At 36.9% G+C, this 72089-nt stretch overlaps 6 protein-coding genes across 6 annotated transcripts in view; 3 read left to right on the forward strand and 3 right to left on the reverse strand.

Annotated features, from left to right (window-relative positions):
- The first annotated feature begins 23324 nt into the window (after positions 1-23324).
- MFL1 (Mitochondrial substrate carrier family protein) lies at positions 23325-24967 on the forward strand. Its single transcript, XM_079071183.1, has 2 exons — positions 23325-24648; positions 24784-24967. Exon 1 carries the CDS (start codon positions 23452-23454, stop codon positions 24631-24633), a length of 1182 nt encoding a protein of 393 aa, XP_078927309.1. The 5' UTR covers positions 23325-23451; the 3' UTR covers positions 24634-24648; positions 24784-24967.
- Positions 24968-25111: 144 nt separating this feature from the next.
- On the reverse strand, positions 25112-26576 carry LOC145137043 (S-adenosyl-L-methionine-dependent methyltransferases superfamily protein). The gene is made up of 2 exons (XM_079071184.1): positions 26119-26576; positions 25112-25944 (listed from the first exon to the last, which is right to left on the reverse strand). The coding sequence occupies exons 1-2, from the start codon at positions 26457-26459 to the stop codon at positions 25287-25289; spliced, it is 999 nt and encodes a 332-aa protein (XP_078927310.1). The 5' UTR covers positions 26460-26576; the 3' UTR covers positions 25112-25286.
- An 8893-nt stretch (positions 26577-35469) lies between these two features.
- On the reverse strand, positions 35470-36927 carry LOC145135757 (protein MKS1-like). Its single transcript, XM_079069979.1, has one exon. The coding sequence runs from the start codon at positions 36826-36828 to the stop codon at positions 36115-36117; it is 714 nt and encodes a 237-aa protein (XP_078926105.1). The 5' UTR covers positions 36829-36927; the 3' UTR covers positions 35470-36114.
- Positions 36928-38452: 1525 nt separating this feature from the next.
- Positions 38453-39867, forward strand: LOC145139433 (uncharacterized). The gene is made up of 2 exons (XM_079073255.1): positions 38453-38872; positions 38938-39867. The coding sequence occupies exons 1-2, from the start codon at positions 38453-38455 to the stop codon at positions 39865-39867; spliced, it is 1350 nt and encodes a 449-aa protein (XP_078929381.1).
- Positions 39868-40322: 455 nt separating this feature from the next.
- On the forward strand, positions 40323-42119 carry LOC145139434 (uncharacterized). The gene has a single exon (XM_079073256.1). The coding sequence runs from the start codon at positions 40323-40325 to the stop codon at positions 42117-42119; it is 1797 nt and encodes a 598-aa protein (XP_078929382.1).
- Positions 42120-71005: 28886 nt separating this feature from the next.
- LOC145136052 (Thioredoxin z) overlaps positions 71006-72089 on the reverse strand; it is a 1438-nt gene continuing 354 nt past the window's right edge. Inside the window, exons 2-4 of the mRNA XM_079070251.1 lie at positions 71557-71679; positions 71332-71412; positions 71006-71257 (exon numbers count right to left, since the gene is read on the reverse strand). Of these exons, the coding sequence (XP_078926377.1) occupies positions 71141-71257; positions 71332-71412; positions 71557-71679 (321 nt within the window). The 3' untranslated portion in view covers positions 71006-71140. The remainder of the gene's footprint in view (positions 71258-71331; positions 71413-71556; positions 71680-72089) is intronic.

Below are 72089 nucleotides of genomic sequence, written 5' to 3' on the forward strand. Positions count from 1 at the left end.
TTAAATATAATGTAATGGATTGAAGGACTTTAGTGTTTACACCATCTTTTACACTATAATTATAGGTATAGTTTAAAAAAAATAGTGTTAAGGGTTTGAGACGTCTTATATATACAAAAGTTTTCCTATAAATAGATAATAACATTCTTTGGATGGTCATGTACTTCAAATTTGTATTTTGACATTGCTAACACCCTCCATGTTAGATTTTCATTATTTTTCTGATCAATTTTTTTCTCGAACTAAAAGGTGATTTCATGTTGATATATTGCTGAAAATGATAAAATGGAAAATATTTTTTTATATATAACTAGTTATACGTATAAACATGTATACTTTATTTATCTCCATTCGTTTTCAGTTCGAAATATCATTGTTGCACCGTTAGCCGAAAAAATTCAACAAACATCGTTGACGGTTATTGGAAATAAAATCATATCACATGGTTAGAAAGCATCATCGTTGGCAGTTTTTTCAATGGGCCGCAATCTTGGCTACATGTTTTGAAGGCATATTGGGTTTATTTTATTAATTTTCAGGTTTGTTTTATTTAGACTAAATTGCACAAATGGTCCCTGTGGTTTGTCGAAAATTTCCACTTTGGTCCAAAAATGTTTGGACTAGCACCAGTGGTCCAAAACTTTCATTTTGTTGCGTCTTTGGTCCAATCTGTTATGGTTTTTTTCAAAATGACGGATTTACCCCTGTTAATATGATTTTATCTTTTTTCTTATTTGTTTTTATGACTTTTAGATTAAAAAAAACAAGAAAATAAAAATAAAAATAAATCTCTCTCTTTCCCTCTCCTTCTCCCCCCCCCCCCCTCTCTCTCTCTCTCTCTTGAATTTCAGATTAAAAAAACAAGAAAATAAAAATAAAAATAAATTTCTCTCTCTCTCTCTCTCTCAAGTCGTCGCCGGCTATCTCACCTCTATTGCCTCTGCAAGGCTCTCCGTTCAGAGCTCAAGATCTGTGTTTACTCGTTCAGAGCTCCAGATCTGTGTTTACTGGTTCATTTTTGTTTTTTTGGGAACATCAACTATGGGGGAAGAAAGAGCCATGGACGAAGACGATGGTGTTCTAGATCTGAAACGAATGTTTGCAAGCTCAAAACAAGAAGGACGATCGGAGAAAGAGGATTATGGATTCGGTGGTCATTTGACGACATATTGAGTGCTAAATCGATTCTGCCCCTTTCCAACTCAGCTGCAGATCGACCTTGAACAGCAAAAGGTATGTGTGATTTAATCAATGGCTCACAAAAACCCTCATGTGTGTGGTTTTGTGCGATAGATTGTCAAAGGTCAAATATCGATCTCTCTCAGATGCAATAAAGTTAAATCTTGAGAATTCATGTTGAATTTTTTTTCTACAGGCACACATGAACGAACCCATCGACTTTGAAGGTTCTTGACGCACACATGTATACACACAATGACTTCGTGCTTTAGGGTTTTCTTTTTCCACAAACTTATCGAGTTTCTGGACTGTTTTTAGGGTAATTGTTTTCGATTTCATTTTTTGGAACACAAAATTTCAATTTTGTTTCTAGGCAGACACTAACACCAACCATCACCACACCTGTTGTGAATCAGATTTCAAGATCAGACCTGGCCTTCTGGATGAACGATTCCAAGTGATTCAAAGAGAAGGGGATGTAAAGAATGTGATCAATATCTTCTTAAATACGTTCTAATGCTAATTTTAAAATTGGATATCTACTGATGGAGGTGAGATTTGTAGCCATCACTGATAGGAGAAGATGAAGAGAATGTCTGATTTCGTGTGCAAACTAGACCTGTGAGAGGTGCCGGCGATAATGATGATGATGAGAGGATCTGATGAAGTTGTTATTGGGTTCAAAAGTGGAGAGGGTGAAGAGGAGCAGAGTGAGGAAGATGAGGAGAGCACAAATGGAGATGTGGATTAAGCTTTGGCGAGGATATGAGTGGAATTTATAGAAAGAGAGAAAGAGAGAGAGATAGAGAGAGAGAGAGAGAGATTTTCTTTTTTATTTTCTATTTTTTCTGTTATGAAAATTATATAAATTAAATAGAAAAGGAAAATTTTCTTTTTTCTTTTTTCTTTTAATCAGAAAAAATCTTTAAATAATAAAAAAATGAAAAAGAAAAAAAGTAAGGGCAAAATCGTCATTATGAAAAAGTTAATAGTAAATTGGACCAAACTCGCAAAAAAATAAAAAGTTTGGACCTCTGGTGCTAGTCCAAACCTTTTTGGACCAAAGTGACAATTTTTGACAAACCACAGGGACCATTTGTGCAGTTTTGTCTTTTATTTATTAGTTTATTGTTTCCTTAAGACAAAATTGCAAGTTTGGTCCTGTGGTATGTCAAAAATTGGATGTTTGATCCAAAAAGTTTTGGGATTTGGTAGTCCAAACTGTTTGATTTGTTGTGAAATTGGTCCAAAGGCTTAACAGCCGTTTGTGCCCTCCGTTTCTGTGAGGGTATTTCTGTCCAAAAGGAGTGATCTTGTAAATTATTTGTCAAATAAGGGTAACTTTTTGAATAAATTAAATTAAAGTTTGATTCCACTTTGACTTTTGACTGGTCAAAATAGGAACCCGATTAGAAAGTGGTCAAGAGATTTTTTTTTTGTTCGTCATTTGATCGATCGTCAAGGGCAACGCAAAGGAAACGAATACAGAACACGAAGGGAAGAACGAAGGCATAATCAATTGGGAGGAAGAGGAGATTGGAACGGGAATGAACCGAAGGCAGTCAAGAAGAAGGCACACGAAGTCAACGAAGGTTCGATCGTTCTTCTGGCTAAAGGAAGGGGGTCGATGGCTTCTGATTTTTCTTCGATTGAGGATTCGACTTAGGGCGAAGAAAAGGAAGGGAAAGGAGGAGGCAGCGAGGGGTGTTAGGAGGTGGTAGTCGACGACTCATTCTTCTTCTACTTTAGTCGTGAGGTGCGATGGGGAAAAACAAAGGGCACAGTAGTAGCGACTAGCTAATCTGTTGAGTTACATCCTATCTACCTCCCTTCTATTTGAGTTTCACCGTCGGACAGAAGAGAGACAACCGAGCCTATTAGATCAGCCCTCGCAGGAAAAGAAATCAGTCAAGGAGGTCACCGGAGCAACCCCCTCGCCATCACTGTTGTTGACCACAGCCACCACCGAACCACTCTTCTACTTTCGTTTTCCTTTTCCTTGTCCAAACAAGCCAAGCACAGGTGGTGCCCTCCATGGGATCGGCAACTGCTGCTGCTTTCATTCCATTTTCTTCTCCGATCAGACACGAAGGTGAAGAACCCCTCCTCCATCGTTTGTGTTACAGGACCAAAACAATCATCGATTTTTGATTGCTTTCCGTTCGTTCCTTCTCTTCTTAATCTGATGAAGACAAAGTCTTTTCCCCCGATTTGTTAAGATGATGACCGTGTTGGTCCCTTTACCAAAATTTTGTATCAGATTGGCAAAACTAGTCCCTCTAGTTGTAGCTTTAAATTAAAATTAGTCACTTGGCATAAATCTCTTCAAAGTATGTCCCAATTTAATAAGATATTAAAAGAAATGGTGTGAATTGATAGAAATACCCTCACACAAACGGAGGGCACAAACGATTGTTAAGCCTTTGGACCAATTCCACAACAAATCAAACCTTTTGGACCACCGGTGCAGCCCCAAAACTTTTTGGACCAAACATCCAATTTTTGACATACCACAGGGACCAAACTTGCAATTTTGTCTTTCCTTAAGCACCTTGGAGTAGGGGTGTGCGCGGTGCGGTTTGGTGCGGTTTAGAGCCAAAACCGCAAACCGCACTGCACATGCGGTTTGAGTTATTTAGAAACCGCAAACCGCACCGCGAACGTTCAAAACCGCATTATGCGGTGTGGTTTGGTGCAGGCGGTTTATGCGGTTTACATGCGGTTTTGCGGTTTGAGTAATTATTTACATTAAATTTAATGACAATACTATCATTGTCGTCACTAACGGCTCACTAAGTGGTCATTAAGAAATTCGGTGGTCATAGAATTGTGGTCATTAACTACTTATGAATATACATAAGTTAAGAAAACATAGTGTATAAAATAATGGTCACTAAATGTTAGTTGAAAATGAATTTGAGACAAAAAAATATGGTCACTCCATTAAATTTTGCGTTAAATTTTGGATTAATTAATATTACATTTCAAAAACTTAAGATAATGTCACTAATTTAGGACCTGTCAAATTATTTTCGAATATATATATATATATATATATATATATATATATATATATATATATATATATATATATATATATATATATATATATATATATATATATATATAGGAGTAGGATCAAATGAGAATATCAAAAATGTTGAGAACGCGAGAACAAAGTATATTCATTTGTGATTCCATGTATTTATTTGTGGAGAAATGATAAATTTTTACGCCTTTAATTTCAATTGAAGAGAAAAAGCATATTCATTTTGATTGTGCGTAAAAATTTATCATTTCTCCACAAATGAATACATGGAATCACAAATGAATATATTTGTTCTCGCGTTCTCAACCTTTTATGTGTTCTCATTTGATCATTTCATATATATATATATATATATATATATATATATATATATATATATATATATATATATATATATATATATATATATATATATATATATATATATATATATATATATATTAATTGATTTTATCAATGTGGTGCGGTTTAAACCGCAATTTTATAATCGTAAACCGCACCGCATAATGCGGTTTAACAAAAATACAAACCGCAAACCGCACCGCGAGTGTTTTAAACCGCGTTATGCGGTGCGGTGCGGGCGGTTTATGTGGTTTGTGCGGTTTATTGCACACCACTACCTTGGAGTTTTGTTAGAGTTTTACATTATTATACATCGGATGCTTTGTTATTAGGGTTAAGGGGATAATCTGTTCTAATAATTATTGTGATTCAATAAGAATTTGTGAAAAATCTTGAAAACAATGATTGTTCTATCATTTCTTATTTATGTCACGTCTATTTATTTCATTTCGTTGTTTTGAAAACAATGATATGTTATTCATTAATAAGTTCTCATTTTAAAGGTTAGCTATTTTCAGATTATTAAAATGAGCAACCAAAAAATTTACACATGCATAATTTGTTAAATGAAAAAATTAATCAAATGGACAAAGATTTTGTTGTAAGACCACATTCACACAGATCTTTAAACTGTTCCCAATTTATGGAGAAAAAAAAAAGTAACAAAAGGAATAATTGGGCTTCAAGACCCATGTACGTAATGTGGCCCTGAAGACATGATTTTATTCTTTTGTGCAATGGACAGATCTCTATAATAGACATGTTTTTATTTCCACACTAAGTTAGCAGGAATTTGAACATTATCAGGCCACGCTTTTGCTTCATATTTTAAGAAGATTGTCATTTATTTTAGCATTTTAACACTCATGCTTGAGTCTATGAACCATTTGAGTTCGCCTCATACATCTTGATATGTGATTTATTATATTTTGTTTGTACTCATTTAGTCAATTCACCCGAGTGATATAAAATCAAAATTCTCACATAACACAAATGCACAATTAGTTCCATAATTATATACTTGCATATATTAGCAATGGTTCGAGCCCCAACAACTAGAGTTTCAATTTCAATATAAATTGAGTTATTTCTTGACCTTAGGCTCTTGGGTCAACTATCTAATGAAAAATGTGTTTCATTTAGGGCATCTCCAACCCTACACTAAAAAGTCATTTTTACACTATAAATTACACTATAATGCTCAAACCCTACACTATACCTAACACGATATATAATGTTGAATTTTATTGTAACACTATATATAGTGTTGGATTTTAGTGTAACACTAAATATAGTGTGAAATAAAGAATATATTTAGAATATTCTTTTTAGTGTTAAATATAGTGTAATGGGTTGGAAGAATTTAGTGTATACAATATCTTTTACTCTATAATTATAGATATAGTGTAAAAAATAGTGTTAAGGGTTGAAGATGGTCTTATATGTTGCAACATATTTTAGGATGATATGAATCTACTTAAAGATGACCTGAAAAATAAACATTTTAACAAAGAATATACAAAATATTCCAAAAAGTTCATATAAACTCACAAATGAGGCCACCTAATCAATTTGGTGTCATTTATACAAAATGTATCGTTGAGATGACATGTCTACAATCACCCACGTTTAGAAGATGGCAAAATAATATAAATCGACCATGAAATATTCCCAATGGTTATCGTAGTTAAAACTATTTTCATTAAATAACTACTTGTTACCGGTATTTAATTTGTATTACTCTACATTTAATCCATACGGATCTCAATGGTCATGAAAATCAACTAAATACAAAAATTGGTCATCTATGTAGTTCATGCACATCAAAGTTACTAATATTAACTACTTAACCCTAGGATTTGATCAATGTTATAATAGATTTAATGGTCATAAAGTAGTTATGACTCAAGAAAACATAATTTGATTGGTCATCTAATCACATAAATTCAGTAATAAGTAATAAGTAATAAGTAATAAAATAATAAACTTGAACATATATGGATCTATGATTGAACTAACAAACTAAATTAACAACTAGACTAGCCAAATCATAGAATCAAACTAAAACTTCAAAGGATCATCATCTCCAAGCGAAAATATAGGGTTCTTAGCCCATAATCAGAAAACTAAAACACAAGGGAATGTGTCGTGTAGATGTATTTATCATATATTCCTCAAGTAACTCCACATCAATGCAACGCGTATACAATAAGGAAAACGGAGGGTAAGTCTTCTTTCAATAAATTTTCAGCAACTCCCGATCCAATCCTGCTTCCAGCTCTAATTAAGCTCTTTTTCATCCAACAACATAAATAATCTGTAACATAACATTTTCAAATATTAAAAGCACCTTTTTGTCTTGAATTGCATCAAAATATAACATAAAGGTGTAAGATATCGCATCAAATAACTATGTAAAATAGGTGATATCAAGGATCGTCGCCTACTTTGACCTAGTTAGCTACATTACAAGATAAATAAGGGTTCCAGACGGAGGTGGAAGTAACAATCCATGCTTCAGGTTCTTTGATTAATCTTCCCCTAGAAAGGTCGATGTTTATCTAAAGGCCTAAGATGTTGGATTTTGTATGTCGATTTTTTAACTTTGATTGAAGTGCTCTGATATTATTAGATTCATATCAATAAGTTGGTTCTTAAATCCTTATGCAAGATTTTCGCCTCCGAGATGTTATGTTGCTATTTAGAGTGTGTTCATAACATGTATGTTCTTCAACACTTCATCCACGCTTCAACGACATACAAGTATTACATATTTTATCATTGGCCGGGAAGGTGGGCTCTTTTTCATGAAGTAAATAGTTCCATAAAATACTAGAAAGAATTATGGTTATTGGTGAATAATGTCAATTTTCATACATAAGACATCTTACATAAATGACATATCATCTCATAGACACGACGTTTATAATATTCTCGACAAACAAAGCAATAGTTCGTGACTTGAATAACTACATTGTGATATGGGCATATTTAGTTATAAAATTCATTAATTATATTAATACTTTATGTTGTTTTTGTCTCAAATAATGAACAAAAGGTACTTAATTACTTTAAAATTTCATTTTCAGCAACAAAGACATGCTCGGAAGGAAAAGGAAGCGGATTTAGCGATTGGAAGCTTGGAATTTGGTTTTTGAAGAAAGAAGGAAAAAATGAAGAAGAACTCGGCGAGTTTATCCTAAAACTTGACGAGTTTATATGAAGAATCCCGAAAAAATAGTGTCTAGCCGTACACGCGATTTTAGTGAAAAACTCGACGAGTTTGGGTCCTCCAACTCGACGAGTTGTGCCTATTTTCATAATCTATATAAGGATGGTTTATGTTCGAAACCCTAACGGTGGCTAAAGGCTTTTAGTGACTTTTTGAGGCCAGAGACATTTTCAAGAAGCTTTGGAACTCAGAACTCGACTAGAGGTTAATTTTGAAGAGATCAAAGGCAATTAATCATTACTTTTCTCTTAATTCTTTGTGTGAATTATGTTTACAACATTAGATTTCGAGTTTATATGTTTATTTACTGAAGTTATGGGCTAAAACACCATACTTTTGTTTAGAGTAGATAATCTTATGACCATGGTTTGATTAGTGGCTGTGACAACCGTCAAATTTCGGTCAAGTCAAAGTCAAACAAAGTCAACAAGTCAAACCGATCAACTAAATTAACCCTTGTATATTAGGGTTCACGTTATGTAATTACTATTCAATGCGCTATTTTAATGAGAAAACATCATTTGGAAAATTCGTGTGTTTGAATTTTCGTAGCCTTAATAATGCTAAACATTGAACCAAAGCGATAACACACCATTGCACACTCATCGGGAGTGTGTACGACACTAAAACATGGCTTAACGTGGTTTACGGACCTTGTGTTGCGAAGCCGGACACTCACAAATGTCACACACGAAAACTCTCTCAATCGTTTTCACTCTATCTCTCTCTCTCTATTTAGAATCTCTCTCAAATCTCTCCCAAATCTCTCTAAGTATGAGAAATCTCTCCAAGTATGTGAAATCTCTCCCAAATCTCTCTCAAAAGTTCCTTTAACTTTTTATAGTCTTTCGGGCCATCCCGACCCTTAACCGGGTCAAAAACCGCTTAAAACGGGGTAAAAACGAGTAAAATAGGCTTAAGGACCCGAAACCATCCTTTTGGGCCGAAGCCTCTTAGAGCCGAAAGTCCCCTATAGGGACCGAACTGCTGAGCGGAAGCCCCAAGAACCGAACCTGCCTTTCGGACCGAGCCTCGCAAGGACCGAATCCGAAGGTCCTCTCGGACCCGAACCTCGCGCGAACCGAACCCGAACCCTTCGGTCCATTTCGCTTCCTAGTCCACCTTCGCCTTCGGTCCCACCCTCTAAAGGAGCGAAACCTCGCACCTTCGGTCCCTCATGCGAGAGGCCTCGCAGAAAAGCCTTTTCTTCCCGGTTTTCGACTAATTTTGCATTTTAAGCCCGAATTTAATTATTTTAACGCGGGGTTTTCACCCAAAACTTTATTTTAACATATAAGGCTCCATATTTATTAATTAATCACGTTTTTGGGGATAAATCTTATCCAAGATTTAGTGGGTGAAGTACAAAAAGGTGGAGTGTTGACTTATCTTTGATTTATGACACAAGCAACCACCACACCCACTCCATGACTAACCCACACTCCTCCCCACCATCCCTAGTCACTTCCTTGTACTTTTCCATCAATCACTAGCCCCTCCCACGTTCTAAGAGCTGGAGCAAATCAACCTCTCTCTTCACTTCACTCATTTTCTCTCATTTCCACCAAAAGATCAAACACTTTTCTCTCAATTCTTCTCTCTCAATTTCGAGATTTCCAAGGCATTTTCCCAGGCTTTTCTTCTACTTTTGGTAAGTATCTTCATCATCCTTATTATTATTACACTTCCTTCTACTCCAGTCATAGATTGCTTACACAAATATCGTCATATTTGTGTTAGATCTTCGAATCTTCAAGCACCTCCCAAGTGTTCTTGAGTTGAGCACTTCTTTTCTCCATCATCCATCTAATGAAATCACTCAAGGTGAGTTCATACCCCTACATTTTCATGTTTTCTTACGTTTTAAGGGGGGGAATACAAGTTAAAACACCAAGAACACAACTAAATTCTTCTAACAGCTTTCATCAGAAAAGTTGGACTCCATTCACGGACTGTTTTGGTGAACTTAAACATTTTTATTTTCAAAACTGTACAAGGTGCAAGTAGTTCAAGTTCTTAGCTTTAAAATGGCTACTTGCACATCACCATAAGACTTTCCTACAATTTATGGCGATTTTTACAAAACTACCTATCATTTCAAACATCAATCCGGACCAGTCTGTGATTATGGACTTTTTCACACAAGTTGGATGTCATTAAAAATCATAATAAAATTTATGAACAAACTAGACTCATTTCCCAAACTCTCAGAATTTACGGATTCTGATTTGGACCTTTGATGATTTTTCTACAAATTTTCTAAGAACATTAATAGAAATTGTTAGCAACAGAAAAATGCTATCAATTTTATTACACCTTGTAAAACGTTGAGCGAGGTGTATATCTTTATGTGATTATATGTTATTGCATTATATGACATTTTGTCTTAGTATAAGGACATACAACAGTTAACAAATGGATTTTGCTAGATAAAGCATAGAAATAACAAATTATTATAATCAAAGTACATCCATTACATACAAACATTTGGATAAACTATGTTAAGTATAGTTTACATACATTACTACTACTACCCTTGTTTTGATAAACTATAATAGGTATGGTTTATGTTTCCATCAACACAACAAACACATTTCGGAAGGTTTTATTCCCACAGAAAAAGGTTTTACGCTCACACACACCACACGTAAACTTGTTAACTTAAATTGTGAGACATTCTTCTCAGTACTCCTAGAGTACGGGTTAAAATTCCTGGTAGTTATAACCAGAGTCTCTTGTAGGGAGAACGTGATAGTTGTGTATAGATCTATATTGGGTTTGACACCCCACACCTTGCTGCTAGCTACAGTGGGACCTGCAGGTCTACGGGTGACAAATGTCATAACAATTTTCGGCGCCTGAGAAACGCCGTGGCAGGTTCATTCAGTCATAGTATGGTTATAGCGACTCACATAGGGAGTTAACAACGCATAAAGTTTACGGGAATTTTTATAAATCAAAAGGGGTTTTATGTCGATTTAAAATCACTTTTATTATCAATACGTACGGATATTACTATACACTTTCAGTCTTGGTATTTAAGACTACACAACATCCATTACGGATTTTATCAACTTAAAAAGGATTTTATGCCGATTTAAAACCACTTTTATATCTTTAAGTATGACAAATACTTGTTTATTCTCGGTCATGGTATTTAGGACCATATAACTTTTATAAGGAAAATATTGGATTTTTCTTGGTAACATACAACTCATTACAAAGATCGGTTTTTAAACTCTTACTATCAAAAGCTTATGAACTCACCAACTTAATTGTTGACACTTTTTTTCAAAACTACTTGTATTCTCAGGAATTCAGTGAAACAGGAAATCGACAGCTTTTGAGGATGGGACGCTAAATCGTCAAAGAGTTCATTTTGTCATCATAATGTAATTGATTTGAATCATGTAAACCTATGCTTTAGTGTAACTTTTTCAATTATATTTACGATTGGTTGTAATTACTTTGAGCACTATTATACTCGTTGTTGTGATACTATACATGAAGTCCTCCACCCCCGGACGTTTCCGCCATCCTTGGTTTGGGGGTGTGACAGATTGGTATCAGAGCATTGTTTATAGTGAACTAAGTATATCGAACCACATAAGATATACAAACTATAAATGCATTGGGACTAAGGTCTCTGATTTAACATTTTCAAATAACTATGCTTTTAGAAATAAAAAGTTTCTTATATAAAGTATACGTGCCTGCATTCATACTAAAATCAATGTCACAATGACAAGAACAAAAGTATTACGATTGTTGAATATCACAAATAAGCTTGGGGATGTATGGTCAGTCCTGGGAATGGCATAGCCTGATCAACTATGCTGGTCCGAGGAGTGATTAGCATATGCCCAAGAATGGTTGTGATTTGGCAACAAGTCTAAAAACTTACCAACACTACCACAATGAAATACCATAGGGGTATTTGGTGTTACTATAATTACTTATCTGAGAACTAAATAGATTTTTATCAATAGGTCAATAATTGCTTAGTGGATACATTAAGATTATATGTATCCAGGACGTCATAGACTTAGAATTTGTGGATCTTTGCTTTACTTCCTGTTCCTCGTTGGGTTGTGGACTTAGAGTTAGGGTCGCTTATTCGAAGGTCTATCCTGTCCCGAATACATATAACTAGTATGCACTAAACAAGTATTGAAGTATCTGATAAAGATCATCTTATAATTATCTAATTAGTACGTCTACTTAGTTATTTCTTATATTCCCTTCTCTCGCGAAGATATCATGGCTGGATTCCATCCCCACAACGACCCGTACTACCCTAACCATGGCAATGCTGGATGGCTCGGAGAGGAGCCAGAGAATGATCACCCAATCCCTATGGATGGTCACCAAGCTGAAGGCTTTGCGGATGGTTCTGACTCCGAACCTGAAGTGGAGAACCTACCCCCGATGGCTCTTGTTCCGAATCCTAACCATCATCCGGCTTTTCAAGGCCCGACGCCTCCTTGGGTAGAGCGCTTGGAAACCTGGAGCGAAGATCAAGACCAACCTATGCCGTTTAATGGGGACCGAAGCTTCTACAACATAAGCGAAGGAAGCTCAGCAGACAGAATTCTTCCAATTCTGGTCCGTAGAGTTGCCCGAAACGAGATTCAGGGCAGAACAGCTCTCCATCGTATCACAGAGGTTGATGCAAATGCAAGAATGCATACAATCCACACCAATCGCCTTGAGCACACTCGTGAAAGATCCGAAAAAGACCATGAAACCCTGCTGCAAGCACTGGCTGAAACACGAGCCGAAGTCATAGAACTCCGAGTACGCCAGAGGGTGTACGAAAGGCACATGCTTGATATGGAGCGGCAACTGGCTGAACTGAGGGTTCACCAGAGGAATGATCGCCGCCAGTAGTAGATGCCTTACTTTCTTTCCCTGTTAAAAAGGAATCGTTTTTCCTATCTATGTCCTATGTGGCATTTTCTATGAAACTATTTTGTACTGTATGTGCTTTTAGTTAGGCCTTTAGGCGGCCAAAACTTTCCTACTCCGGATGTGATGTAAGACCCTCTACAAGGTCAACTTTCCCAAGCCTGTTACATCTTAAAAATCAATGACATTGTCAGTCGGCTAAATTCTGTGTCACTCTTTGTTCAAATACTTCCATCATACTATCATAGGAGTCTATCCGAAACCCACCCTAGTCAAGTTGTTGGACTAGGGCAATTTAGCTCCGGGATCATTCCTAATTCTCTATCAAAGGTTGGATCATGTTGTTCACCAACCAATGGAACCCCGGTTTGAACGACAAACGTCATGAGACCATTCTACGAACTTACTTCCACTCCGTAATAGGACTGCATCATAGGGATGTAGGTCAAACCTTCGAGAACATACTTCTACTCTATAGGTGAACGGTCGAAATACATCTAGGTTCGATGATAGCCTTTACTAGGAATTCTAGTTCATTAAGAAGGATTAGTAAGAATGTTATTATTACAATTTCCTCACTTATACATTCCCCAGTTATATATAACGAGGACCTGGTAGACAATAGAATGTGAGATTTCTAACTTAGTTTCTTTTCCTCGTTGGGATGTGAAACTAAAAGTAGAATCACACATTTTACTATCCGCCCAGTCTTGGTTATATCATAATGTGTATAAGCTAAGTTTTCATGTATAATAACTCATCTCTTAGTCAGAATCAAAATAATATAGAGTCAACCTTAGTCACTCACGAACTCCTTGTCTTTCGTGTGGCAGAATCATGTCATCATCCGAAAATAGTCAGCAGAACAACGAAGCCCCTATCCTTTATATCGACGCCGCTACATTCCAAGCCGCGGTAACAGCTGCCGTGACAGCTGTCCTTGCAAACCTCAACGCTGGCAACGCAATAACGACTGGCAAAAGAAATTGAAAATTCCGATCGATGTATCGATCCAGGAAGCCAACAAAGGGCAACAGTCACGGACGTACAAAGTTGTAAAACCGAGAGGAGGAAACGAAATCGCCAAGCTCGAAAGGAGCGCCAACGATCCCAAAGACTTGCCATGCAACAGCAGCAAGTGGCAACTCCTGCCCCTTCAGCACCAGCACGACCCATTTCTCAAGTCCCTGGCATCGAGACCAACCCTGCACACAAAGGTGGTGGTAAAACCGAACCCCATAAAAGGAAATTTTCGAAGTGGATGAACAAGGAGGGCACCCGTGTCCACGTAACTCTGACTAAACACCTCACTTCCACCGCCAATGCTAGTACAAGCCAGATATGTCACCAATGCAACGAGATAGGACACCTCAAAAAGGACTGTCCAATAATAAAGAACTCCGGCGCAGACGGGAAGATACTAAGGATCACTGCCACAGGAGAAACCACTCCGGACCTCGTTAAAGTATCTAAGGCGTTCGTTGTAACAGACTCATAAACTGTTTAAAACTAGTGCAACTAGAGTCTTATCTTTTGCGAGACCCCGTCAGTAAAGGGACCCTCGTGCTGCGTATACTTGTCTTTTGTAGTAAACCTAGTTCGCAGCAATAGTCTTGTAGTAAATCTATAGTACTGTAACTCTGTTAAAAGTTGCACAGTTGTGTTTTGTCTGTAACGTCTTTATGATCAAATCTAGTGCCTTTATTTCCAAGTGACTCCGATTTTTATCATACGACTGGAGTCCATCCGATCCTCACAATACCAGTTTCGTGCGTAAATCTCTTCCTCCGAAATCATCTACGAGTTTTGGAATTGAAGAGTCAAATTCCTAAGACACACTATTAGTGATGTGGGAATTATTGAGGACCCTTTCAATTAATCAAAACCGTTGAGAAATTGTCAGCACCGAAGGCGTCGACGGGAATTCGCCAAATTCTAGGTCTCGCAGACTATTGTCGTAAGTGCATTCGGGACTCCTCTCGAATTACGGGACCTCTTACGACCTTGACCCAACAAGGAATGACCCTTAACTGGGAAGAGAGACAAGAGAAAGAAACCTTTAGAGTTCCAAGAGAGAGACCAAATTCTTTTGGGAAGTCTCACCTTGGAAAGGCTTGATACGTTTCAGAAAGTATGGAAATCTAAATCCAAGATAATTGATGCCTTCGAGATTCTTGTTGGAATCGGCCCCGTATCTTACAAATTCAACCTACCCCGCGAACTCAGTACCGTACGTTCTACCCTCAAATCCTCGAACTTGAAATGTGTCTGTCCGACAAGACTCTTGTCATTCCACTCGACGGCATCGAGATCAACGAGAACCTCACCTTCGTGGAGGAACCAGTCGAAATCATGGATCAAGAGATCAAAAGAACAAAACAAAGTTGTATCCCCATCGTGAAGGTCCGTTGGAACGCTAAACGAGGACCTGAGTTCACCTGGGAACGCGAAGATCAGATGAAACAAAAATACCCGCATCTTTTCCCAAACTCTAGAAGTCCTAGTCAAAATTCAAATTTCGGGACGAAATTCCATCTAACGGGGGGATGATGTGACAACCGTCAAATTTCGGTCAAGTCAAAGTCAAACAAAGTCAACAAGTCAAACCGATCAACTAAATTAACCCTTGTATATTAGGGTTCACGTTATGTAATTACTATTCAATGCGCTATTTTAATGAGAAAACATCATTTGGAAAATTCGTGTGTTTGAATTTTCGTAGCCTTAATAATGCTAAACATTGAACCAAAGCGATAACACACCATTGCACACTCATCGGGAGTGTGTACGACACTAAAACATGGCTTAACGGGGTTTACGGACCTTGTGTTGCGAAGCCGGACACTCACAAATGTCACACACGAAAACTCTCTCAATCGTTTTCACTCTATCTCTCTCTCTCTATTTAGAATCTCTCTCAAATCTCTCCCAAATCTCTCTAAGTATGAGAAATCTCTCCAAGTATGTGAAATCTCTCTCAAATCTCTCTCAAAAGTTCCTTTAACTTTTTATAGTCTTTCGGGCCATCCCGACCCTTAACCGGGTCAAAAACCGCTTAAAACGGGGTAAAAACGAGTAAAATAGGCTTAAGGACCCGAAACCCATCCTTTTGGGCCGAAGCCTCTTAGAGCCGAAAGTCCCCTATAGGGACCGAACTGCTGAGCGGAAGCCCCAAGAACCGAACCTGCCTTTCGGACCGAGCCTCGCAAGGACCGAATCTGAAGGTCCTCTCGGACCCGAACCTCGCGCGAACCGAACCCGAACCCTTTGGTCCATTTCGCTTCCTAGTCCACCTTCGCCTTCGGTCCCACCCTCTAAAGGAGCGAAACCTCGCACCTTCGGTCCCTCATGCGAGAGGCCTCGCAGAAAAGCCTATTCTTCCCGGTTTTCGACTAATTTTGCGTTCTAAGCCCGAATTTAATTATTTTAACGCGGGGTTTTCACCCAAAACTTTATTTTAACATATAAGGCTCCATATTTATTAATTAATCACGTTTTTGGGGATAAATCTTATCCAAGATTTAGTGGGTGAAGTACAAAAAGGTGGAGTGTTGACTTATCTTTGATTTATGACACAAGCAACCACCACACCCACTCCATGACTAACCCACACTCCTCCCCACCATCCCTAGTCACTTCCTTGTACTTTTCCATCAATCATCAGCCTCTCCCACGTTCTAAGAGCTGGAGCAAATCAACCTCTCTCTTCACTTCACTCATTTTCTCTCATTTCCACCAAAAGATCAAACACTTTTCTCTCAATTCTTCTCTCTCAATTTCGAGATTTCCAAGGCTTTTCTTCTACTTTTGGTAAGTATCTTCATCATCCTTATTATTATTACACTTCCTTCTACTCCAATCATAGATTGCTTACACAAATATCGTCATATTTGTGTTAGATCTTCGAATCTTCAAGCACCTCCCAAGTGTTCTTGAGTTGAGCACTTCTTTTCTCCATCATCCATCTACTGAAATCACTCAAGGTGAGTTCATACCCCTACATTTTCATTTTTTCTTACGTTTTAAGGGGGGGAATACAAGTTAAAACACCAAGAATACAACTAAATTTTTCTAACAGCTTTCATCAAAAAAGTTGGACTCCATTCACGGACTGTTTTGGTGAACTTAAACATTTTTATTTTCAAAACTGTACAAGGTGCAAGTAGTTCAAGTTCTTAGCTTTAGAATGGCTACTTGCACATCACCATAAGACTTTCCTACAATTTATGGCGATTTTTACAAAACTACCTATCATTTCAAACATCAATCCGGACCAGTCTGTGATTATGGACTTTTTCACACAAGTTGGAGGTCATTAAAAATCATAATAAAATTTATGAACAAACTAGACTCATTTCCCAAACTCTCAGAATTTACGGATTCTGATTTGGACCTTTGATAATTTTTCTACAAATTTTCTAAGAACATTAATAGAAATTGTTAACAACAGAAAAATGCTATCAATTTTATTACACCTTGTAACATGTTGAACGAGGTGTATATCTTTATGTGATTATATGTTATTGCATTATATGACATTTTGTCTTAGTATAAGGACATACAACAGTTATCAAATGGATTTTGCTAGATAAAGCATAGAAATAACAAATTATTATAATCAAAGTACATCCATTACATACAAACATTTGGATAAACTATGTTAAGTATAGTTTACATACATTACTATTACTACCCTTGTTTTGATAAACTATAATAGGTATGGTTTATGTTTCCATCAACACAACAAACACATTTCGGAAGGTTTTATTCCCACAGAAAAAGGTTTTACGCTCACGCACACCACACGTAAACTTGTTAACTTAAATTGTGAGACATTCTTCTCAGTACTCCTAGAGTACGGGTTAAAATTCCTGGTAGTTATAACCAGAGTCTCTTGTAGGGAGAACGTGATAGTTGTGTATAGATCTATATTGGGTTTGACACCCCACACCTTGCTGCTAGCTACAGTGGGACCTGCAGGTCTACGGGTGACAAATGTCATAACAATTTTCGGCGCCTGAGAAACGCCGTGGCAGGTTCATTCAGTCATAGTATGGTTATAGCGACTCACATAGGGAGTTAACAACACATAAAGTTTACGGGAATTTTTATAAATCAAAAGGGGTTTTATGTCGATTTAAAATCACTTTTATTATCAATACGTACGGATATTACTATACACTTTCAGTCTTGGTATTTAAGACTACACAACATCCATTACGGATTTTATCAACTTAAAAAGGGTTTTATGCCGATTTAAAACCACTTTTATATCTTTAAGTATGACAAATACTTGTTTATTCTCGGTCCTGGTATTTAGGACCATATAATTTTTATAAGGAAAATATTGGATTTTTCTTGGTAACATACAACTCATTACAAAGATCGGTTTTTAAACTCTTACTATCAAAAGCTTATGAACTCACCAACTTAATTGTTGACACTTTTTTTCAAAACTACTTGTATTCTCAGGAATTCAGTGAAACAGGAAATCGACAGCTTTTGAGGATGGGACGCTAAATCGTCAAAGAGTTCATTTTGTCATCATAATGTAATTGATCTGAATCATGTAAACCTATGCTTTAGTGTAACTTTTTCAATTATATTTATGATTGGTTGTAATTACTTTGAGCACTATTATACTCGTTGTTGTGATACTATACATGAAGTCATCCACCCCCGGACGTTTCTGCCATCCTTGGTTTGGGGGTGTGACAGTGGCTTTGGATTATATTTATTTGGTTATTTATCTTGTTAAGCTTGTTAAAAGATCCTTATGTGTTAATGAAAATTATTTTTTGTTAATGACTAAGTATATTGAGTTGTATGAACATCTGCTTGATTACTTGAATCTTATGGTTTTGTGAAAACAAGATTGTATGGCTAGTGTTGTGAATATAACCTAGGGTTAACTAGAGAATAAATAAGTTAATGTGTGAGCATGTATGATGACCAACCATATATGAGTTAATTGAACCAACCAATTTGATTAACTATTATTACAAGTCTTGCTTGATTCGGATTGAACACTGGTAATTTCTTTGATTTAATCACTTGATCACTGTTTGAATTGATTTATTTGCTAAAGGATTAGTAATAGTGAACATGAACCTAATCACATTAGAAATCGGTAATTGATGATATATTAATCCATTGCACTTGCCACGAAATCAACCATAGGAATAAGTGAATCGAATCTAAACGGAAGTCTCTTTAATCTTATTGAATCTAGTTGTCTTTTGTCTCTCTTTTAGTTGTTAATTGTTCTTTGCTAATTGCTTAGAAATTGATTAAGTTTCTAGTTTTGCAAAACTAGAGAAAAACCTCCCTTTTAATAATTGTTTTATTTATATAATATTAGTAATATTTTAATTGTTTACCATTCCCTGTGTTCGATACCCTACTTGCCTACACTAAACTACTAATCGATAGGTACACTGCCTTCCGTGTGTTTGTTTTTCTGTTTAAGTTAGTTAGGATTAAACTAGTACATTCCACACGTATCACATTGTCATACGCAAAGACCTTACTAAATGTATCCTTGTTGGTGTTATGATGAGCACTCCATCGCATTTGCATGCAAAAATGTATGAATTCTGTAAAGAAAAAAGATGGTGGGTATCTATTTTATGTCTTATGCGTGTGTGTTATTCCTTTTACCTAACCTGTTTTTTCAGGCTATCCAATGCCTATTCATTTTACTAATGTTTTGGCCAAAACATTTAAGAGTGAATTACAACATCAAGTGGGTTCCTTTAGTGGATAGGGTTCCTCTGTCCATCGCCTTTAGGAATCATGCCTTGGTGGAGAAAAATGTCGGTGTTCGGACTTTGGATGTAGAGGGGCAATGAGGGAGTATTTACGGGTGATACTTGTGGTAATTTATTGTTGGAGTTTAAAGTGGGAGGAGATTCTAAAGTGTCGGTTGGTAGTTCTTCTATTAGTGGGGTAAGACTAAAAGGTCTTAGTTAGACTTGTTTATTGACATAAAAGAGGATATCATCTCTCGTTATGCCTAGGACAATGCTAAGAGAAAATTGATATGGATATTGGTAAATGAGGACCCATTAACTCCTAAGGTTGTAGAGATGTTTGATTCTTTGAGAGTTGATCGTATGATCTGACTCCTATAGGATGACTAAACTTGGTGATGGTTCGGGTTCTTGTGATCCCTAACTAGTGATTAAGATTTCTGACCACTTCGTGCCTTGGGATGGAAGAATTTCTAATGTTATGTATGGGATTGAGGGACTTATAAAAATTTAAAAAGTACATATATTAAACTCATAATCTTCATCATAGCTTCTAAGAACACCACGTGATCAATAAGAATAAGTATTAACAAATGAGTTGGTTTATACAAATTGACATCTTCCAAAGTCACGCCTACCTATTTCCCATTCAATATTAATACACACACCTCAAAGTAGAGCTTTTATGTATTATCATGAAATCTTTCCCTCCATATGGTTATTTAAACCCTAGCAACATTATCTTCATATAATATATATATATATATATATATATATATATATATATATATATATATATATATATATATATATATATATATATATATATATATATATATATAAACCAATTAGGTTTCATAAGTATCAATTAAGTATCATAAGTCAAAAAAAAACTTTGGAGTTGTAATGATTAATTAGTTGAAAGTTGAAGAGTTTTATAATTAAAATAATTTTTCATGCAGTTTATTTTTAAAATTAGTATGATTTAAATATATATAAGTTAAAAAAACTCTTTAGTGATAATGGAAATAGTTGAAAGTTAAAAGTTTGGGGAATTTCAAATGAAATAGTGTAAGAAAAATTGTTTATCTTGAACCACATAGAGTTTTATAGCCTATTTTTAAGAGATAGTATGTGAATGTATGTGCATTGGGCAAGTTAAAATTTTGACAAATATGTGTGGTTGAAAAAGATTTTGTCATTTTTATTAACTATACAATAATAATTTTTACATTTCGTTGATACATAAAAATGTAACTATTTTGAGAAATATGATAAGATAAACATATATTACAATCACATTATTCCATGGCATCTATATACATGCTTGCATATAAATAAAATTAAATATAATTCTTGATTTGGTTGAATTTTAACTATTGTTAGCAATAATTAATTTAAAAACTATTTATTTGAACATTTTTTAATTTTAATCATGATGACTATATAAAATATCAATCATTGTACTTAAGGTAATTTAATGTAATGTAATTTATAATTTTAAGTTATTATATATTATTGTTAATTAATTTTCAAAATATCTTATTATTATTACAGAGTTGTATATGACTTATAAAACTAGGATATTATTATTAAAAAGTTGCACAAAACTAAAATCTTAGGTAGAAATTTTATTTTCGTTAAAACTATATTACATTAAAGAAACAAGTATTTTTATGATTAATTTAAAAATAAAAATTTATTTGATATTTTTTAATTTCAATCATAATGATTATTTAAAATATCAACATTTGTTTTTAAGGTAACCTAATATAATTTATAACTTTATGTTACTATACATTATTATTATCGTTAGTTAATTTTATAAATGATTTATTATTATTAAAGAGTTGTATATGAATTTTAAAACCACATATTATAACGTCTAGCCTTATATTAATAATATGATCATATAATGTCTAGCATTATATTACATTGGACATTTTTATGTCAACAAAAGTAATAATATGTTATTTATATCTTGTTGAATTTTATATTATAACTTATTTTTATATATTTGTTTCAAAGTAAAGTTTCGAACTATAACGTACATATTTCCTATAAAACAATTATCTAATAATGAGTGATGAGTGTTGCGATATGAGCTTTGGACTTAAAAACGTCACTCGATGATTCCGGTTTGGTTGAATCCTGTAATCACAGCAATAAAGAGATATCTTCAGTCGACGTCCGGGAGGTGGTCCTGAGACGAAGCTCCAACGGTCTAGTTAGTATGTGTTCGAGAATAAGGTGATTAGAGTTTTGGATAGAGAGAATGCGATCCCTTAATCTGGAGAAGAATAGTCTTTTTATATCTGTTCTTCCCAGCACATGATTTCAACGGTGTCCTTTGTCCCATCTGGGCCGAAAGGATGTGGAGGAGTCCCTTTGGTGGATCGTTCACCACTAGTGGTCATATGCTATTGGTGTAGAATAAACAGAGGACAACGCCATGGGCGCTACACGTGTCGCTCTGGGAAACGACCAGTTGTGTTTTGTCTTATTATAGATCGGAGATTGTCGTCAGGGATTGGACCTGTGTGTGAGGGTGCCGAGGACGAGGGTCCTAACGCGAGGGCGGTGACCCGGGTCTGGCCCTAGGACGGATTGCGACCGTTAGCTAGGTCGTCATAAAGATAACACTTATGTTATCTTTAACGTATTCCTAATGGGACACATTAACAAGTCCCATAGGCTAGTAGACATTAGTGTTGGTCTAACATAGCTGATTTGTTCTAGCTTAGATCAAGACACGTGTTCGGCGAAGACGGTTTCTGACGTCCGCTGATGTGATGGAGCCGTCAGCGCAGGCGGTTTCATCATGGTAACTGTTCGATATTCCCGCTTTGCATTTAAAACTTCCTTTATCAAGGACGGTTTTACTCTTTACGTTTCCCATTCTTCAACTGCTTCTATCTTTTCTTTGCTTACCATCCCTTCCATCATGTTCTTGCTTCAAGAGATAATGGCAATGAAATTATCCGGAATCGAGCCACCACAAGCGCGTTCGAGGCCTTGCGAACCCGGTTCGACTTCTTGCGTGAACAGGGGGTGCAATATCCTAGGAAAAGGGCAATCATCTCTCGTCCACCAGAGGGTAAGGTCGAAGTCCCCATTCCGATCTTCGAGGCAGATCTGAGGTTGCCGACAACTGATTTTTTTAACGAGATCATACGTCATTACAGCTTCTCCGTGGATGATCTGACTCCCAATACCGTCAACAAGATTGTGGGCTTTGAACTGGCATGTCAAGCCCTCGGATTTCTGCCTCAGTTCTAGGCTTTCAAAGCCTATTTCAACTCTTCCACTCAATCTGACGTCCGTACCTTCTCTCAAAGGCGAGACATCCATATGTTCATTGTTAAATAGAAAGCGCCCATGAAAAACTTGAAAGACAAGTGACTTTGGGTAAATCGCAACTTGGTTGGTTACAGCTATCCCCGGGTGACCGTCTTTTCTGACTGGTCACCTCAATTGTCGGGTGCCAGCCTAATCGTGGCGTCGATATTGAAGGGTATCTACTTCACCGGGGAAGACTAGGAGGCGCTGAGGAGTATCTGCTTCACCGTGGCATAGGCGCTAAGGGGTATGTGTTTCATCGGGTATGAGTCATGTTGTCCTCCAACAAAGGAAGGCTACCGAAAGTGTAGAGAGTCATCTGATAAAAAAAAAAGCATTAGTGACAAATGCTTCTCAACTACTTTATTACATATAAATTTGTATATAAGATTAAACCGTCAAATTTTAACAAACTTAAATGCTTTTGTGTAAATATCACCAAGTAATGAAGAATTTAAACGATCAAATTTTAACAAGCTTGAAGGCTTTTGTGTAAAAGTAATTGAAGAAAAAACTATTTTGGAAAGTAACCACAAAATGTAAGCCCTGCGTTTGAGCACGTCCTCGGACTCGGTTGGTGGCGCTTCCTTCTGAAAACCTTGCAAATACACCAAAAACAAATCGGTAGAACTCTTAACAACTCTTCTCCAATGGAAAATCCCAATTCTAGATCACTCTCCCTCATCCACTCAATATCCCCTTACCCAACTCAATCCAATCCCATCACCGATTTCAATTCGTTCTTCACCCATATCAACACCGTTATCCTGTCATCGCCATCACCACGACAACCGTCAACCAATCTCAAATTCGCATCAACATCAATCTCATTAGAAACCTCACAATCTCAATTCGATAAACCCCAATCTCTAAACTGGCTCAAACCCACCACTCGAGGCTCACCCCAGTCTATCGCTCTGTTCAAGACCCTTTCAGTTTTCGAACGCGCCCTCATCGGCGCCGGTGCCGGCGGAATCGCCGGCGCATTCACGTACGTGTGTCTCCACCCACTCGACACCATCAAAACAAAACTACAAACCAAAGGTGCATCTAAGATTTACGACAACACCCTCGATGCCGTCGTCAAGACCTTTCAAAGCAAGGGAATTCTAGGGTTTTATTCAGGCGTTTCCGCTGTTATTGTCGGGTCAACCGCCTCTTCCGCCATTTACTTTGGGACCTGTGAATTCGGTAAATCGGTGTTGTCGAAATTGCCGAATTTCCCATCTGTTCTAATCCCTCCAACAGCTGGTGCAATGGGTAACATAATGTCTTCAGCTATTATGGTGCCGAAGGAATTAATCACTCAACGAATGCAAGCAGGAGCAAAAGGTAGATCTTGGGAGGTTTTGTTAAGGATTTTGGAGAAAGATGGCGTTTTGGGTTTGTACGCAGGTTACTCAGCGACATTGCTGAGGAACTTGCCTGCTGGGGTTTTGAGCTATTCATCTTTCGAGTACCTAAAAGCTGCAGTTTTGAGGAAGACGAAACAGCCCAATTTGGAGGCGTTTCAGAGTGTTTGTTGTGGGGCATTAGCTGGTGCCATTTCTGCTTCATTGACAACACCATTGGATGTAATGAAAACCAGGTTGATGACTCAGATTCATTCAGAAAAGATTTCTTACGGTGTTTCTGAAATGGTGAAGCAGATTTTGAAGGAAGAAGGGTGGGTAGGATTCACAAGAGGAATGGGACCTAGAGTTGTTCATAGTGCTTGTTTTTCAGCTTTAGGGTATTTTGCATTTGAGACAGCTAGGCTTACGATTTTGCATGAGTATCTTAGGAGAAAGGAGCTTGATCTTGCTTCTACTGGAGTTGTCACTTCCACCTAAAGCCTTTCTTTAATGGTAATTTCTGTTTTCACTTTTTCATGAAGTTACAAATTCATCCAAGTGTTTTAATCATTGTATTTGATATGTTTATATAAGGTATTGTCTTCACTAGGCTCTAACACTTATTTTCTTTTTTGATGTGTATTCCAGATAATCGAGGAAAGTGTGGAAGATGTATGTTTGGAGGAATGATATAATAAAAGGAAGATAGCTTTTTGTATTAGATATATTTGAGATATCTAGATGTATTTATGATGATTATGTAACACCCAATCATAACTGTTTATTTGCCGATTTGGCTAGTTACCATTTATTTTGTTGACACTTTTTTTTACATGAAGAGTTTTTGTAAGTTATTTTTTGAAATTCGTGGTGTTACAAATTGAAATAAATGTTAACATGCAAAAGTTGGTTGCTAAGTCATGACATAAACCCTTGTGCAAATCAACAATGTTAAATTGTTAAGTAATAACAAAAATAAACAAATGGATTGTTCATTTAAGCAATGTGTGTTACATTATACAACTGCACCTCTGTTTTCCTCCTTCAAAGAATTAAAAATGACATCAAAATCTGTATGAGTAGCCTAAGGAGGTTAAAACTTAAAAGTTTACATGGTTTCCACAAACAAAAGAAACCAAATTACGAAATCTTTACATTGTAAATCTTCTAAACTCAAACCATATCTCATAATGATTGAACAATAAACTATCATGTGTATGTTTTCCCATGTACTCAAGCCCTAAACTTTTCAATCTTTTGCTACATTCATCTCCACCCAATCTTGAACAAAACTTAACATTATGAGACACAAATAATCTTCCATCCAAAGGCTTTAATCGACCTACTAATCTCTCTAATCCAATCCACACAAGCTTATCAGGCATATGAAGAAACACAGCACTCGCGTACACTAAATCATACATAAATCCAGACCCAAATCTCACGAACTCCATATCTTCACCTTTCAAGATCAAAGGACGTTTATAAAGCAACCCTTGTGCAGGAAGTTCATACCTAAATGCAGCCATGAGAGAGAGCTCGTCTCTTTCTAAACAATGGAAGTGTTCTGGATTCAAGTATCGGATGAAATGTAAGCCAACTCGAAGTGTACCACATCCGATTTCAAGAACACGGGATTCTGGAATTAAGTGAGAGGATTCTGCAAGGAACTCAAATACATCTCTCCCACCAGCCCATGGTTCTCCATAGTTACTGTGGTGTTGTTCTACTAGGAGTTCACCTGGACATGGAAAGGCTGTGTGGTTCTTTGCTTCTTCTTCTTCTTCATAATGTGATATCCCTTTGTACCTATAATTGTGATGAAACAAGTCAATAATAGATCTACTAATTAATATCATCATGCCAAAAGATTAAGCACCACTGATTTCAATTTGTTATAGTACACAACTGTTCAATTCGGTTTTAAAATTGCAGTGATTGCAAAACGAGATGAAAAAGAAGACAGATAGTTGAGTAATTTACTGGATCAAATCCTGAAGCTGTTGGGCGCGAGTACGAGGATTGATACCCTTGCGGAGCACATTATCCTGCATATGCAGTCCATTCACTTCGATCTGGGTCTTCACCCAATCGATGTCATCTTCCGAAGCCGAGATCCGTTCTTGTGGTTGTTGTCTACTAGTTTGGACGACGGCAGTGGAAGCGGTGGTGGTGGTGGTGGTGGGGCAGGAACAGGAGGTCGGTGAAGAAGAGAGAGAGGAGAGGAGGAAGAAGAGGAAGATGGCGGCGCCGGCGGCGGAGAGCACCAACACCGGTACCGGTATTACAATTCCCTTTGGGGATGAAGACGATGAGATAGCCATGTGAGAGTGGCGAGTATTCACTACCAGCCTGGTGAAGGAGTCGGTGTCTTAGATCTATCTCTCGTGGGGTTTATAGTTTATTTGCTTTTTCTTTTTCCAATCAACAAAAATCAAAATATAAAAAATATAATTTAGATCGAACTTTGCTAATTTGCTATCATTATCATTACAAAAGCAGAAATAATTTTTTTATTGAAGAATTGCAGTCTAAAAAAAAGTATATATATCTTAGATCAAATGTGAATGATCGCCATATGATCAAATAGGTGAGTTTGAGACTTTCTTAAACTTGGGTACATGCCAACTGTGATACGATGGTAATATGAGCTTCTTTTTTTTTTTTTAAGGGGAAAATGACTCGAGGATAACTAAGTATTGAGTTTGTTTTCATTTGGTCACTTTATTTTTTTTTTAATTCAATATATCATCGAACTTGTTGTTTGTGTTCACCACAACCCTTTTGAACGACTTTTGACCTGTGATAGCCGGTCAAAGGGTTATGGTGAACACAAACAACAAGTTCGATGTTATTTGGGTACAAAAAAAGGAAATTGACCAAATGAGAACAAACTCAACAGTTGGTTACCCTCCACAATCATTTTCCCTTTACTTATTTACAGCAAATCTCATGTCATCTCTTGCTCATATTAATGACTTTATGAGATTCATTATTGCTTCTCTTTAAAACATAACCTACGAAATAACATTATTCATACATGTAGAACTTTGTAATACACTTGAATATTTATTAGGAGAATCTTGATTGAGCAGGTGCTGTGAATGGATTCTGGACAAGTCTACAAACGAATGGAATCACAAGTGCTGTGAATTTTGAGTTTACTTGGCTTTAAGATCGAATTCATGGGATAAGATACAACATCAATATGTACAAGATTATAAAGTCATTAATATGAGCAAGAGATGGCGTGAGATTTTCTGTAAATGAGTAAACGGAAAATGACTCTGGAGGGTAACCAACTGTTGAGTTTGTTCTCATTTGGTCCATTTCCTTTTTTTGTACCCAATATACCATCGAACTTGTTGTTTGTGTTCACCATAACCTTTGACTGACTATCACAGGTCAAAAGTCGGTCAAAAGGGTTATGGTGAACACAAACAACAAGTTCGATGGTATATTGGATACAAAAAAAAGGGGACCAAATGAAAACAAACTCAATACTTAGTTACCATCTAGGGTCATAATCCCCTTTTTTAGGGGCGACAGTAAGTTGGTTTTGGACTAAACCCGAACCTAAACCGTATATATTGGGTTTTTTTGGGTTGTAAAAACTAGATGGATTCAATTTTATGGGTTTTCGGTTTGAAAAAGTGGGTTTGTGAATTCACGGTTTTTTTTAAGGTTTTTGGGTTCAAACCCAATGAAAGTATGCTGTTATAAACGAAATTTTATCTAGTTTAATATACTAGAATAACTATTAACTAAGAAATGGTAAAAGTATGAATTCTACAATAAAAAAAACAGACAATAAAACTTTAACGTCACTAAAAGTTCGTTAAAGATAAACACAGATCTAAACTGAAAGTTTAAGTTGAAATTATAAAAAAACTTTAACACGACTTCTTCAACCATACAATCAATTCCACCATCATTTTTTACAATCATCCAATCAGGTCCACTATTTGTATAATTTTGTAAAAGATAGATGCATTGAAGTGACTAACAATAACATAGTATCAATGTGAATATATCATATAAGAATGAAAAGTTGATTTAACAACAAAAGAACTTAAACACTTGTACAAAAGAGGTTAAAAACTTGCATATTCGATAAATTCCAATGTGGGTGAAAACTTATGGAAAAATAGACCAAATGAAATGTGTATTTAACAAAACACGGTTCGAGGACAAGTAGCAACCGCAAAGCAGGAAAGATGTGGGTTCATGACTTTGTCTTTGTGTTCGTTAATCGTCAACGTAAGTCATCGGTCGTCACGAAGACAACTTGTCTTAGTGTTCCTCAATAGTCTAAGACAAGGATTTAAGGTGAAGACTACAAGAGACTTAGAGACTTATTTCAATTTGGGTTTGGAGATTCTAAGGTTCGTGGCTTCATTGTGACGTTTTCCAATATCCATTAGCGGTGGGAAAAGAAAAGAAATAAAGAATATATGATCAAATTATAAAATAATACATGTAGGTTAGTTTAATGGGTTGCGTTAGTTTCTGCTCGATTGGTTTGGATCGATTTTTGCTCAACCGTAGTATGAAAAAACATGGTAAACCATAGTTTCTTTTAGGGATTTTCTAATATGTGCACTAAGGGCACATATAAGAATCATTAATTATCACAAATATTACTATAATTAAATATGAAATTCATTTATTATGGGAAATATTGTCATAATTAAATGTGAAGTACATTAATAAGCTCCATAATAAATGCATTTAACATTTAATTATGGTAATATTTGTATCAATTGGTTGGGATTTCAGAAAGTCATACAAACATTTACTTAATTAAACCTAAAGGTAGTCAATTAATTACTTCTAATTAAATAAGTGGCTCTTAATTTTTTATTTATTTATCTATTTTTTTTAATAGTGTAATGTATTACACCAAAAAAAGACTATAACAAGATGCTAGATACGCAATTGCAAAATACAGTTTATCATAAGAAACCAATCCAAATAAACTATTTATTAATATTGATAAATAAACTATTTTTTTATTTATTTTCTTTATTTATAAAATAATAAACTATTATTTATTTATGGGTAAATTACACGAATCGTCCTTATGGTTTGGGGTAATCTGCGTGGTCGGTCCCTAGAAAGAATTTTTAACTCGTACCATCCCTATTATATGTTTTTATCACGCGTTTGGTCCCTATTAAACATAAAAAGACAATTTTATCCTTTCAATTTAATATTCAGATTTTTACTTTTAATTTTTTATTTAGAAAATGTATTTGTTAAAACAATTCATATTGGTATTCTGCACCTTGCATCTTATATCCTCACCTCCTCACTATCGAGTTTGCCTCCCTGACCCTCCTCACCGGCGACTTGAACTCCTCCCTCTCATATCTTCACTGGCAAGTTGCATCTGATTTCTCTCCCTTTCCACCTTTCACTTCATCGATGATGGAACCCCAAAATAACCGCTTTGTGACTTAAATATCACTGCAAGCCTGCGATTCACCACGATGTTGTTGCCGCCTGCCCCATCGTCAACGTCAAGCAGCATCCACCAACCACTATTGTCCACAAATCGTCCATCGACCTCTCTCTACTCCGTCGATATACTCTGCCCCTCTCTATTTCGCCAGTAAACAAACATCGATGGTTAATTTGCAATAATCGAGTATTGATTACTGGTTATTCGATAATCTTGCTATTTACAAATCAATTGTATTGTGTACTGATCTGGTTTCAGGTTCTGCAAATTAGAATTTGGTGGTGGGTGGAGCAAATACTATTGAATCAGGAATCTGGTAGATGATAATATGGTTTATAGGGTTGCGAATTAGGGTTTTGTGTGTGGGAATTAGAAATCGGAAAGGGGTTGTATATGAATCAGGAATCAGAATCACTGTTTAGCTTTATATGGTATCTAAATTTTGTTTTGTTGGTTTTGCTAGCAAGAACTAATGTACGATAGCTGAATAGGAGCTTGTGGGTGTTTGCTGGAGTGATTACAGGATGCAGGGGCAAAAACTTTCGATGTCAATGAAAGAAAAACACAAATTTCTGGTTTCAACTTTTTCAGAGAGGGTAGCTATAAGTTAGGTAGTGGTGGTGGTGGAGGAGACCGGCGGTGGTGGTAGTGGAGGATACCGAAAGCGGTGACGGTGTTGCAGGTGTCGGCGATGACCAGGTGGAGTGACTATTGAGATGGTGGGATCGGGTTCTCATTTTATTAATGTTTTTAAATATTAATTTAATAATAAAATCTGATTAAAAGTATCAAGAAGGGTAATGTGGTCATTTCAAGTCAAAAATGGACTAAATCCGAAACAAAAACAAATTGTAGGGATGACCCGAGTTAAAAATTCTTTCCAGGGACCAACCACGCAGATTACCCCAAACCATAGGGACCATTCGTGTAATTTACCCTTTATTTATTTATAATGGTTAGCAAATAATAAACTTATCACCTATAAATATATTATTTATTTCATATATTTTAATTCTCTTTGTGTGTTACCCCATAGGTTTACATATAATTAGTTGTATAATAAATTCCTTATATCTTGCACATCAAATCTAACAACAATTACATAATAATGGGTACTAAGAGACATCTACAAGATCAATGTATAATTTTATGTATGCAAGACAACACTCATATCCCCTCAGATTATGTAATGGGAGAAATTACAAATATCGTACAAAAGTAAATTAAAGGCAAATATCCAATTATGATGTAAAAGGCTTTTGTTGTTACTCTTCATTTAGAAGACACCACTCTAATGATTATTGATCAAACTCTTCATAATGGGTAACTGTACATCCACGTGATGTTATACAAGATCATGACACGGGGATGCTATTTTAAGGCTACCAAGGGCATGATAAAATTGTTAAGAGTCAATGATATTAATAAATGTAAGATCATCTACAATGCAAGTAGTATAAAAGTTGAATAGGATGATGACTAGGATTGAATAGGAGTTGAATGGAGTGTGGGTGATGACATGGAGTAGAGTTGAATGGAGGAGTTGAATGATCATTGAATGGTTCAATAGAAGGAATAAAGTGGTGATTAGGATTGAATAGGTGTTTAATGGGTTGTGGGTGGTATTGTATAGATGTTTAATGGATGATGTGGCAATTCATTGAACTCTATATAGTTCAATGGATTGTGGATGCCCTAATACATATGTACTAAAGAAGATATATAAGATACTTTTAACAAATGACTTTGCTTTCAAGTGCTCTTTAAAGATATATCCCTTATATTAAGAAGGATACATGTTGTTATTACATAAGAGGAAGAAATTGTAAACGTATCTAGGATCGAAGCCTAGTTAAAACTTTTACTATCCCGCAACTATTTAACTTATAGTAATATCTTGTACATTTTGTTTTTGTACTACATTATCAATGAACAACCAAAGAAATATTACAAAAAGAAAAGGAACCCGAAGAACAAAAAGTATGGGTCGATACTTATCAAGTCAAATTGACTTGATATTTTTCATGTTCCTTGAGACATTATTTTTTTCTAAGTATCTTTATATTATTTTTAATTATTTGTTGTATATGTGTTTTCATCATCAAGTAAGGGATATTGTACTACTTAAATATTCATTTATATATATTAATTAATGATCAACACTCAGTTATATTTTAGAGTTATATTTAGAAAATAATACAAGGTTAAGTTTCTCAGCTAACCACCAGTTGAAGCTAAGATACTCTTGACTTATTTGAAGAATTGATATTGATTAGTTAGTAATGATATTAAACTATTTACATGAATAGTTAAATCTCAAGCTTACTGAAGAGAATCCGATTAAGGTATTAGACTAGATAAAGACTGACTTCAGATCATAGAAAGATCAAAAGTGAAGAGAGCTCTCGATTATCATAGATTAGCTAGAGTATATAAATATCTAGAACTGATTTTAGAACCTTCGTTAGCTTAGAAGATTCATAGAAGATCAAATGGTTTAATATAATGAGTTGATCCGTACACAACAATATTTCTCCATACACAACAATTGATGCTTTAAAATATTGTATTGTACAACTATATAATGCATAAATTGTTGTGTATGGTAAAAAACTGTTGTGTCCGAATCACTTCCCTTTAATATAAAGCAAATTGGGCCACATTGCACTTTTTTTATTAAAAATATACATATACTTTCTTTTACCAAACATATTAAAGGTTCATTCAAGAATTTTCTTTTCCATGTATTAGATTTAGATTAGGGTTGTAATAATTACAACCAATGACATATTTTTCCTAAGAGAAACTATGAAAATGTCTAAAATGGATCAAAATTTTCACAAAAGTAAAATTCTTTAAAGATCTTTGGGAGTTTAGGGTGTGCCTAACATCATATTTATTGCATACATTTCGATGAAAATCTCATGATAAAAAACTTCATAAATTTTGAGATATCTACTTGCATATAGAAGCCAACTTAATAGTCACTAATGTTCTAATGTTTGAGGTATTTCATTATATATCGATGAATTAAGTATGGAGAAAGTACTACAAGGATGTTTCTTCCATGATCTTTAATATTTGTACTTTTATTTTGTATTCATTTAGAATATTAAAATAGAAGTATATGTCAAGGAGTTGTATGGTGGTACCAATTTAAACCTTGTCCTTTAAGGTTTGTTCCATAACAAATATTTATGCTTTAAATCGAACAGTTTTACAAAAGATTATTATTAACTGTTGAAATTTATTGTATTCAACACCCCTCTATAGTGTGTATACTTGTTATTATCGATATTGTAGGTGAATGAGTCTATCTGGGACCATCAAATGTAGAATCAACGTGACTAGATCTAGTTCTAATTAGTAGCTAAACTCCTAAAATATAATCTATTATTCTCTAAGAAGATGTTTAGACCCACTTTGTTGTGGAAGCATTTTATAAACCCTGTAAAACCGAAATTAATTGAAACACAGACAAATGCACAAAATCCCAAAAAATTTTTGAAGCAATCATGTGGATCATGGCGACAACATTTGACAATAGATTCATCTATCACATTAGAATCGCTCTCTACATTGCAAACCTTGTCATGACCTTTTTAAATGTAGTCAAAGAGATCATTTAAACTTAGGCTTAATTTTTTATTTTGGGTTTGTTTATTTACAAAATTAGGATTTTGATTTTGATTTCTTTATATAGTAATTTGGGTTTTCAGTTTAATTTGATTCGATATTTATTTTAGATATTACTTTTATTTTTTGGTTAAATTATGTTTGAATTTAGGGTTTGTTGAAGATGAAGACGATAAAGATGAAGAACTAAGAAATCATGGCAAAATGACCATTTAACATGGACTTAGCGGATGCACCAAGAAGGGGTGTTTGAGATTGTTTATTTACTTAATAAGCACTTTTTGATAAATATGTTTATCAGGTGACAAATTTTTTTTTTCTAAATAAGTGTGAAATAACTTATGTAGTTATGTGGTAATAGGAAACTACACATTGATAAACACTTTTTTTAAAACAAATGATTAGATAAGCTTATAATCATTTTAGGTAAATAAGTCATAATGACTTTTCAAAAGTAAGGTCCCGTTTGATAGTTTCTGTCTGGGAAAGTGTTGTATGGTAAAGTGTTGTCTGGGAAAGTTTTCTGACTGGGAAAGAAACCATGTTGTTTGATTGTACATCTGATTGACTATGCTGAATGATGAAAATGATCCGGTTTATGTCCGATAGTGGTGGGATGGATGAGATTTTTTAAAATAAATTAGGATGGTGGTGGTGTTGTCCAAAAAAAATGAATTAATCCAATAAAAATGAATTTAAAAAATTAACTAAAAGAAATTAATAATCCAATAAGGTAGTATTTATTAATATATAAATATTATATATTATAAATAATATTTATGAATATATAATAATCCAATAAAAAGAATTAATCCAAAAAAGAATTATTTAAAAGAAATTAATAATCCAATAAAATAATATTTATTAATACATAAATATTATATATTAAAATAATATTTCTTAATATAAAATAATACATTAAAAAGTAATAATTCAATAAAAATAATTTTAAAAAAAAATTATTAAAAAAATTAATAATCCAATAAAGAAAGAAAGATGCAAGGTTTGGTGCATAATTATCTTTCCAGCCCATTCAGCCAGAAAGATATGATTTTGGGGCTTTCTCGGAAAGACATATCTTACTGGGAAAGACCCATTTTTTTATGCAAATCAAACAGTCTTTCCGATCCATTCAGCCAGAAAGATCTGTTTGGACCTGGAAAGATGCGTATCTAACGGAGTGTAAGTAATGTGACTTTTAAAAAACTCTTTTTTAAAGGTAGTGAAAAGTTGTTTTCAATAGTAATTTTTTATTTTCCAAACATTTTTTTAAGATTATTGGTTTTTTGTAGAGTTAATAACTCAATTAGCATTTTTCAAACTGTATCCCAAACACCTCATAAGTTAAACGGTCCACACACCAAACATGCAACAAAATGATGCTTTAAGGACTACTTATGTAACAAACCTAATATCTAAGACAAAAACTATAAGTTTTGACATACCACATAGGCGGAAGTTGTAATTTTCACTGATTTTAAATGTGACTATAAAGCCTGCAATAATCAAATAATTGTTAGGTTTATGAACGAAAACACACCATTGAAGATGCAAAGAAAAATAAAGAATATAAGAATCAATGTGAGGTTCACATGATCATGGTAATTATATGCTACGCAACAGACAAATTAGAAATAATATTATTAATCATTGTCCGATTTACAAGATACATTAGATTTATATATTATATATAGAAAGAAAAAACATGCCTAAACATGCATACAAGTTAGAGCTTATAAAGCCCATGTCATATCTAGAAAAGTCTTCTACATTTTATTCCTCCTCATTCTCTTATCATATCAAATGATGACAAGTGGATTAAATTAGTATTAATTTCAATAAATATGTCATTAAATATGATACATGTCAACATTTGATATTGTAGGAGGATGAGTAGGAATAAAATGTAAAAAGGTATTTGATTTCTCATTTACGACACATCATTAGAGAAGAAAACAACAAAACAACAAACAAGGAACTTGGGACACCTCTAGTCTCTGAAGACCGGCTCAAATCTATGGACTATATCTGGATATATAATCTCCGGGACCCTATTACTAAATACTAACTCTCATTGGTTTTAATTAGGTCAAGAAACAAAGAGTCTCCATCAACTCAAAAATAATAATCACAAATAATCAAAATCAAAATGTAGATGCAACAAATGATGATAAAACCTTATATTGTCAAATAATAACTTAAAAAAACCTCATGTCTACAACAAAAATATCCAATTAATAAAGAGTTCCAATGTTCAATAAATTTAACGAGTAACTTAAGTACAAGTACATCCAAACTTCCAAAGTATTTTACATTACAATCCACGAATGTATATACCAAAAATTTGGTCTAAGAAACAAAGAAATGAAAAGAGATAAATACTGTAGTAGATATTTTACCTCAAAATTAATTATCTTCATCTACCCAACAATAATAAATATTAATTAAACTTTCTCCAACTGTCCCAACTAACCATATAAATATTAAATGGAAAATGACCCTCTAAATTTCCACATTTATACTATTTCCCAGGATTATCATCGACTAATCCATAATAAGCGTATACAATAAAAGTATACATTTTTAAGAATTATTGTTTAGAAAAAAAAAATATTTACTTGATAAACAACAACATACCTCGGAAATTCCATTACTATAATGAGGTAGGGAGGTAATCGTGTATCCATATAGAAAAAAACGACTTTGTCACAAAGATGATCTCCTACATAAAATATTTACTTTATGTATCTCATAATTTGTAACTCATCATTAAGGTTAGTGTTTTAACTGCTTAAACTCACATAATCCAAATTAATGTCATCACATAAAATGATACAACATATTTGTTTTGAATTTGAGTTTGAAAGTGTGAATCTTAACTAGTCAAATAGGCTATTGAAGAGATTTTGGGTGTTGGGTGAAATCATGTATGGAGAAAGAAGATTTGAAGGGCTTTGTATAAGAAAATTATTATTCTCCAAATAATTATAATTTCTGTTGCTATGCAAAACAGGGCTTAAATCAGGAAAAAAACAAAGTGGGTTTTGATCATTTGCTAGTGGGGAGAAAAAACCAGGTGGAATCGGAGGTAGTGACGTCGGTCCCGGAGACAATATTCCGGGAAAGTAGCCGGCTTTCTCCAATCCGGTATTTATCTCCACCCCTTCCACCACCGCCACGTCACCAGTCTGCGGCACTTTCCTACCGTCTGGCATGGTTGTCGCTTTTTCTGTGGATGCGAATCTTGCCGCCGGTGAAACTGCACCTCCGTCATGGTGGAAAGCAGAGAAAGAAGAACCCACCGGGGAGGAGGCGGTTGGGCCGGTCAAACGCTGGACTAAAGTCATGAATTCGTTTGGATTTGTGTGGATTACCTTTGGGGAGACGGTGTAGATGATGACCGGCGGCCGGTATTGCTGCTGGATTTGTTGTGGTTGATGGTGGTAGTTGTGTTGCTGGTGCTGCGGTGGTGGAGCTACCGGCGGTTTTCTGATCTTGTGGGAATCTTTCCGGACTCTGAGAGGGGAAGGACGTGGGCCCTGAAGTGACCGTGGAGACTTGGCGGTGCCGGAGGGGAAATCCGGCGAGTCCATGGTGATGGTTTCTTTTGGGTTGATATGTTTTACGAAAGAGGAAAAAGTGGTGGCGATAACAATGATGATGCCATAATTGTTTGAAGAAGTAATATGAGCTGACAAACATCAAATTTAAACGGTTGAAGTCAACAAAAAGTTTTGAATTTTTTTATTTTAGAGGATAAATAATAAGTTTATTTACTCCAACTTTCCGTTTACTATTCAAAATGCAATTAACAATAACAAAATAATACAAATTGATAGATATAAATAAGTTGTAAGCATTAAGTAAAGATTAAGGTGGAATTTCATGTTTTAAATTCATGTTTATAAGTCTATAATGTACTTCTATAATCCATTAAATTTTTATAAAGTTTAATAGACTATCTTAATAGTATTTTATGTTTGATACTATTTTTTCTATAATATAATGTACACTATGAAATTTAATTAATTATATTTAAACAACCCATATATTATAAAACCTAATTTATTATATTTATTTGAGAATTATTTTTATTTCTATTGAAAAGTTAGTTGACAGGTAAACTCAATGTTCATGGAGTTTCAAAATGATATTTTATTATTATTTAATTTAGTTCATTGAATATCATTCAATTTCTATAGTATTAAGATTTATATTCAATTTCTATATTAAGATTTATATTGTGGATGCTCTGAGTTATAAATCGTCTAGAAACCTTACGTTATCCATGAAAAAAAATGGATTTTATGTAGAAAAATCTTATTATTTTTGGAAAAAAAATTTGATAAAGTTTTTAAAAAATTTAAACAGAAAAATCCTGATTATGTAACATTTTGCTCAAATTAATAAAAAAATCTTTTTTTTTATTTTAACGGGAAATGAAAGATTATGTGATTTTCCAAAAATAATGTAAAAAAATATTTATGATTTTGTCAAAGATTTTTTCAAAATAATAAGAATTTTCTACATAAAACCCAAAATATTTTGGGTGTCTTCTCGAGATCAAATTTGACTGTTTTATGATGGACATGAAAATTAAATGACATTTATGAGTGAATAATAAATTTGTGTTTAGTGGTCTTGTTCTGACCTTACGAATAAGACGTATTTATAGGATATTTTAGTGCAAATGAAAGCAAATAAGCATTAATTTCCATAAACAGCTAAGCATACATGAACGGAAATTTGGTGTAGATGGTGGCAAACGATGATTAATGTATGTGTTAATTATATATAAACTTAAAAGTGGGGAGCATTGTCTACGATACTTTTTTGGGTTTTTTTACTTTCGCCACTTTATTTCCATCATGTTGCCTTCCTTTGACTCAAAGTTCCGTTTATTTATTAGCCGACCTTCTTTCTTTTCCCTTTTACTCATCTTTTGCTCCAGGGTACTTTTTGGGTTTTTTTACTTTGACCACTTTATTTCCATCATATTCCCTTGCTTTGACTCAAACTTACGTTTCTTTTTCTTTTTCTTCCTTGAATATATTAGTCGACCTTCTTTCTTTTCCCTTTTCCTCATCTTTTGCTCCAGGTAATTTACTTCTGCTTCTCCTTTTCCCGGTTTTTGGTATTTCCTCTGTTAGGGTTTTTGTTTGCTTCCCTTCACTGCGGTTCATTATCTTTTGATGTTTCTTTCGTTTCTTGGTTCATATGCGTAAGGTTCAGAAGCGTAGCATTATTGAGTCTGGGGAGTGCTCTGTGTCTGCTACTCCTGTTATGCGTACAAGTAAACGGTCCCGACTTATTTCTTATGGTGGTCTTCCTACATACTATGACTGTGGTGATTGTGTTTGTGTTTGTGAATTTTGTGGAGCTCTTTTCTGGTTTGTGGAAAGACTTAGAAATCGTTATGAAACCAATCATCCTAAGTATAATCACTGTTGTAAGGGGGGTTCTGTTGTTTTGCCTCTTCCGTTAACGCCTCCTTTTGAAATTTCTAAACTTTATGAAGATATTCAGTTTTTTACTGATATAAGAGGTTATAATAGTATGTTTTCCATGACATCTTTTGGAGCTGTTGTTGATAAGGATATTAATAATGGTCGCGGCCCTTATGTTTTAAGGTTTCAGGTCAGGTTTATCACTGGATAGGGTCTTTATGTCCTGATGATTCTAAAGGTCCAAGATTTTTGCAGTTGTATGTTGTTGATACTGCTAATGAGGTTTCCAATCGATTAAAGGCCTTTCATGATCCTGCTAGGAAAGATTTGGATGCTGGTATTGTGCGTGTTCTGATGGAATCCCTTTCTAATCACAATCAATATGTTAAGACATTTAAAACAGCTAAGGAGATGGCTGAGGTTATGAATATGGAGTCTTATGCAGTTCGTTTATATAATAACATTCATGATCGTAGATACGGTTCACCAGCTCCTGGCACTTTAGGTTGTATTGTTACTGGTGATGATAGTAATTCAGCCAACTATGATATTATTGTTCACTCTAAATCCGGTCGTCCTCAACGAGTGAGTAAACTACATCCCAGTTATATGCCTTTACAATATCCTTTGCTGTTTCCGTTTGGTGAGGACGGCTGGTGTCCACGTTTGAAATTACGGGGTGATGCAGCTGCGCGTATTAGAAACCTAATAGTAAACATGTATTATAGTTATCAGATTCATGCGCGTCGGGATATATACTCTCTTATCCTTAACTCGGGTCGACTTTTCCAGCAGTACCTGGTTGATGCTTATACCTGTATTGAAGCAGATCGTTTACAGTTTATTTTGAATAACCAGGAACATTTAAGGTCTGACTATCTATCTGGTCTTTATGATGCTCTGTCTAAAGGGGATAGAGAGAATAAATTTGTTGGTAAACGGGTTTTCTTACCTGCATCGTTTATTGGTGGCCCCCGTTATATGTATAGTCATTATCAGGATGCATTGTCGATATGTAGAGTATATGGAAATCCACAATACTTTATTACATTTACATGTAATGTAAAGTGGCCGGAAATAACACGGTATATGGAAACTTATAGTCAACATGATGTTCATAGTAGAGCTGATGTGATAGCTAGAGTTTTTGAAATGAAAGTCAAGGCCTTCATTTCATTTCTTTAAGAGGACAAAACTTTTGGCAAAGTTGAAGCACGTAAGTGTGTTCTTTTTTTTTTTTTACTTCTATTTTGTGTTTATGATTTTTAATTATTTATATTTTTTTTATATATTTCAGATTTGTATACTATAGAATTTCAAAAAAGAGGTTTACCGCATTGCCACACGCTTTTATGGGTATCCAAATCAGATAGTATTCGGCAGCCTGCTGACATTGATAACTTTATAAGTGCAGAACTTCCAGATCCTGTCTTGGAAGCGTCCCTCTATCACACGGTAACGACGTGTATGATTCATGGCCCATGTGGTCCACTGAATTATAAGGCTCCTTGTATGAAGGATGGGAAATATAGTAAGCACTTTCCTAAACCTTTTCATGATGCTACAAGTTTTGATAAAAAAAAGGGTACGCACACTACAAAAGGAACTCAATTGCACATCACATAATGCAAAGTGGCACTATGATTGATAATGGATATTTAGTACCATACAACAAGAGATTGTGTAGTCGGTTTAATGCACACATAAATGTTGAGTGTTATGGATGGAATATGATGATCAAATATCTGTTTAAATATATTTCAAAAGGAGTTGAACGTGTTAGGTTCGTTGTTCAGAAAAGTGAGGCAGCTGTTACTGGTACTTCTGATTCACAAGTCGCACTTGTAGATGAGGTTCATAATTTCTTGGATGCACGTTACATTTGCCCACATGAAGCTGCATGGAGAATATTAAACTTTTTCATTCATCGACGGCATCCCCCTGTCATGACATTGCCTGTTCACTTACTAAATATGCAGTATGTGGTATTCAAGGAAAGTGGTGGAGTAGAGGATGTTCTTCGTATTCCTGATTTTGCTAAGACACCACTACTTGGATGGTTTGATAATAATATAACAGATCCAAAGGGTCATGATCTTACTTATATTGACTACCCCAACAGATATACATGGGATCCTCAATTTAAAAAATGGGAACAAAGAGTTTTGGAATCTTCAAAAACTATAGGTAGACTTGTATTTGTACATCCATCTTCAGGAGAGTTATTCTATTTTCGTATGTTGCTCTGTCATCAGATGGGATGTCAGTCTTATGAAGATGTTTGTACAGTCTCTGGTCATCTTCATCCAACTTTTCGAAGTGCATGTAATGCATTAGGTTTGATAGGTGAAGACATGGAATGGTTAACGGCTTTTGGAGAGGCTTCATTATGGGCTACTTCTTCACAATTACGTTCTCTTTTCTGCCATTTGCTGCTGTTTTGTGAAGTAAGTAATCCACAACTACTTTGGGAAAATGCATGGCGCAAAATGATGGACGACTACATGTTGAAATTAAAAATTGACTTCCCAGATAAAGTGTATCACATAGCTGATGATGTAGTACAACAACAACTGCTTTTTGAGTTGGAGAACATGCTTAGGTCTTCTACACCTTCAAAATCATTAGGTGATTTCCATTTACCCATGCCAAATCCAGCTGCTGTTGCTATCCTACAGAACCGACTTTTGTTAGAAGAATCAAGTTATGACAAGGAATCTTTGCAGCAACAACATTCACAAATGGTTTTACAACTGAATGAAGATCAAATGTATGTTTATAACACTGTTGTGGTATTTGAACAAAATAAAAAGCAGGTGTTACTTTTTGTGTATGGTCATGGTGGGACAGGGAAAACATTTTTGTGGACTACTTTGCTTGCATATTTCCGGTCTATTGGGAAAATTGTACTTGCGGTTGCTGCTTATGGGATTGCGTCCCTTCTTTTACCTTCCGGAAGAACTGCGCATTCAAGGTTTAATATCCCCATTGACCTGGCTGAAAAAACCTCCTGTAACATAAAAAAAAGAACAATACTTGCAGATCTACTAAAACAAACATCACTCATTATATGGGATGAAGCACCTATGAATGATCGACGCTGTTTTGAATATCTTGATCGCTCTCTTAGAGATGTTCTGGATTGTGAAAACCGGCCTTTTGGTGGTATTTCTGTCCTCCTTGGCGGAGACTTCCGTCAGACACTTCCAGTTTCCCCAAAAAGTACTCGGACTCACATCATTGCATTAACTCTTCCAAATTCGTATCTGTGGTCGTGTTTTAAGATTTGTAAATTGCATCAGAACATGCGTTTAGCAGCTTGTGAAACTGATGTAACTAACGGCTTATCTATATCCGCTTTTGCAGAATGGTTACTTAATATTGGAAATGGGACTTTAGGAATTCCCGCTACAGATGATCCACATAGTACAAGCTGAGTAGAAATACCAGATTCACTTTTGATACCTCAAGATAGTGACTCTTTAAAAACATTAATACTCTTTGTATATGGAAATGATCTGCTGCGCAATCCATCACCATCTGATTTGTCTGTAAGAGCTATTGTCTGTCCCACAAATGAGACTGCCGATGCCTTAAATACAATAGTTCTAGAAATGATGACGACCCAAGAAAGGGTTTATAAAAAGCACAGACACTATGCAACCAAATGGCAAGTATACATCAGAGTTGGAAGGTTTATATCCAACTGAATATCTAAACCAGTTAACTTTTGCAGGGATCCCGCCTCACGCCCTCAGGCTGAAAGTAAAAGCTCCTGTAATGTTATTAAGAAACATTAACCAGAGGGAAGGTTTGTGTAATGGTACACGGTTAATTGTTTCACAACTACTTCCAACTGTAGTAGAAGCAATAATAATAACAGGAACATGCATTGGCAAGCGTGTATACATACCCCGCATAAAATTCATTCACAAACCTCCTGACTTACCATTTGCCTTTGAACGCAAACAGTTCCCCATTAAAATTTGTTATGCCATGACGATAAATAAAAGTCAGGGTCAGTCATTAAAGAAAATTGGTATTTATTTGCCACAGCCTGTATTCACACATGGTCAACTGTACGTTGCATTATCAAGAGCAACATCTCCCTGTTCACTAAAAATTCTGATAAACAATGATGAAAATACATGCCAGAATCAGACAAAAAACGTTGTATTTAAAGAATTTTTATCCAGAGTTAACAGTAATGAGGTTCATAACATCATTACTAATTATTATTTGTGTATTATAATTATTTTATATAATAAACAGCTAATGGTTTGTTGTTTTATTTGACAGCATTATGACTAACATATCTGACTTAAAGTATGCATGCGAAGGAGGTCCATTACAGGTGCGGATCTTGCGAAAATGGAAATCAGACTACCGTCGGTATGAAACATGGTATCTTGCTGTAGACAGATATGTGAGTACACACAAATTCACATAAAAACAATACACTAAAATTATTTACTGTTACTAAGATGTACCCACATTTTAATGCGTTAGGGAGATGCAATACAGATTTTGGGACAAAGAAGCAACCAAGGATACATTGAATCAGTTCTTCATATTCACAACTGCTATACAATATCAGAATATACATGTCCCTATCTAGCAGAGTATCAGAAAATTCTAGAAAATGAAATCTATATTGATGTTGGCCTTGCGTCTGTAATTGTTCCCTTTCCTGACACTATTACAATCCCTACAACCTGGTTTCGATTTGTTTCTAAAACTGATCTGATTGACCTAGGTGAAAACCCTCCATATTATCCAGGTATTTATAGAAAAGATGTTATATTAATATAGACGTTATTTGTAACCAAAATTTATTTTAAACAACAGATTTCATTGGTGTGCTAAAAAAAATCAGAAATTGCACAAAGGCTGATCGAGAGGAATTCATTCTTGTAATTCTTGCAGATGAAAGGTACATAATATATACTTATACATCATTAATCGTTTCTTAAATTATTTTTACTGGTTCTAATGGTTCCCTTATACATAAAACTCAGTGGTGATGAAACAGCAATCAGTTTATGGAAAGAATGTATTAATGTTCCTGAAAAATTAAAACGTGAACAGTTGGCACCTCCTCCTGCAACAACAATTGTTGCAATTACAAATATAAAGAGTTCAATAATTGTTGGTAACAATAACCAAACAGTATTTGCAGTTTAATAACAATTATATAAATAATTACATTATCCTCTTTAAAACTATTGACATACATTGTTCACACATTTTACAGGAACTCTACGATTTGGATCATCACCTGCCACACACGTCTATGTTAATCCACCAATACAGGAGACAACACTTTTAATCGACAGGTCCATTATGGTTATTAAAAAATATTTAGTAAATGTTAATAAAAAAATTTACTTCCAAAATCTGACTGCAGGTTTACTGGTCCTACACCACCAACTCCGACACTCTCCGGACCACTGATAACAGTGCATGAATTGATTAATAAAAATCATAACGACCTACTGGTAGGCTATATACTTCAATAACAACTTCCTAACAAATGATTAACACAGTTATAACACTATGATGATCTAAAACCATAGGATAAAACATTCTGTGTAAAAGCGTGTTGTCAAAAATCACATTCAAAGATTACTGGTTCCAAGTATTGTGCCCAACATGCAAGGATCCAATTTTCAGGAAAGGTAACTACTGGTTTTGTAGTGCTCATGGAAAAACAGAGTTGCCTACTTTCCTGTAAGTATGATTATAATAAAAGAATTATAATGACTAAACAACCAATCTGCATTCACTCTTACTAATATAGCTTACCTCTATACAGGTACAAAATAGTTATAGATCTAACAGATCCAACAGGCTCCATATCTGCCCTAATGACTGATGCCTCAGCCCGAAAACTAATTGGCAGTCCACCGGAAAAAATAATAACCGATGACCATGTAAGTGATAGAAAGTTCTTGCCACCAATGATCATGAATCACAAAGACACATCAAAAATTATGTCAATTCAAATGTTAAGAGGATCTACCACCAAAAACATCCGTTTTATAATTGTTGATGTGCATGAAATCACCGCACCAAATAAGACACTTACACCAGTTACACCAACATAAATTTTGGCACCTACAAACATAGCAACACCACTCAGTCCAATACAACTTCCACAATCTTCAAATGTTCAGATCAATCCTAACCTCGAAACAACTTCCACAACCTCTGAAACACCACATGCAGCAAGGAAACTATCATATGACACTACCGGTACTTACATATACATTCTATTCACATAAGAAAATAAAATAAAAAAAGGCAACTAACTCTCCTTTTATTCATATACAGCTGAATCTGCACCAAAAAAACAACAAAAGCGAGGACGTAGAGTGCAGTAAACAACAACGTAATCCAATGATCATTCCGACTTTTTTTTTGTTATTTGCACTGTAGTACAATAGAATAAGTAATACACATTTTGTATGAAAACAGTAACAGAAAAACACAAGTAAAATCTTTTGTGCTATATTATTAGTATATGATGAGAATAGCAGTTATATAAAATGAATTACTATAAAAAAATTATTGTCTCTGTAAATTTTAGTATTATAGTAAAACGGTCATACATATATTATATTAAAATAGGTTAATCCTTATTAATAAAAGTATTTGTCATTAGTAAAATGCAATAATATGAAACCAACAACAAAAAACCATGACTAAAATGTTTTGTACTATATTAGTATATCGTGATGATAATTAATAAGACTTATATAAGATACAATAATATTATACAATATTAAAATGAGTTAATAGTTGTTGAACCTATAAATTATATACAATGAAAAAAATTACTTTATTTATAACTCATATTTTTCTTTAAAAATTTATTTTTAAGCAGTCGTATTAATAAAAGTATTTGTCATCAGCTCATAATTCTTTTATAAAATAAAAATCATGACAAGGACATTTAGATCATTATATGTTCCAATAAAATAATATATGCATCATTTACGAAAAATATTACAATACTGTATAATTAAATAACCACTGTTATAATTAAATGTTAATATGTATACTATTCAAATACATAACATTACATATCAATATAAAAAGTTCCCTATATAGTATTTTTTTTTTAAAGATATTTAATCATGAATTTCGATAAGATTAAATTTCCTTTTACATACACCAGAAGGTAATTGATCTTTGTAACCTATACATCCTAGATAGCCATAGTATCGCCACCAAACTGTCACTTTAATCACACACGTCATTACCACGGTCTTAATAATGTGTCAACGCTTCAATAACCAAAACTGACACCATTAAATTCAAATTTCAAATACAAAAAGTACTTACAACGAAATTAGATAACAAATAAAAAAAAACAAACAACATGTTTTTATACGTCTTTATCACTTAATATCAAAATCTAATTAAATAATAAACTGTTTCTTCAATCCTTTTAATAGACTTACAATGAAAGTAATGAAAGTTGGATGGTTATTAAAAATAACATAAAAAAACAAGAAAAAAACCTTTTCTAATATGCGTTCATCGTTTCATATCCTATAACCTACTCACCTAAAATAGATATAGTATTGCCACAAAATTGTTAATTGAAGCATACATGTCATAACACTGATGTGACTATGAGACTACATATCATGCCACGAATTACAAAAGCACAGTAAAACTCCATATGAATCACTTATATAAGAACCAAAGCATGACTTGACATACACACAGTAAAACATATACTACACTACACAAATATGAAAGACGTCCAAGTTCGAGAAATTTTACAACAACTGATTACCCATCTACGAGAGGTCAGTGACATGATGGAGGCGGTTCAAATAACAATTGAAGAAGGAGCCAAAATCCATGACGATTTTAACAGCAATCTCTCTATAGAAGAAAATAGTAGCAATTACAAAATCATAAAAGATCTTCTTGAAGATGCAAATACCGAAAACCTATCCATGCAAGACAATACATCATTTATGCTGGGGTCAATTCACAAACGAATTGGCAAATACAAGCAGTTGATGAAGAAGTTCACAGATGTTTAAGTCTTTCGTTTTTACCTATAAGCGCATGTAATATATAGTAAATAATAAAAAGTTGCTTAAAGAAACGCCACCCTAAAAGCATAGACATGCCTCATTAACTTTTGTGAACCACCATATCAAACCCGAAGATCATTCAAACGTCAGAAATTGAAATAAACATAAACAAGATTTAAATGTTATCATTACTTCTCTAACCTACCACGTAAAATTAAACGACCATAAATTAGAATAAGCCTTCATTCCAAATCGTCAGACTAACACACAAATAACTACACTCATACACAAAAAAAAAATCAGATGCTAGAAACAACTTTAAATAGCATCAACACCAAAGACAGCTGAATGTTTCTATGTAATTATTCCTGATCATAAATAAGTTGGTAGTATATATGTTTTGTTTCTTCTTTACGTTCTATTATTAACATAACAATACAACAAAATTAGAAAAAAAATTTATGATACAAATTGACCCCGCAGAGCGGGGGCAACCCTTCCCTAGTTAGACATGAATTTATAGTACTGAGGCCGTCTCGAGTTGCAACGATGTTGTGACCACATACTATGTTGATTGACACCTCCTCACATGTCAGCTCACAATTAACATAAAATTGACAAGCCATAAAATAAAATGAAATGAAAAAGGAGCCATAATAGAACAACCAATCGGTAATCCTACTTTAGTCGTTTGAACGGTGCATAAGTTCGTTAATCCTACTTTAAACATTTTAAAAGACATTCATAATTTATAAACTCGATTAATCATAAAACATTTGCTTGAGATGATGCACAAATAAGTGCATATATTATTCAAGCAATGCATAATATATAGTACAGTACAACAAGTCACATGAAAGTACAAGTACAACGTCATATGGAGACATATGCTTAAAATACTATGTGCTTACCTCATTCCTTAGCTAATGATTTTTCTTAATTTATTATCGTAAGCTTCTTAGATCTCCAAAAACACCTCAATATGATTGTAACACACGTAAATGTTTCCCTATACATTAAAGTACTTTGGAAGAACTTACAAAAACTAAAAAAATGAATTTCATCGTGGTGATCTTCCATGATTCTAAATGCTAATAATTCCCACTCTTTCTTATTGGGACCATCTTGGTTACAGTCTGTCAGTCCAAGACTCCCATTCACCAATATTTGATGTCCTTGTAACTTTTTTTTGTGTCAAAATTAAGCCCCAACCCTAATGGTTTTCATCTAAAACTTGAATATGTATGAAATTAATAGTAGTAATATACGAAAGAACAACCAAAAACACATAAAATATTGAGGCTTGTGTTTAATACGGTATTCTTAAAATAAATTCGCTTGCAATCAGACATTTATTTCCCAAGATACAATAACTAGAAGCGAATATTACCTTGAGAGTAGCATGAAAACACAAAATCATAAGTGAAGAATCAGAGATTTCCATTCACATTTGCACCCTCTGCACGTGTAAGAGATATCATTGATGCTACAAGTTTTACAAGGCTAAAAAGCCTTTATATTTTGGGAAATTAAGTAATCTAACCCTTATAAACAACCATTTTAATAAAAATAACCAACAACTTTTTTGGGGGAAATTGACCACATGATCTGGAATATCATATTCCGGAGCACGTAGTTTTGTTCCGGATTTGTCATTCGAAATATGATATTTCAACGTATTTATGATCTTGTTCTGGAGTGGGTGCCAGTTGATGGGAATTTGGTCCGGAATTTGACGCACGTACGACGTCCGGAACGACCATACATTCCGGAGAGCTAGAATTGGGGTTTTTGTTCCAAATATGCAATACATTTGTGTGTTTAATATATTTGTGTGTTCGGTACTTTCAGTAAATGTTCCGGAATGAGTACGTATACGGGTTTTTTTCGAGTTCCATTTTCTAGTGGAGGAAAATGGCAACGTATTAACGGATGTATGCAGTATCTTGCTCTGAATTACACATGCTTTGGTGTAGATATAAACAATGATATTAATTTCGTTGGGTTAGTTACGTTGGTTACTTCCAAGTCCAAGTTACACACTAATCAAAATTGTCTATCTTTTCAATGTCCTTGATCAAATATAGTTATGCAGATTCTTGACGATAGTGATGTTAGATAGTTTCTTAGTTTTGTTACTACCATGCCTCCCAACACAGTACAATTATTTGTTGTTAATATTGTTATGGAAAGTGGTACTAATCGATTTCTCGGGGGAAATCGTTCTGGAAATGGTTCTTCCGGTGCTGGAAGTAACCAAATTTGTAATTTATTACCTATGATAACCAATCATGTTCATTCTTACAATGACCCTATACATGGGGGTGATTATAGGTCTAAATGTAAGGTTGTTGTTCACGCTGACCTTACTGTTGATGTTGATGAATATGAGAATGATGAGGCAAAACTAATGATGTTGGTTGATGATGGTAATATAATTCCACATGGAGAGCCAGTTGAACATTTTTAGAGTTACACTGAATTTGATGAGGATAATCATGAAGGCGGGGAAGAGGAAAATGATCCCTTACAACCCCAAAAAGCACAACAGGAAAAGTTCCTTTTTATTTTTCCGATTATGAAGAAACACAACCCACCCATTGGGGTATGTCTGAACCTTTACCATTACTCGAATTAGTTCAACAAAATTGTAAAGGGGCCACAACGCACAACTATAATTCCCATGTGAAGTTATACCAACTCTTCAAAAACAAAGAAGCACTTAAGCTTAATTTAGGATTGAAAAGTGTTAGTGAAGGTTTCCAATATGAAGTGAAAAAATCTACAAAAGACAGGTTTGAAGTTGTTTGCTATATGGATAGTTATGACCGGCGGATTAGGGCAACAAAACATAATACTACTGATACATTTCAAGTGGTTAAACTATCGGAGAAATACACTTGCTTAAACACACAGTTACGTCCCCATCACCGACAAGCCAACAAAAAGGTATTGGGTCACTTCTTGAAGGGCATATTAGTTGATAGTACCGATAATATGTTGCGGAGGAAACAGATTCAACGAACTTTATATAACCGTCTTTGTGTACATCTTTCATACTAGCAAGCATGGAATGCTAAAATGTATGATCTAAATCTATTGAGAAGGACCCCTGAAGAAAGCTTTCAAAGTGTAACATTTGCAAATTTTAGGTATGCTCCTTTTAACCCTTAATTGTAAATTCTTTTCATTTTGGTCCCTAGTCAAGTACGTTGGGCGAACTCTATGAGTACGCCAGGCGTACTGGCTCGAGGGTTGGACGTAGAGGCACCCACGTACGTTGGGCGTACATGGGAGTATGTTGGGCATACACTAATTTAACATTCCGTTTAAAATAAAATAAATAAAATAAAATGAATAAAATAAAATAAGTAAATAAATAAAAATAAATAAATAAATAATAAGCCCTAAAACCCCGAGATGTAATTTATATTTTATTTTATTTTAGCCCTAATTCTGTAGTAATTTACCAGTGTTAGCCATAGGGAGTTAAATGATATAATTTCCAGAATTTGGGGTCTATATTGTAACATTAGGACTTAAAATGTGATGAAATTCGTGAGCACGGGCTGTTTAGTAAATTATGGGCTTGAATTGAAAGGAATTGAGGGGGGGAGGGGGGAGCAGAATTGTCAAATGATATGGAGTTTGAACATGGATGGGGTCTAATACCCATCACCTCCCTTTGGCCTTGCATATCACCAAACCCGAGCCCTAAAGATCTCAGCCACCGCCACCTTTTTCCAATCGCCGCCATCCATCCTCTGTTGCGCCGGACCACTGTTGCTCCTACCATCGGCGACGACGACGGTTGTCAGGAGGATCCGTCAAGACCGAAGAGGGACGCTGCCAACCCCTTACCGTCGTTGTGAACCGCCAAGCCGACACCGCTATTGCTCCCGCTGCCGCTGATGACGACGACAACCTGCGATCTGACGCCATTACATTAAGGAGGCCGGAGAAACGAAACTGTGGTTGCCGGCGCCGCCGCTGCCGATGCTTCATTCTGCCGTCCCTTTCGTCGCCCCTCCGTTGTTCTCCTCCTCCAATATCGAAGTGCAAGCGTGGTGGGTGTTTTTGCTTGTGTGTGTGTGTGTTTCAGTATGTTAGCTTGTGTTGTTGGCCAGAGAACAAGAAGACCACCATGGCAGCCAACCATGGTGGCTGCCGTCATTTCTGCTCTTTCTGCCGCTACCAGCCACCGTGAGTGGTGGTTGTGTGTGTGTGTGTGTTATAGTGTTTATGTGTGTGTTTGATGGTTTAAAATTTGTATGAGCATTCCTTGGCCGGAGAATTACAGGAAACCCACCACCACCACCACCGTGAGGTGGTGGCTGCCACCTCCTACCGTCTTTCTACCACCACCAGCCGCCACCTTGGGTGGCTGTGTGTGTATGTGTGTTTTGGATGGATGTTTTGTGTGCACCGGATTTGCTTTGAAAATGTTTTGGGTTAAAAATTATAAACCACCACCATTAAAAATGGTGGTTGCCGCCTCCTGTCGCCATGGACCGCCGCCGACCACCACTGCCCGAGGTGGCAATGGGTGGTGCCCAACCTATTAAGCACCGAATTATCTAAACAATTAATTTTAATCCAAGTGGCACGCGGTTAGGCTAGAAACCCTAATTAGGGTTTAGAAAACCCTAATGTCAAGAAACCTTAGTTTTTGGAGTTGGTCGGGACCCGTGTTAAAGTTATTAATTAAACTTTAAGTAATACTCAATAATTCTCTACAATTAACTTGATGCAATATTGGACTCAATGGATTAAGTCCTTAAGGGGTTAAGTGTGGAACACTAACCCTAGCTATCATTTTATGTGAAAAACCCTAGAATCGGGGAGCTCTATTATGGACATTGATCGGGCGTGTATTTGGGATGTTGATTGGATTATTATGTAACATCCCAAAAATACAGTCTAAAAATTTCGTTTGAGTTTAATAATAAAAACCATATATAACTTCTTCTCTTAAAAATCATAAGTCATGTATCAAGTCTCATGTCAAAATATATCAGAGTATAAACATCCCAGGCTAAACAAATGGTGTGTGCACTGCAATCTTCCCGAGCTCCTCTTTTGAAAAATGAAATACCTGAAATCAAAACTGAAAACTGTAAGCACAAAGCTTAGTGAGCTCCCCCCAAACTACCACATACCATACAATAACATATAAAGCACATACTTGGCCTTGCCCACTGTATCGGACCAAAGTCCGGAACTGACTTGGGCCTTGCCCACTGCATCGGACCGAAGTCCGGAACTAACTAGGGTCATGCCCACTGCATCGGACCGAAGTCCGGAACTAACTAGGGCCTTGCCCACTGCATCGGACTGAAGTCTGGAACTGACTAGGGCCATGCCCACTGCATCGGACCGAAGTCCGGAACTAACTAGGGCCTTGCCCACTGCATCGGACCGAAGTCCGGAACTAACTGAAAATAGCATAACATAATCATAACATATAACATAAACACATATACTACATACTGCATCGGACCGCAGCCCGGACTAACTTGGGCCTTGCCCACTGCATCGGACCGGAGTCCGGAATAACTGAACATATCATATACATAAACTTATAACATAAACATATAACTACTGCATCAGACCAAAGTCCGGAACACAAGGCACATAACATAAACATGCATGAATCACAAAGACATCAAGCATACACACTACTTCTCGGGACCACCCCGACATCGGACCGAAGTCCGAAAACATATAAACTGCATCAGGCTAACCCCGACATCAGACCAAAGTCCGGAACTACTAACATCTAAACGGGCCGGCATTGTGGCCGTAGACCCGTTCCTACTGGAAGGAAACTCACCTCACACTGCTGAAGTCCTGCTGACAAAACCATAGCTGCTGGATGACAGATTCCCGATCTGTCAATATCAAAATAACACCCAATTAATAATTGGGTTCCACTACATAACTATAAATACATACTTTGGATAATTACTACATTACCCCTAGCTTGTCTTACCCAAGCCCAAGGCCCAATCCATAGGCCCAAAGTCAACTAGGGATCAAAGCCCAACATATGGCCCAACTTTCCAAATTAGGCCCAAACCTCTACATGGACTTCCCTTAAGGCCCAATTGTTCAGTCCAATCCAACATGTCTCATTCTAAGGGCCCAATATCATACAACCATCTAGGCCCAAACTATGGCCCATCTATGGCCCAATTTTCTAAATTGGGCCCAATCCTTCATATGGGCCTTACCCTAAAGCCCAACTAATTACTCTAGTCCATTTGATTATTCTTGGATGGCCCATTAATAAACCAATTACCAAAACCCAATCGAAAGGCCCAACTCAAGGCCCAAGTGAAACTAGGGTTTCACATAAAATGACGATTAGGGTTAAGTGTTTCACACTTAACCCATTAAGGACTTAATCCATTACGTCCTTTACTCTACTAGATAAGTGATATGTGATAATTGGGCTTAATACACAATCCAATCCCAATGGCTCAAAAGTGGGTCCAATTAAGTCTAAGGCCCAAATACTCTCAATTAGGGTTTTCTAAACCCTAATTAGGGTTTCCACCCAAACATGGCCCAATAGGCCCAAAATAATCTCTAAGCCCATTAGGGTTCGCTAGTGGGGCACCACCCACTACCACCTCGGGTAGTGGTGGTCAATGGCGGCACACGGTGGTGGTTACTATTATTTTTATTATTCATTGATAATTACAGTTACAAAGCTTAATCCAAAACTAAAAACACACACACTAACTAACACACACACACATCCACCCTAGCAGTGGCCGGCGGTGGCATGTGGCGGCAGCCACCACCTCCCGGTGGGGCAGTGGCTGTTCTTGATTTTCCGGCTATACAAAACACACCGCTCAAACTCAATGGAAAATACACCCACCCACGCTATAATCTTGCAACCGGATCCAACCACCCTCCTGGTAGCGACGAGAGAAGGCAGTGGCAGCAGCTAACGGTGACTTTTTGCGGTGACAGCCACCACCGCGAGGTGGTGGCGGCGGTTCCCTTGTTTCCTAGCCGAAAATCCACACGCACTCGCACTTAATCGGGATTTGGAGACTGAAACTTCCCAACTCAGCCACCACGGGTGGCAAACGACAACCAACACCCACCACCGGTTCCCACCGACGTACACGATGTCGGCCACATAAAGAGTGAAGGAGAAGACGTAGGTGGGAGGCGATGATCCAAACCGAGAGTCCCTTTTCCGTTCACGACTTGCACGGTGACGAATACCACTTGCTTTCTCAGTCTCGGCTATTCTCCGGCAGCAACGTCGCAATGGCGACCTTCCATGGCAGTGTGGCGGTCGGCGGTGCTAAATGGCGAGGCAGTAGGTGCCCCGCTTGATCGGAACAGCGAATGAAAGGTCGAGATGGCGGCTGGAGATTTGACGAACGGCAGAAGGGAGATCCGGAGATGGTGGCGGCTGTAAGCGAGGCTAGGGTTAGGGTTTGGCCGGTGGTGAAGTTTTATACCCAGCTCCACTAAAAGTTTGCCATAATGTCAAGATCAGCCCTCCCTTTCTCTTTTTCTTTCAAACCAGGGCCATAACTTACCCTTCCCACCCTTGCTCACGGAATTTCTTTCATATCTAGTCCCACAGTTACAATTCAACCCCTCCTTACAAATTATTCTTCAAATAAAGTCCATATGTTACCTTTTAAACCCTGGCTTTCAAAACTCTTTACAATGGAGTCCAGAATTACCATTTAGCCCTTGCTTCTCATAATCTACCCATATTAAGTCCCGATAATTTACCACGTGCTCCTTACCTTCATAAATACTTTCAAGACTAATCCAGAACTGACACTTTTAATCCCCGACTTCTAGAATTCTTCACAAATTAATCCGGGACTTAAATTTTTTAATTTATTTAAATAAACAGGGCATTACAACTCTCCCCCACTTAAATTAGATTTCGTCCTCGAAATCATTCCTTACCACTCCTTACACGACGACTACTCAAGTAACATGGTCATAATCCTGGGTACACCCTACCCTTCTTAGGGTAGTTGTGACCAATCATCACAAAGCCCTAACATCCGCAGGCGAACTAATTCCTCGCAACAAGATCACATCTACTTCATCTGAATTCTGCTGTCTCGAGATGGTCTGAATCCCTGAAAGACCACTCCTACTGAATCATTATTGCCGAATCCAGTCCACTTGACTCTCAGCTGCCTACTCATCCTCTTATAACTCAAGGCTCCCACTAGAAAACAGAATCACAGGTCCACTTATCCCTGTGATTCACATATACTTGGCCAATGCTCCGATAATCTCGATGTGGGTGACTTAGCACAACCCAAGCAATACGTTACTTTGCCCGTACTTGCAACCTAAACACAATTACTAACACTGCCCAAACACTGAAACTGTCCAAACACTGAACTGCCTGAAGCAATATGTTGCCACATGGCTGCTTCCCGAAATCTATCTAGGTCTTCCTGGTCTCAACTTATTCGCCAATCATCTGAAGTACCGGGTTCCAGCCCGACTGCGGAGCCAAAGGACTCCCTACTTAGTCGCCTCACACGACTTCTGAACGAAATCCTTCTCTGGAACTAGTTGCTACTAGCTATCTTGTCACTGTGGCCCTAACGGCCTTCTGATCTAACTGATTGGTTTCATGCGTCAAATCCTGACATCACCAAACCCAAGGCTAAAAGTGATTGCTACATGACCATTGGTAGCCTTATGTCATAAATGACCTTAAGCAGTCCACTGCTTCCTTGCTCTCATAGTTGTAGTGGCGCTTCTACAATCTTATCTCTGGCTTAACCAGGTCTAACCCGTCTGGGTAATTCCGCAATCCAATCCATGGATTTGCATCTCCTCACTGCTACACCCGAACTGGTGGGTACTACTGTCCTTCCCGCGTCCTAACAACGCACTCACGCTATCTACCAACCTAGTGAATGCTACAGCTACACCCGCAGTCTCACAACACTCTAGCACTATCTGACTGCTAGTGAATGCTACGGCTACACCCGCAGGCTTACAACACTTTCTCACACTATCTGGCTGCTAGTGAATGATACGGCTACACCCGCAGGCTTACAACACTCTGACACTATCTGGCTGCTAGCGAATGCTACGGCTACACCCGCAGACTTACAACACTCTGGCGACATCTGACTGCTAGTGAATGCTACAGCTACACCCGTAGACTTACAACACTCTGACACTATCTCATTCGCTGATTACTAATCCGAACACACCCGACGTCGAGTATACATGCGACCTAACATCCAGAACTGAACCCATGTCCTGATTTGAATCCCCAAACTGATTCCCTAAGGATTGCTAGCAACATTCCGAGAACGCGATCTCATCATTGGCAAGTTTTTCTGAACTTCCATCTCACACTATCCTCAAATCATACAGCCGCTTGGGCTTTCTTCCTTCCTAACAAGGATGCAAAACTTATCCCATCTTCATAACCGCTCTTGCTTCGGAATCCTTGGGTGATTCTCCCCCACTTTGATTCAGCTAATGCCCTACAACACCCAAAACTGGAAAAATTCTCAATTCTTCCTACCCTCCCATGACCAATCTGCTAGAACTCACGCTTATCCTTGCTAGGGTTTCAACACCAGCTAATACAAAGGATCACACAACTTCTAAAAATCCGAATAAATCCCCGGTAATAACCCGCTAGACCCAGGAAGCTCCGAATCTCAATTGGAGACCTCGGAATCCCCCACTGCATCACGGCCTCTATCCTGGCCGGATCGACTAGTACACCCTTCTGGTTGACAGGGTGCCCAAGGAATTGCACCCCGCGTAACCAGAACTCATAACTTGGGAACCTTGCATAAATTATCTCCCTCCTCAAAGTCTCTAGCACCTCCCTCAAGTGCTTCTCGTGCTGCTCCTCAGTCTTGGAATAAACCAAGATGATGCTGTACTTTCCCAATTCCGTAATCTGGGGAATTGCTCTATCACTATCCGTTAATGCTTCTCGGTATGCAATTGGCATATGACTGATGGGTTTTGAGCATTCTAACACTTCCTAAGTGTACATGCAACCCTAATAACATTGGATCTATGTTTGTCTAATAATCATGCAAAGTTGAATTCCAAGGTTATATTCCTATCTAGCATACATAGGGAACATTTTTAACTTGAATGAAAGATAGAATAACTTACCTTGTTGTTGATTATGATCCTTGAAACCTTGTGATCCTAGCACCCCAAGTGTGATGCCTCAAATGCTTCACACAACACCAAATGCAAAGGAGTAAACTTTGAGAGAATCTTACACTTGCAAAATCGGCTCTAGCCCTCTTGTTTCTTAGTGTAGCCGATTTTGGTGGAGAACATGTTGCTTATATAGTGTGTCACATCTAGGGTTACACCATGTAAACCCTAATGTGGCATGACTCTTCATTTCCATGACCCATGGGTTTGTAACTCCCATGGAGCCTCCATGGAGCATTCAATGGGTTTAACCCAACTTGATTATCCATGGAGCCTTTTAGCCCACTATACAAGTTATGGATGATTTACATGATCAACCCATATATTTAATTAGTCATCTTTTGATCACTTAATTAATCCTAGATTAATTCTTGATCAATACTAATTAAATAATACTATTAATATATTAGAACTTATAATATATTAATAAACCACAAGTGTTATTTCTCTCATTTAGTCTATCCAAATGCATGATGCCATGCAACCCAAATGGACCATGCTGGGTCGGGTCAAGTACATAACAGAAATAGTTATGGACTTAGACACCTTAACCAACAGTCTCCTACTTGGATAAGTCTAATAACTATAACTGCAAGTATGACTTCAGGAACCGATCAGCAATTGTAGCTCTTTTCAAGGTTTCTCGGAACTGAGAAGATGATGATACGCCATTTCAGATAAGTGATCATATAATCCTCTGTTCTAGATATCAGCCGGACAAATACATGGAACAGTGTTTTACTTTGTGTCCAGCAGTTTGTTTCCTGATTTCCGATTTGTTTGACATAGAACTCAATTGAACACATCAACTTAGTTCTGACCGGGCCCGGTACATAGGTCAAAACAAAATCATCGAGGGGCCCAGATATCAGCTTCTAATCCAAGAAGGAACAGATAAACTTCGACTCATATGTTTGTTCTACTACTCATTGAATTATACACAAGAGCACGTTTTATAACATCGAGTTACCAATGCGTTTTCGTACAATCAATGCATAACCAACTCTTAAGTAACAAATCATATATCTAGGTTTGAAGACTTATATGATATTACCGTCTCACGATCACTCGAGATAAATTCCATGAAGTGATTCCAGTGAGCGTGGGTTGAGTCCAATGCTCAGAACTTATGAGCACTCATGAGTGTTGTAGCCATGTCCAACAACTTAGACCTCTGCAACCAATCATGACAGTCTTGATTCATACCTACTTCCGACATATGACCGACTGTGGAGGTTCGAATAATATGATATACCAAACATAATTATTCTGGAAGTCAAAACATGCAAAAAAATATAGTAAACGATCGACAAGAGATAGCAACACTTTACTCATAAATAAAACACCTTTTATTCATCATCTAATGTCAATTACACTTTACAAATTTCAAGGTTATCTAACTACTAAATCTAATATCATCCTTCAGCCCTATGCTCCGAGCATGCTGGAGATGCTTAACCCGAGTCAGTCCTTTCGTGAGGGGATCTGCTGGATTCTCATCCGATAATACCCTCTTTGCCACGAGGAGTCCTTCTTCTATTCGATGTATGATGAAATGGTATTTTCTGTCGATGTGTCTGGATCTCCCGTGATCCCTTGGTTCCTTGGCTAAGGCAACTGCACTTTCACTATCACAGAAAATTTCCATTGGCTCTTTAATAGATGGTACAACTCCAAGGTCTCCAATGAAGTTCTTCAGCCATATCGCCTCCTTTGCTGCCTCGCTAGCTGCTATATACTCTGATTCGCAAGTTGAATCAACCACTGTCTCTTGCTTGGAACTCTTCCAAGAAATTGCTCCTCCGTTTAACGTAAAGACCCAGCCTGACTGAAAGCGGAAATTATCCCTATCAGTCTGAAAGCTAGCATCACTATACCCTACAACTCTCAAGTCTTCACTCCCACCGAGGGTAAGGACCCAGTCCTTAGTCCTCCGTAGGTACTTGAGGATATTCTTTACCGCAGTCCAGTGTGCCTTGCCTAGGTTCCCCTGATACCTGCTAACCATGCTCAAAGAAAAGGCTACATCAGGTCGAGTACACGTCATGGCATACATGATCGATCCTACAGCCGAAGCATAAGGTATTCGACGCATTTCTGTTATCTCAGCCTCAGTACTAGGGCTTTGTGTCTTACTCAATCTGGCGTTACTCTGGATGGGTAACTCTCCTTTCTTGGAGTCCTGCATGCCGAATCTCTTCAGCACCTTATCCAAGTAGGTACTCTGACTAAGTCCAATTAGTCTTTTACTCCGGTCTCTCAAGATCCTTATCCCTAGGATATAGGCAGCTTCTCCTAGGTCCTTCATAGAGAAACACTTCCCAAGCCAGGACTTAACTTCCTGCAGAGTTGGGATGTCATTTCCTATGAGTAGTATGTCATCCACATACAATACCAAAAAGCTAACTATACTCCCACTAGCCTTGACATATACACAAGATTCATCTTCACTCCTAGAAAAGCTAAATTCTTTGACTTTCTCATCAAAGCAAAGATTCCATCTGCGAGGTGCTTGCTTTAACCCATAAATGGATTTCTCAAGCTTACACACTTTATTAGGGTACTCTGTATTGACAAAACCCTCTGGCTGACTCATGTAAACATCCTCAGCCAACTTTCCATTAAGGAAAGCGGTTTTGACATCCATTTGCCATATTTCATAGTCATGAAATGCAGCTATGGCTAACAGAACCCTAATAGACTTAATCTTGGCCACTGGAGAAAAGGTCTCATCATAATCAACTCCCGGAGTTTGTGAGAAACCCTTTGCAACCAGTCGTGCCTTATAAGTGTGTACATTACCATCCATGTAGGTCTTCTTCTTGAAGATCCATTTGCACCCTATAGTCTTACGACCTGGTACATTCTCAACCAAGTTCCAAACTTGATTGTCATACATGGACTGTATCTCGCTGTCCATTGCCTCTTTCCACTTGGCTGACTCAGGGCCTGCCATGGCTTCCGCGTAACTGTTAGGTTCATCCAGACCTATCAGTGTCTCATCACTGATAAGTGCATCACCTTCCGCAGTAATATGGAATCCATAGTAATGCTCAGGTGCATTCCTAACCCTTGTGGAACGCCTCAGAGGTACAGACTTGTCAATTGGCTCAACAGGAGTTTCCTCCTCAAGTTGAGTGCTAGGGTTTGAAGTTCCTTCACCACTTGACTCTTGAATTTCTTCAAGGTCAACTTGCCTCCCACTGTCTCCTTGGCTTATGAACTCTCTCTCTCGAAAGAAAGCCCTCCTAGCTACAAAGACCACATTCTCACTAGGTCTGTAGAAGAGGTAACCAAAGGATTTATGTGGGTAGCCGATGAAAATACACCTCTCACTTCGAGGTTCGAGCTTATCATGAGTCTCGCGTCTCACGAAAGCCTCGCAACCCCAAATCTTAATGTGGTATAGTTTGGGTACTTTACCAATCCACATCTCATGAGGAGTTTTGGAAACTTTCTTTGTGGGAACTAGATTAAGGATATGGGCGGCAGTCTCTAAGGCATACCCCCAAAATGAGATTGGTAGCGAAGCTCGACTCATCATGGAACGAACCATATCCAACAAGGTTCGATTACGCCTCTCAGCTACACCATTCAACTGCGGTGTCCTGGGAGGTGTCAATTGTGAGACAATCCCACATTCCCTAAGATAGTCGAGGAACTCTAAACTAAGATACTCACCACCTCGATCAGATCGAAGCATCTTAATGTTCCTGCCCAATTGATTCTCGACTTCCTGTTTAAACTCTTTAAACCTCTCAAAAGTCTCTGAGTTATGCTTGATTAAGTAGACATATCCATATCTACTGTAATCATCAGTAAAAGTCAAATAATAACGATTAGCATCCCTTGTGGCATGTTTGAAGGGCCCACACACATCCGTGTGTATAAGATCCAACAAACCTTCACCCCTCTCACAAGAACCTGTGAAGGGTGACTTTGTCATTTTTCCAAGTAAGCATGATTCGCAACTATCATCTGACTTTAGGTCAAATGACTCCAATACTCCATCCTTTTGGAGTTGGCCTATGCGTTTCTTGCTTATATGTCCTTTCTTGGTTCCACTTGAAGAAGAGCCATCAAGGGTCCTAGCCTTGGTACCCTTCGAAGAGCTCTTCCTCTTCTTCCCTCTACCTTTCCCGGTTGCCAAAACCGGGGCGGAGTTTGGAGTAGGAGTGTTAACAACCGACTTACCCTTAAGACCTGTTTCTGCGGTCTTGAGGAGTCCCTGAAGTTTGCTGAGTGTGACCTCTTCCTTATTCATGTGATATGTCATGCGAAATTGATCATAGCACGATGGTAAGGAGTGCAAAATGATATCTATTGCAAGCTCCTCAGGGAAGTTCACATTAAGCTTCAGCAACCGATCCACATACCTTTGCATTTTTCTGCATGTGGCTCGTGACGGATTCCCCGTCCTTCATCATGGTTGTTATGATAGAGCATATGATTTCATACCTCTCTTATCGTGCACTTTGATGGTATCTTTCCATCAGATCTTGGTGTATTTCAAAAGGGTAGAAGTCCTCATAGGACTTTTGGAGTTCCGCTGTCATGGTGGCCAACATGATGCATGCCACTTTTGTAGCATCCCTTTCATGTGCCCGGAAGTCAGCGATCTCCTGGGGAGTTGCAGTGGTCTCATCAATCTCCTTAAGCTCCTTGTCAAGGACATATTCTTTGTCCTCGTAGCGGGTAATCATCCTGATATTTCTGATCCATTCATTGAAGTTGGATCCATCAAAAGTGACTTTCCCACACAAGTTCATAAGGGTAAAGTAGCCATTAGGATTAGAGCCAGAAGCAGCATTGTTTGAAGACATCTGAAAGAAGAGAACAAGATTAGTTTAGATATTAAGAGAGTCCTTAATAAAACACCCAAATGTAATATTAAGGCTAGGATCCAATCACAATATATTATAACTTAGAAGAGGTATGCCGTAATCCAAGCTATAACATATTTGAAAGGTAGGTGAATGACGATTCACTAATTTCCACCATGAAAAACGAAATATAAATATTAGGTTTTTAATTGGTTCTTAGAAATTCCTATATTCTTTTGAGATTCAATGAACTTTTCAAAGGCATGTTTCAATCTCGAGTGTGCCCTCCAAGTTTTGTGACTGGGATACCGAGGATCACAAAACGAGGTGTGAAGTAACCATGCAAATCACTTGGTACACTTAATGTTTATTACTCAATCGATGTGCCGGTTAACCACACGAGCTCCACCGACCTATAATAAACTTTAAGTCACCCTTTACCTTCCTTGTTAAGTCCAAGTTAGTGTGCCGGTTAACCACACGAGCTCTACTAACGACTTAAACAAAGTGTAAAGTGTAATTTCATGGATTAGCACCTTATTCACATTTTCCTAAAGTAACTAAGATTGGGAATTTAATAAAAGCATTTAGTTACTTTATAATATTCATCATACTTTTAATGAGAATTTATAAGTCCTTGTCCTACCCGTTCGGCTAACGACCCTCCACCGATCAAGGAAGCGGTGAGTGAGAGTGGACACCCATTAAGTTGCCATTTTATAGGCAACAACCTTATACCCCCCCTTATAGACCGGCTTCGTGAATGAGGCGTACTAGCGGTAAGACGACTTGACGTTATACATATATATATTAGTAACTTATAATATTATAAAGTATAAGGGTTGAATTTTAACTTTTAAAATTCTAAGGGTTGGAACTAAAGTTTTAATCAAGACTTTAAATGTTCCAAAACTTGAGGGCAAGTTTTGTAAACTTCCAAAACTTTTCATTTGTTATAACTTATGAATTAATTGAGTAATAAAAATGAAGACTCTTCATTTTTATAACTCTTGTGTTCTTTTAATGGCTTTAATAAAAGTGAGACTTTTGGTTTTTCATAACTTGAGGACAAGTTATGGACTCCATTAAAACACATTATGATCATGAATTAAACTACCATGAAGGTTACAAACAATTCCTATGATCATCTAATCTTCATAAGTTCAAGAACATGAATATGAACACTTTCAAGAATCAAAAATTACACTTAAAAAAAACTTGTAATTTTAATAATTGCCATTGTAAATGGATTAGCATAAACATTACACCATCTAAAACAAGCTTTAAAACATCAAAACAGTTTAGGGTAATGTTTCTAGTCCATTTCCAGCAACAAATGTGCAAACTTTCATACGAGCAGAAAACAGAAAAACGATTTTTTTTTCAAGCTGTTTGCACAAAAAAAAAAACAACAAACAAACCTAGGCTCTGATACCACTGATGGGTTTTGAGCATTTTAACACTTCCTAAGTGTACATGCAACCCTAATAACCTTGGATCTATGTTTGTCTAATAATCATGCAAAGTTGAATTCCAAGGTTATATTCCTATCTAGCATACATGGGGAACATTTTTAACTTGAATGAAAGATAGAATAACTTACCTTGTTGTTGATTATGATCCTTGAAACCTTGTGAGCCTAGCACCCCAAGTGTGATGCCTCAAATGCTTCACACAACACCAAATGCAAAGGAGTAAACTTTGAGAGAATCTTACACTTGCAAAATCGGCTCTAGCCCTCTTGTTTCTTAGTGTAGCCGATTTTGGTGGAGAACATGTTGCTTATATAGTGTGTCACATCTAGGGTTACACCATGTAAACCCTAATGTGGCATGACTCTTCATTTCCATGACCCATGGGTTTGTAACTCCCATGGAGCCTCCATGGAGCATTCAATGGGTTTAACCCAACTTGATTATCCATGGAGCCTTTTAGCCTACTATACAAGTTATGGATGATTTACATGATCAACCCATATATTTAATTAGTCATCTTTTGATCACTTAATTAATCCTAGATTAATTCTTGATCAATACTAATTAAATAATACTATTAATATATTAGAACTTATAATATATTAATAAACCACAAGTGTTATTTCTCTCATTTAGTCTATCCAAATGCATGATGCCATGCAACCCAAATGGACCATGCCGGGTCGGGTCAAGTACATACCAGAAATAGTTATGGACTTAGCCACCTTATCCAACAATGACATCTCTTGAAAATATAATTCAGACACAAACCGAGGATAACTCAGGGTTACACTTACTCAACCCTTGGAACAAAAGGCTCCCTAGTGCAGTTTCCCGCAAGTGCTGCACCGAATCTGACCCCGCTGGCCTCTCAGAAGCTGATCTGAAATCTACGGTCTCCTCCCGAGACCCCTCACTATAAGCAACTGATCTGGTTCCCTCTTCCTAGTGTGCTCTAAGTCCATATCTCGTTCTCAGGCTCAAGAAGTCATGTCATTCAGGGTCTTGCACCCCGAGATACTCATGATCTCCCTGCTATCATTCTATAGTATGTTCTGATAAATTACCTTCTTCATTTCCTCATCTACTGCATACTGTGGTACCATATAAGCTCTTTCCCGAGACTTGGCAGTGATCTCTGCCACAGTCTCAGTCATCTGGTGGAGATCTAACAACTCTTGCGCCAACTGCTGCGCCTCAATCGCCTGGGCACACTCTGCCCAGAATCTGGTCTAAAATTCATCCCATGGCATAGCATCAACCACATCATCACTCAACTCACTACCAACCTCTTCCTATCAATCTCGTGCTCTATCCCTCAGGAGACAGGAAGTAAGTCAGATCTTGTCTCCTTTCGAGACAATGTCTAGTACGAAAAGTGTTGGTGACATCTGCCAACCATCTGCTGCTAACAATGGGGTCCCTAACCCCCATGACAATTTGAAGCCTCACAAAATCTGAATTTCCGAAACATCAACGTACGGGTCTCTATCATGACTGCTATCTCAGTGCAGAATGCACTCGACCTCTCATCACAAATCTCTATAATGCCCTCCTTGATCACACTGAAGATCACAGGAGTCTGGTCAATGATACTGCGCGTAATTCTCAGATGGAATGAACTCCCTCATCTGATCATCAATCTGTCCGGCTCCAGAGTCCGAGCCTGATCCCTCGTCGACACCAGAACTATCATCTGGTCTACCACGTAGCGTCACTATACTCGGCAACATACCATCACTAAAATCACAATACTCATCCAAACTCGAGGGATCTCACACACTACAAGTTCCCTGGGTTTATCTCAGCCTTCCTTGATTCGAGTACGGATCCTCTGCTTTCAGTAGTACGGGCCCATACTACCTTCCACATCTATCCGTACTTTCCTCAAGTACTGCCTCGACTCCACCAAGTCCCTTCTACTACTACTGTTGATCTTATGCTAATCGCATCCTAGGCTTGCCCTAGGGTAATCACCAACCCACTCTTCGCCATCAGCTGCATAAGAAGTCCCTGCATACAGTTACAAAGCTTAATCCAAAAATAAAAACACACACACTAACTAACACACACACACACATAGCCACCCTAGCGGTGGCCGGCGGTGGCATGTGGCGGCAGCCACCACCTCCCGGTGGGGCAGTGGCTGTTCTTGATTTTCCGGCTATACAAAACACACTACTCAAACTCAACGGAAAATACACCCACCCACGCTATAATCTTGCAACCGGATCCAACCACCCTCCTGGTAGCGACGGGAGAAGGCAGTGGCAGCAGCTAACGGTGACTTTTTGCGGTGACAGCCACCACCGCGAGGTGGTGGCGGCAGTTCCCTTGTTTCCCAGCCGAAAATCCACACACACTCGCACTTAATCGGGATCTGGAGACTGAAACTTCCCAACTCAGCCACAACGGGTAGCAAACGACAACCAACACCCACCACCGGTTCCCACCGACGTACACGATGTCGGCCACAGAAAGAGTGAAGGAGAAGACGTAGGTGGGAGGCGATGATCCAAACCGAGAGCCCCTTTTCCGTTCACGACTTACACGGTGACGAATACCACTTGCTTTCTCAGTCTCGGCGATTCTCCGGCAGCAACGTCGCAATGGCGACCTTCCATGGCAGTGTGGCGGTCGGCGGTGCTCAATGGCGAGGCAGCAGGTGCCCCGCTTGATCAGAACAACGAATGAAAGGTCGAGATGGCGGCTGGAGATTTGACGAACGGCAGAAGGGAGATCCGGAGATGGTGGCGGCTGTAAGCGAGGCTAGGGTTAGGGTTTGGCCGGTGGTGAAGTTTTATACCCGTCTCCACTAAAAGTTTGCCATAATGTCAAGATCAGCCCTCCCTTTCTCTTTTTCTTTCAAACCAGGACCATAACTTACCCTTCCCACCCTTGCTCACAGAATTTCTTTCATATCTAGTCCCACAGTTACAATTCAACCCCTCCTTACAAATTATTCTTCAAATAAAGTCCATATGTTACCTTTTAAACCCTGGCTTTCAAAACTCTTTACAATGGAGTCCAGAATTACCATTTAGCCCTTGCTTCTCATAATCTACCCATCTTATGTCCCGATAATTTACCACGTGCTCCTTACCTTCATAAATACTTTCAAGACTAATCCGGAACTGACACTTTTAATCCCCGACTTCTAAAATTCTTCACAAATTAGTCCGAAACTTACATTTATTAATTTATTTAAATAAACAGGGCGTTACATATTATTTCACCCGAGAACGACTAAGTCAAACCTTAATCAGTCATACCCTTAAGTGATTAAGTCCTTAATGGGTTAAGTGTTCTTACTTAACCCTAATCGTCATTTCGTGTGAGGTGGTCACTGTTGCAAGTGACTAAGACCTATGATCGGGTATTGATTCAAGCATCTTCTTGTAGGTGATTGGAAGTGAGTCGAAGTTGGTAGAGTTCTTCGTTGCAAGTGAATATGACCTGTGATCGGGTATTGACGCGCATATCAAGGTGAGTTTCGCCTCACTGTACCCGTGGGTCGAAGGCACCAATGCCGGTCCACTAGTTTTGGTAATCTGCTAGTAGAGGGATGCCCTAGGGACTATATATAATCATGTAGGATAGACTGAGGACTCTTGATCTAAGCTCTCTTACTTATTCCTTGTTTGGTTGTGGTTCTAGAGTAGGATCACCTTTTCGGGTGACTATCTCACCTCTGAGTATATACAACCATGCATTCCTTAGATTGTTGATATTTAGTATGCTGCTATGCTGTAGTAATCTGTTAGATTTGTGTTCTGGTATTGAGCATGCTGCTATGTTGTAGTAATATGTTAGATCTGTGTTCTGTTATTGAGTATTCTGCTATGCTGTAGTGATATGTTAGATCTGTGTTCTGGTATCGGGTATGCTGTTATATGGTAATAACCTGTAGAACTGTATCTTATATGTGCTTGCTGGTTATCATCTATGAAGTGCCCTTAGGGACTGTCGGTGGTCATGTAGGATAACCTGAGAACTCTTGGTCTAGGCTCTATTTCCTGTTCCTTGTTTGGTTGTGGCTCTAGAGTAGGACCATCTGTTCGGATGGCTATATCACCTCTAGTTACTTATGGTTACGCATTCTATGGGGGTTAGCTGATATTGGGATTGTATGTTGTGAGAGTATTATTAGGCAATAGTGAGTTGTATGATTGATGTTTTCATGTATTATGTGCCTACTTGATCCTGATTGCTTATATGTCGACATATTGTGTTTGGTTTGGGTTGAGGCGGTCCTGTTTTGTGCGGTAGGCCAAGATACCCGGTGCGGGCCGGCTGTAAGTCGTAAGCACTAAGGAGTGGTTTGGGTTGAGGCGGACCAGTGTAGACTGAAGGCTAAAAGACCCAGGGCGTCTCGGATAGACTGCAGGCCTAAGAGGCGTACCAGTCAGGTCGAAGGCCCAGAGAACAGTCCAGATAGGCTGAAGGCCCGGTGAGGCGGTCCAGTCATGCTGAAGGTTCTGTGAGCAGTCCAGATAGTATGTACGCCTACGAGGCGGTCCAATCAGACTGAAGGCTCTGTATGCATGCTGTTTGTTATTATGTTTATGTGGTGGTATTTTGGGGGAAACTCACTAAGCTTTGGGCTTACAGTTTTGGGTTATGTTTCAGGTACCTCAGATGATCGCGGGAAGGCAAAGCCTTGATCGTGCACTTCCTCGTGTTTTGTGTTACGATTTTGGGAAAAACTCTGATATTAAACATGTTTTGAAAACTATATTGTAAACAAATATGATTTCTGGTTGGTTTTAAAAAAGTTTAAATTTTCATGAATTTTATGGGTGTTACAACTAAGTAGGGGCAAACCCTAATTTTTAGGGTTTGTGCCTTATTTAATCAACTTATGTTGACTTGGAACATCTTGTGGCCAGTCTCCACTTCTCCAAACCCTAAGAACAAAACCCTAGCCTCATGTGAGTGTTTGTGAGCAATTGTGTGATTTTGCAGTGGTTTTTGGGCCCCTTTAAGGAAGTGAATCGTGGTGGGGAAGCTTTGGAGGACTTGGAGCTTGAAGATCCAGGATGTTCATCAACTTTGCAATTTATTTGAGGTATAAAGCTCCTAACTTGATGGTTCCTTATGATAGATCTATTTTAGGGCTTTATTTGTGCATTTTTGGGTCCTTTAAGCCTTGCTTGGGAGTATGAGCTACTCCAACAGCTTGAGATGATAGATCTAGGCTTTTATGAGGTCCCATGTACATAAAAATGATAGCTTGATGGGTTTAGCTTAACCATGGAAGGTTGATGTTCTTCTTAATGGAGTTTAAATGCTAGATTTGGACTTTGGGGTGTTTTTAGCCATGCAAAGGCTTAAAGTCTTCGACTTTATGGTTTAAGGCCTTAATATGAAGTTAATTTGAGGATTGGATGTTAAGTTCTTAAGTGGTTAAGACTTTTGAGCAAGAACTTAGAGTCAGGCCAGTACGTTGGGCGTACTGGGTGCGAGCCCCGTTTCCGGATCAATCGCGTACACAAGGCGTACGAACCAGGTACACTGAGCGTACGCTAACTAGTGGGTCGTTAAAGTTTGTGGGCTTGGATTATTTGGGCTTTGTTTTGATTGGGCTTGGACCCTAAACTTCTATAACATTAGATCATTTATGGACTCTAGGCTATTATTTTGGCATTGGGTCTTCTTGAATTCGACTCATATTAGGTTTTGGGTGTCATTTAGGATTTTGGGCAATATTGGGCTTTTGGAGCTATTGGGTTGGGCCTTGGTTATTGGACCAACTAAGGAAAGGGTAAAATGGACTTTTACCCTAGGAGTTGGAAATTTTCAAACGATTAAAAAAAACACCAAACGATTAAAAGTAGCTAGAAATTTTCAAACCTACTTAGCATAAAGTTCTTTGACGTCGGCTTTCATCGCCAAAGCAATTTCAAGTTCTTCTCTACTTATGTTCGTTATGTCTAGCATTAGTATTTTCATGTCACTGTCTCTTTGTTTCCTAGCTCTCTTTCAGAGGCAATTTGCAAATACTTGTCCATTCTTTCTTTTATACCCTTCACATCGTCCCCCATATATTTCAAATCATATGAATCTACCGTTTGTCTTTGTCTTTGTGTTTTGCTTTGTCCCTTCCCATTGGTCAGGAAGGTGGTGTAACTTGAACGGGTTCACCATCGTTGAGGTCGAAACCAACACGAGCATCAAATATAGTGTAGTCAGATTCAGATATTCTTGAGCGTTTTGAACCACTATCGATATGCTCTTCGGATGTTTTGCTATTTTTTCATTTTTGATTATCTTTCACAAGATTACAAAAGTCAAGAAACTTGAAAGCCTTCTTGTTTTCTTTTTGGTACACTTTTAGAGCTTTCTTCAAAATCACTTCATCTTTTTCTCCGCTTTTCCATTGACATTGCATGTTGTTATACAAATCATTAAACAACATGAATTCCTTGTTTGTCTTCCCCCATTTGGAGTAACTTTAGTGTTTTGAACGATACTCTGGAAGTTTCATTCCTTTGTGGAACCTTTTTGTAACTCACATAAAAAAACGGTCATGTTTTTGGTCTTTTCATGTCTTTGCATCTTCTGAAATATCGATCCAAGATTGTGCCAATACTAACACTTATTAGGGTTCCCATTCTTTGGCTGCAGCCTTCTCTTTTCTTTTACTTGGTGCTTGAGTGAGTTTGGTTTCTCGAACGAACTTGGCTTCGGAATTAGAAATGGGTGTTTAAGTTTCTTGAACAAATTCTGGCCGGGACAAAAAATCAAACGGATTAAACTCGGGATCGTTTTGTGGTTGTGTTGGTGGTTGTGGTTGTGAGTATTGTTGTGCGTATTTTTGTGGGATTATTGTGAGAATTGGTGCGGATAATATGGCAGCATACCACCATAGTGATAAACCGGGGGGAATAAGTCGGTTGATCATACAAATTTTTTGGGATTGTGGTGTTTCTAGTGAGTGTTTTTTTGATTGTTTGGGTTGTTGGAAGACGTTTTGAAAGTTTTGAAAAAAAGAAGTTAAAAGATAGAAGATTTGGATGAATAAATGGTAAATTAAGGGTTGTAAAGTTATATTTGTAGGTAATAAAAAATCGAATTTTAAAAGTTTTGATCGGTCAAAGGTTGGGAAGAGAGAGAGAGAATGCGGCCAAAGGGTAATGCACGCGATCAAACCGCATTGGAAACCACGGTAGTGGGGCGGTGTTCTAATGCTCCACCGTGGCACATGTATGGTCTTCCTGTACCCACTCCTTTGGGTTTTATACATGGATAAAAAACTGTTTTTATTTTTCATAATATATTAGTTTATTTTATAAAGAACTACAAGAGGTAAACAACCAGAACTGTTTTCACAAAATATTATTACTTTAATGATATTTTGTTTTTTTAAAAAAAAATCTTATCTATTTAATGTATTTATTTATCCATATATAAGATTAAGCTTTTCTAATACAAGTGGGTATCGGCTCACATAATCAATTTTATCATTCAATGTACTTAAAAAAAGTTCAACTATCATTTTTCAAATACTCAAACCTCAAGCCTAGATAAACAAATGGAATTAACAAATCAATTTCAAAATTCAATAGAACTAATGTCATTTGTAAAAGTCAATATTATCTATTATGGGGAAATAAATATAATATATAACCTTGTGCCGGCTTTGGAACTTTCTACGTTTCTAGTTTTTGATCATGTCAATTTTTACCAGCTCCAACTCTTCCAACTTTACACTTTATGCATTTGACAAAAATTTAAATGACAAAATAGGGAATAAGACAAACTCATCCTTAACATTGCAACAACTTAAGTAATCCCAAAAGTTAATTAAAACAACATAATAAGAACCTAAACCTACTAATTTATCTTTTTCAAATCATACAAAACTAAAATTTTTTGATTTTTTTTTTCACATATCTTTGTCGATAATATCCCGCATCATCTGAATTGGGATGACTCCTTCGGTTCTTATGGCATCTTTGGTTGGATCAGGACTTATAAAATACAATGTTGGTAGACCCCTCACCTATAACAACCATTTTACAAAATTATATACATTTTCTTCATCAAAAATAAAAATGATGAAGCAAGTGAATTTACCTGCATGTCCCTTGCAAATTCATACTCATCATCTGTATCAACCTTCACTATCATGGCATTGCTTTCATACTCAACTGCAAGCTGTAAGATTGTTCTAAAAAAAATTATATCCAAGAAAATATGCATAATTTCTGCATACTGTGTTTGATCCTATATGATCTGCACTACTTTCTAAAGTTGTAAAAAGAAAAAAGAAATAAATAAATGGAAAATGATAGGCATTACCATTTCAAGCTCTTGAGCCATCAATATACAAGGGCCACACCATGTCGCATAGAAGTCTATTATCAATGGCACGTTTCTTTCTCCTCTTACTAAATCCTGAATCTCTTTAGCAGAAAACTTTTTCTGTAGTGTCGACAAAATATGCAACCAGATAAACCAATCAAATTTCATTTTATGTTCTCTATTTGCTCTACATTAAGGGCTTCAAAATAGAGAAGCCAGAAATTTGCAGAATGCATATTTTCGACATTTCTAAACAAAGGTAAGACAATTGAACTTGAAATTGAAATTGAAATTGAAAAATGGAGTCAACTGTAAGAATTCTGCGGAAATTTGGTTAACTAAGAGTGAAACATATGACATATGGTATAAATACAAAAACTGATGTGAATAATTGCTACAATATCCATATGAATTTTCAACTCAAAAGGGTATTTATGATAGGGTTTCAGCAATTACAGATAAAACCCACATACAATCAACAAAATTAAGCGAAAAGAACAAAACTAAGTCACGAGAGGAAGCAGATATGA

This window comes from Lactuca virosa, chromosome 9 (assembly GCF_052849685.1).
Source record: "Lactuca virosa cultivar CGN04683 chromosome 9, Lactuca_virosa_CGN04683_v6, whole genome shotgun sequence".
NCBI classification, from domain to species: Eukaryota; Viridiplantae; Streptophyta; class Magnoliopsida; order Asterales; family Asteraceae; genus Lactuca; species Lactuca virosa.

What these genes read in the sequence shown, in the direction of transcription:
- LOC145139434 (XM_079073256.1), top strand. Translation starts at nt 40,323, where the DNA reads ATGATTGATAATGGATATTTAGTACCATACAACAAGAGATTGTGTAGT.
- MFL1 (XM_079071183.1), top strand. Translation starts at nt 23,452, where the DNA reads ATGGAAAATCCCAATTCTAGATCACTCTCCCTCATCCACTCAATATCC.
- LOC145139433 (XM_079073255.1), top strand. Translation starts at nt 38,453, where the DNA reads ATGCGTAAGGTTCAGAAGCGTAGCATTATTGAGTCTGGGGAGTGCTCT. An exon ending in CTTATGTTTTAAGGTTTCAG is followed by an intron (nt 38,873 to 38,937) that starts GTCAGGTTTATC and finishes AGATTTTTGCAG; the next exon opens with TTGTATGTTGTTGATACTGC.
- LOC145135757 (XM_079069979.1), bottom strand. Translation starts at nt 36,828, where the DNA reads ATGGACTCGCCGGATTTCCCCTCCGGCACCGCCAAGTCTCCACGGTCA.
- LOC145137043 (XM_079071184.1), bottom strand. Translation starts at nt 26,459, where the DNA reads ATGGCTATCTCATCGTCTTCATCCCCAAAGGGAATTGTAATACCGGTA. An exon ending in CAGCTTCAGGATTTGATCCA is followed by an intron (nt 25,945 to 26,118) that starts GTAAATTACTCA and finishes TCACAATTATAG; the next exon opens with GTACAAAGGGATATCACATT.